This window comes from Pseudorca crassidens, chromosome 2, assembly GCF_039906515.1.
Source record: "Pseudorca crassidens isolate mPseCra1 chromosome 2, mPseCra1.hap1, whole genome shotgun sequence".
Classification (NCBI taxonomy): Eukaryota; Metazoa; Chordata; class Mammalia; order Artiodactyla; family Delphinidae; genus Pseudorca; species Pseudorca crassidens.
This window is the reverse complement of record NC_090297.1, coordinates 109,580,340-109,652,428: the sequence shown is the minus strand read 5'-3', so window position 1 is coordinate 109,652,428 and position 72,089 is coordinate 109,580,340. Positions and strand designations below refer to the sequence as shown.

The following is a 72,089-nucleotide window of genomic DNA, read 5'->3' as shown; positions in this document are numbered from 1 at the left end:
AGAGGCTCCCTAGTCCCTAAACTGTTTCACATCCTCTTCTCCGCCTACTGCTTCCAACTCTGTAGATACTTTTCAATGGTTTGCCTTGGATTAGCTGAAGAACTCAAACCCACTTGTGGCCGTAGCAATGCCTACGTAACTAGAGAAAATGTGAACGTCTGAAGATCCATGAGTTTGGGTGTTACATCCAGTCCATCTTTTCTGGCCTAAGCCCTCACTACCCAGAACAGATTTTGTTGGGTGTGGAATCTGCTATCTCAAGCATGCATTATGTAGTATTGCATCTACCAACAGAGAACATAGGAACATGTCCTCTAGGAGCCACAGGTACAAATAAACGCTTATCCTTGGGATGGTATTGTTTCTTGACGTTCATTGGCATCACTCTTTGTCTTCCTCCAAACCTCTGCCTCTCATATACAAACACACAGACACACACAGACACAGAAACACACACACACACACAGACACACACACACACAAACAAATGCAGAAGGGACAAATGGGTCCAAGGAGGTTTCAGCAAAACTTGGGCCTAGGCTAAGCTCACTGTATCTTCTGTGCCAGGCATCTGTGAATGAACACCAGACCGGGGCCCGTGCACACATATGCAGGGGAAGGACGAGGTGACCCTCTGGGACCAGCCGCATCAACAGACAGGGTTCCGGACAAAGGACTCCTGGTGGCTGGAGCTAGAGCCTCTCTGCTGAAATCCATCGCCAGCTGGACATCCCCTGGGGCACGGCAGCGTGTGTGCCATCATCTGGGTGGCTGAGAGACGCCCTCCCTGTTCAAAGGGTCTTGTCCCGGGAGGATGAGGGAGGGGCAGTCCTCCCCTGACTGTCACAATCTCTGCTCGAGTGTGTAATTCAGGCTTTGAAGTCGGAGCTATTTTCATTTTACAGCTTCGAAAGTTTCCGTTCGCTAAGGTTACTTAAGGAAAAAGCAGGGAAGAGAGGATTTAACCCAGCCCTGCCAGGATCCAGGATATGTGTGTGTGTTCTTTTTCTTGCACTATACTACCTTCTAGGGAATTTCTTTGTTTGCAGAAGCTGGGAGGACGACGCCTGCCCGGCGGGGGCCTCTGGGACGCTGCTCCATCTTCTATTCTCCATGGTCAGTGGAAGTCTTCACACGAGGAGTATTTACTCTGAATAATAACCCCGTGTGTCTCTTTGATATGAACGTGTACCCTTGTATAAACACGTGTGAATGTGTGACTGTTTGAAGGTACTGCCTTTGCCTTCCCAACGGATCAGTGAGTTTTAAGTTCTGGAAAGACGGGATCCACGCTTTATGCTTCTTCTAGCCACTAGCACGGTCAGAGCACTTGCCATGTTGCAAAGATAAGGACCAGGGTTTGAATCTCACCTCCACCATGTGCAAGGTGTTGTTACACTGAACACGTAAGCAGCTTCTCTTCACCTTGCCACTACCTCTCATAGGAGGAGCAAGACCTGCTTCCATATGGTGGTATCTGTGTGTGTGAGCGCTTGGCACACACCATGCCCGTTCCATGCTTCTTCAGCTTATCAGCCTTCTACTGGGAGTAGGGTCTGCCTCCAAGAGACATGGCTGGCAGTGTACCTTGATAGGCAAATGTCACTGTGGGCCAGAGCTGCCCAGGACTGCCTCAACAGCAGGAATCATCATGGGCAGGTGTTACAAAGGGAAGTTTGTGGAAGAAAAGGGCAACCACCCAATGTACTGAATAGACCCTGGACAAAATACCATTTGCGCCTGTGAACACCCCTCGGATTCTTTGGTCTACACAACTCTTCCTTGTCCTGGCCCCAAGATGTGCCCTGCCCCTCACACCTTGTTCTGACTAACGGTGTGGAACCCATGTCGTCAGGTTGGAGGTAATAAGTGGAGGGTCTTGCTGCTCTGTCAGGAAGTGGAGAATAATAATAAAAGCAGGAGCTAACATTCATCCAACATTTACTATGTGTTACATCCTACTTACTATTTATTTACATTGTCTCATTGAAGACCCCTCCCCGTCAACCCCAGGTTGCAGGTATTATTCTGCCCACTATACACATGAGTAAAGTGAGGCCTAGGGAAGTATTGGATTCAGTCCATCATAGGCATGCATCTGGCATCCAAACCCACTATGACGGGATAAAGGAAAATTCCACAAGATGGTCCACACATAACCCCGTGTGCACACAATCCTAGTATGATAATTAGTTGAGGAGAAAATTAAGGGAAGCCCAGAGAGGCAAAATTCAACCTTGTCTTAATCAGCTGAGGGGGGAGGATGAGGAAATAGAGAATAAGAACCCAAATGAGAGTTCTGGGGCAAGTTCATGTATATGAGGCAAGAGAGGAGCTATTTGGAGCCTGTGCTGAATGAGGTATCTGAGGGTGGGGAATTGGCTCAAAGAGCTCATCATTTTCAGGGAGTCCACTTAAGGTGTCTACAGCTTTTCAATTCATTTTGTGTGTCATCGTTGAGTTCTGTTGAATGCAACGCTCTGTTGGAAATATTTACGACACATAGGTCTGGGAACTGGACGCGCCCCCCAGCATTCCATGGTGTCAAATGGTGCAGGTGGCTGCAGAGGCTATGTGCTCTCTCCACCACGGACAGGGGCTGAGACGTTGAAGACTGGCCTCCTGGGAACAACTAGCACTCGCAGCATTGGCTGCTGCTCTACGCAGTCCTGGAACGCACTGCTGCTTACTTACACACATCCCGCTGTCCTTCCACTCTGAACCTCACTTCTCCCGGTGTTCTTCCTGGAAAGACATTTTCTGGGAACCCTGTGGTGGATGTCATTATGACACAGATGGCCAAGTTCTCCTTCATCCCCTCAACAGCCCTCAGTGTTCTCTCTCTGTCTCCTCTGAATTCTGACGGCAGGAATGACGTATCTGTGGCTTCCAAGTCGTCCATGAATTAGACGTCTTCCGGTCAAACTGATTTTTTTTGTCTTCATGGTCTGAGCTTGCTTTCCTTACGGGGATTAAACCAAGAATACTGGAGGCTTTTGTGTGAGTTTGTGCTTCCACAACATCCCACACATTCTAAACGAAGGGAGGGGCAGGTACTTACAAAGGATGCGATGATGCATTGCTGCTTGGGATGGATAGATTGGTGATGGGTAAATAGGTAGATGGATGGAGCCTCACTGAAGGGCATGAACAGAGGTGGTGGAGGACGAAGAGACCAGCCAACCATGGAAGCAATGCTAAACTCAAACTAAAACTTTTGTCTTTAGCGTATTCTGAATTCTACATGCTCTGTGATCTATGTTGGGGATAATTCACACATTTAGTTTATGTTTTGTTCCTTTCTCATTCCTTTGGGCACTTCTGTGGATTTTCAGTGATTCCCTTGTAGCCCAGAAACATGAAATGGGAGGCGGGTATAGGAACAGAGATGCAAAGACCTCAATTTGGGGACTTTTAGTGAGAGAAGGATTCGGTGGAAAGGTATGGGTGTAGTGGACGTAATAGAAAGAAGAACTTTGGCTTACCTGTGGGCCTGAGGTTACCACCGGTTACTCAGGTTACCCTGATACCGCAAGGATTTAGGGAATGGAAAGTAAGAGGGCAGTCAGAGAAAAATAGCACAGGAGAAACCCCAAGCTAGAGAATCAATGGGTGCTATGACTTTAAAATCTCTTGACAGTGGGGCTTCCCTATTGGCGCAGTGGTTGAGAGTCCGCTTGCCGATGCAGGGAACGCGGGTTCGTGCCCCGGTCTGGGAAGATCCCACATGCCACGTAACGGCTGGGCCCGTGAGCCATGGCCACTGAGCCTGCGCGTCCAGAGCCTGTGCTCCGCAACGGGAAAGGCCACAACAGTGACAGGCCCGCATACAGAAAAAAAAAAACAAAAAAAATATTGACAGCGGATATGTGTGTTTGATGGATGTATGATTTTTACATAGACTGTCTCCTACTTACACATTTTGATAGCTTGAACAAAATCTCGTCTTTTCTTTTACCTGAGGTAGGGATTTTGAGGCCCGGTCCTCAATTCATTTTGACCCACATGCCCCTGGAGTATTCTCTGAATTTCCCTTTATTTGCCTCTGCTCTACTATTTAGCTCATGGCTGGGTTTCCCTTACTCTTTTTGTGCCTCCGTTTTCGAGACGGGCATCATCTCCCTTGTGTCCAAAGGCTGTTCTCATTTTGCAAGTATGGCGGGATGTGTCTCCATGCGGCTGAAGTGCCCATCTCTCCTCCTCACCCTGCAGGACCAAGGAAAATGTCCTTCAGCTCAGAAGTGCATCTCCCCATGCCTTCTGCTCTACCTGCACCCACATGCCCAGCCCTCCTAGGGCTCATATTTAGGCAGCAGGATACAAAATCTGCAGGAGTTAACGACTGTAAGATGACGAAATAATCAAACCGACACATTCATGGCAGCGAAATTGTGTTTAATTGTTTGAAAAACTGGAGCAGAGACCAAGTGTGCTAGGAAAGGGTGGTCGGGCATGTTGCTTAAGTTTCCAAGAAGCCAAAAGGGCGAAGTATACAAGTCTGCAAAGAAGATTAGAAGGTTTAGAACCGGATCCTTTTCTAAATGGAAATTGCAGCTGCTAATTCATAAGAAATGTTGATCCAGGAAGCTGCCATCTTGGTGCTGCCTTTTCCACAAGTGTGGCTGCTTCCAGAAGCCGGGGGTGAGCGGTGCTGACAGCTAGCTGGCTGAGAGAGGGGAGTTGGCTTCATGTTCTCTGTTCTGCAGGGAGCTTGGCCTCTGGCCCATGCCTGGGGTTTACTTCTGCTTGGAGTTCTGGCACTGCTGAGGGTCTGGGCACTTTGGGATAGAGGGCTCCTTGCCCTTGGGTGGAGGTTGGCAAGGCTGCTTGCTGTGCTGAGGTGGAGTTTAGCAGTGTTTTGGTGGGGGGAAACAGTACTTTACTGGGGGGCAGCATTGCCGCGGAGGGGGACAGTACTGCTGAGGTGGGGGACAGCAATCCTTTGGTGAGGGGCAGCAATACTTTGGTGGGGTGCAGCATTGCTGGGATGGAGGGCAGCAATCCTTTGGTAGCGGGCAGCACAGCTTCTGCTTTGGATGATACATTCTGGTCTGGATGTGCACTGCAACGGAAAAGACACTGAAGTGAGGAACCCTAGATCCTTAGAGACACTCAACCCAGGAGAACCACTTGCCTCGTTCAAACCTGTGCCGTTTCAACCTTTGCCTGGTGTCTTCACCGATTAAACGTGTGTGTGTGTCTGCAATGATGTGAGTCAGTATAAATTGTAGCTACAGTTTGTAAGCCATAGCAAGGTTTTAATTGAGACAAATAAAGAAATATAGAAGGAAGGAAGAAAAGAAGAAAGAGAGGAAAAATGGGTGAAAGGAGAAGAGAAATGGAGAGGGGTAGAAAAAACAAAAATATAAAAAATGAGAGAGAGACAGACAGACAGAGACAGGAGAGAGAAGGAAAGAATAAGAAGAAAGGTCAGGGGCAATGAGGACAAATGTATTATCCTTCCACAGCAGATACTGTGGAATTTAGAACATGATTTTCTTGGATGTGAGTTCTGTCTCAAAAATTAACCAGCTGTGTGACTTTGAGCAAGGTACTTAACTTCTCTGTACTCTTCTTAAAGTCGTTGTAAGGATTAATGAGCATATAAAACTCCACACAAACACATGTAAATACACAGGTAAATATGAGTGTAAAGATATACGTGTGTGTGTGTGCTCACGTGGTCACACACACACACACGAGAACCAAAACACGTTGAGTACTCTTGTAAAGATTTTGACCTTTTATATAAATATCAAACAATTGTAATGGAGCTTGTTAACCACTCTGTAAGAGAATTCATAGAAAAGGCTCATCTAGAGACAAAACGACAGTTTAGATCGATACTAAATTCTAGGGGAGAATGCACATCTTAGAGAGGGAAGTCATGGATCCCCAGGCACTGAGCACACGGGGGTGGAACAATGGTCCCCAACTCCCAGAGCAGGACATGGCCGCTTTACCACCTCCTCATGTCCTTGCTGCTCTGAGCTCCCTGGGCCTCTGCCCCCTGCTCCCTGAGGAGCTCTCCTCCCTCGCTGCACTGGCCTTTCCCTTCGGGGCAGCCCTGCCCTAGAGTTGGTGCTACCCTCTCCTAACTAGCTCCGCTCAGCTTCTGGCCACGACAACAGCACCACCACACACGCCAGCAGGACCCTCAAGACAGGACTCTGGTCACAGCCTGGACCCCCATCTCAGCCCCCACCCCACACACTTCAGATGTTGACTTGTAGCCCAAGAGAGGTGGGTCCCAAATGATACGGACGAGAGAGGTGCCCACACGAGGCCTTTCTTTCTGACCAGCCAGACAGTGCGCAAGCCCCAGCTGCCCTCAGAGTTTTGAACCAGATAGAACCAAGCTCCCAAAAGCTGCGTTCCTTTGCCCGACATACCTGATTTCACCAGTGGCTGGAACGTGGAGATGCTGAGGCTTTTGAGATGCTCTAAGACTGCACACCTTTTATACGTCTCAAATCCCTCTTGGAAGCCATGAGGTGGCCTACGATTGGGGCGTGCTAGACCCTAGTCACAATAGGATGCATCTGTCCTTCCTCAAACTTGAGGTTTTACTCATCTCCTGGGCTGGCAAACTCACTCTCGGTTAGATGGTGCTTGAGGATGACAGTGCCTTCACGCGAGCCCTGGCCCCATTTCCCCATCACTTTACGAGCCGTGGCTTCCTTGTGTTTCCAAACCCACTCGTGACGTTTTCCCCTAGAACCTTGACTTCTGGGATGGTGCTAAGCAAGCATGCAGGACACTGCTGGGTGTGGGAGCGGTGAGGGTAGTGTTCCAGGATATTCCGGTTGGTGGGGGTAGTGGTGGGCTGCCTCGGTTACCCAGAGGGCCTTGTTTTAAGGAAAACAACTACTGAGGGATGAGTGGTTCTCTGGGAGACCTATTAATCTCAGTAAAGTGTTGACCTTGACTTAACATTTTCTCTGAGCCACATTCAGTCTGAACTGGAAAGAAAACATGTCAATCCACTATGATGTTTCATCTGTTGTAGTGCAAGCAAAAAATGGTTGCTGCAGCTCTCTCTCCTGCCTCTTAGTGAGCAAACCATTAGGCTTCATTCAGAGAAACTGGGTGTTTACAGTAGACAGTATGTATCTCTCTACATGTTTATAAGTCACCCAGACTCCAGAGTTCCCAACAAAGTGATTATCATTAGGTGGAGAAACTGGGGAGCTAAGAAATATTGACTTGGCCTGAGCTGCTGGACGAGTCACCTGGACTGGCTCCTGGATTCTGAGATCCCAGGGCTTGAGGCCTCATTTTCCTTCCTCTTCCGGTTCAAGATTCCAGAAAAAAGGGGGATGACACAGGCTACGTAGTTGGATGAAAATGATGAAACAGCATCTGACAAAGGATGAAGCATATCTTTAAATTATCCCCAAGTAATGTTCAGACTGGGGCTCTGACCTTTACCAGTTGGGTGACTTTGGGCACTATCATCTTTGAGTCCCACTTTCCTCATCTGCTAAAGAGGATAACACCGTTCTTTTTTTTATGGGAATTCCTTTTAATTTAAATATAGCAGTGTATACATGTCAATCCCAAACTCTCAATTTATCCCTCCCCTGTACCCTTCCCATCTGGTAACCATAAGTTCACTCTCTAAGTTTGTGAGTCTGTTTATGTTTTGTAACTAAGTTCATTTGTATCTTAGTTTTTAGATTCCACATGTAAGCAATATCATATGACATTTGTCTTTCTCTGTCTGACTTACTTCACTTAACATGATATTATCCAGGCCCATCCCTGTTACTGCAAATTGCATTATTTCTTTCTTTTTTATGGCTGAGTAATATTCCATTGTATATATGTACCACATCTTCTTTATCAGTTCATCTGTTCTTGGACTTTTAGGTTGCTTCCCTGTCTTGGCTATTGTAAATAGTGCTGCAGTGAACATTGGGGTGCATGTTTCCTTTCGAACCATGGTTTTCTCTGCATATATGCCCAAGTATTGGATTGCTGGATCATATGGTATTTTTACTTTTTTAGGAACTTCCATACAGTTCTCAGTAGTGGCTGTGCTTATTTACATTGCCCCTAGCAGTGTAAGAGGGTTCCCTTTTCTCCACATCCTCTCCAGGATTTATGGTTTGCAGATTTTTGATGATGGCCATTCTAGCTGGTGTGAGGTGACACCTCATTGCAGTCTTGATTTGCATTTCTCTAATAGTTAGTGATTTTAAGCCTCTTTTCGTGTGCCCCTTGGCCATTTGTATGCCTTCTTTGGAGAAATGTCTCTTTGGGTTTTCTGCCCATTTTTTGATTGAGTTGTTGGTTTCCTTTTTCTGATAATGAGCTGCATGAGTTGTTTGCACAATATATTTTGGAGACTAACCCCTTGTTGGTTGCCTCATTTGCAAATATTTTCTCCCATTCTGTAGGCTGTCCTTTCATTTGTTTATTGTTTCCTTTGCTGTGCAAACCTTTTGAGTTTAATTAGGTCTAGTTTGTTTATTTTTGTTTTATTTCCATTACTCTAGGAGGTGGATCAAAAAAGATCTTTCTGCAATTTATATCAGAGTGTGTTCTGCCTATATTTTCCTCTAAGAATTTTATAGTATCCAGTCTTACATTTAGGTCTTTAATCCAGTTTGATTACATTTTATTTAATGCATTTTATTTTTGTGTATGGTGTTAAAGAATGTTCTAATTCCATTTTTTTACAGGTAGCTGTCCAGTTTGCCCATTACTATTTATTGAAGAGACTGTTTATCTTGGCATAGGTGTGTGGCTTTACTTCTGGGGTTTCTATCCTGTTCCATTGAGCTATATTTCTGTTTTTGTGCCAGTACGATACTGTTTTTATGACTGTAGCTTTGTAGTATAGTCTGAAGTCAGGGAGTCTGCACATCTGTAGTAAAGATTGTAATGGGCAACATACATAAAGTATGTGCCTAGTGTTTGGTGCAAAATTAGTGCTCAACAAATTTTGGGTGCTCCATGGAGTCAGGCTCTGAAGACTAGGGCAACACACTCTCAGAAGTAGGGAGTAGGTCATTTCTACATTTGAATACAAGTAGTGGCATTTGCTATCAGTGTCCTAAGGCCTTGACTGACAGAAATGGAAATAGGCAAGGTAGTCCTGAGGATGGACAGGATGACATTTTTCCTCTCAGACCTGGAATTTAGCCATAGCTCTGCTGAAAGCCTTACAATATCTGTAGATCTTGTGAATTCACACTGCAGCACGAGAATACAGGCTTGGAAATCAATGGTCTCTCCCCTAGGACTCACCAGAAGGGCAGGCTGTGCATGGACTCAACACTGAAGGAGACCCAGAGGAACCCAGGCCTTCCTGGGAGAAGAATCACTTCCACCTGGTGTCACCCTGACAGAAACAACCCTGATAGCCTTGGAGACGGATTTCAGATCAGGTCCCTAGTAGCAGAGAAGAAAGGCCACGTGGGGTAGCTATCCTGGGACATTAATTCATCAAGAAGTAGTGAGCTCACACAATGCACCGGACACTGGGGACGGTGGTCAGCAAGAAGGGCCAGACCTTCGCTGTTCCCTAAACTGCTTCACATCCTCTTCACCACCTACTCCTTCCAAAGCTGTAGATAATTTTCAATGGTTTGGCTTGGATTAGCAGAAGAACTCAAACCCAGCTGTTGCATTAGCAATACCTGCGTAAGTAGAGAAAATATGAACATCAGCAGATCCGTGAGTTTGGGGTGTTACATCCTGTCAATCTTTTCTGGCCTAAGCCCTCACTACCCAGAACAGATTTTTGGGGGGTGGAATCTGTTATCTCAAGCATGCATTACGTAGTATTGCTTCTACCACCAGAGGGCAGAAGAAACACGTACTCTAGAAGCCACAGGCACAACTAAATGCTTATCCTGGGCATTGGGAATGGTATTGTTCCCTGACTTTTGTTAGCATCACTCTTTCTTTTTCTCCAAGCCTCTGTCTCTCATGTACACATACACACACACACACACACACACACTCACATACACACACATGAGTCTCTCCCATACTGTAGCAGTAAGTGTTTGTGGGGGCATAATGTCAATTCTCGGTAAAGGTGGTTGGATGGGAGGTGGCATTTTCTACCAATTTCCAAAACACATGTGCATACTCCCTACCTACCATTGATCAATGTCTAGCAGGCATGTGACCCTGCTTCCTCTGCATGGCTCCCATACCCTAAGACTCCATATGGTTCTTGAGAACATTTTTCCCCTTCAGGTTTCCCTTGGTGCTCATATCATCTTCATTTTACTTGCATGAACATGAACATTTTGGTGAGGTATTGGGGATGAGAGGAAGGAGGTGGGTGCTGGACCTTACTCCCCCGGATGTCTCTGTCTTGCAGATAGACAACTGCTACCTTGATTTCTAGTTCTAGGCACTTGGTAGCACATTCTACCTGAGAAAGACCAGGACCTAGCTGGGTAGAAGGTGAAGGGGCTGAGCTTTGTAGGAATCTAGTCAGTCATCAAATGCACAGGAAGCAGACACCATGCCTAGTATTCTGGAGTCTGGGAAACTGAGTGACACACAGGTCCAGCCTTTAAGGAGCAGATGATCTTCCTGGGGAGATAAAGCCAGCCCAATGTGACGGAGGCATTGGATCTGGGAGGCAAACACCATGAATCAGGACCTAAGAGATGATATGGAACAAGGGAGGCACAGGACTCAGAGGAGTGGTCATCCCTCTGGGCTGGGTCAGTGTTGACAGCGAAGCATCAGGGCAGACAGGAAAAGCTCCTTGACAGGGGGCTCCTTCAGGGCAGAAACACTGACTTCATCTCTGTATCCTGGTACCTAGTAAAGGTTCTGGCTCAGATTCAGAGCTAAATACATTTCTGTGAAACGAATGAGGACATTCCAGGCAAGGGAATATAGACTGAGAAAACATGTGAAGGTGGGAAGATGCTATGTGTGTTGGGGGAAAACAAAAACAGACCAACCTGGCTGGAATGGATGGTCAGTTCTAGTGTGCAGTGGAGGTGGGACCAGACCCCAAGGAAAGCAGAGAAGCCAGGAGAGCTAAAGAGCTGAAGCCAGGAGAGCTGAAATTACAGGGCAGAAGGCACAATTGGGAGGCCTAGGTTTTGATTCTAAATACTGCAGAGGTGCCCCTTTATCACACACTATACGTTTTAAAAAAATGCTATTGGTTAGCTTAGAGAGGCACATAGGCATTGGCTTATAGTCAGAAGGCCTGAGTATATTTCTGGCTCTCACAATAATTAACTGTGTGCTTTTGGACAACTGGCTTTCCCTCTCTGGGGCTCAAATTTTCTACTCTGTAGAACATGATAATTCCTAAGGCCCTTTCCAGGTGTAAGCACAGTGTGATTTTCCCATAGCGAGTGGGAGCTAAAGGAGAGACATGACTAAAAATGTGTTTTTGGAGGCCAGTGTGGCCGTAGTGCACACAGTGAGGAGGAAGTAGGGGTGAAGTGGGAGAGATGGAGGTGGGGGACCCGACCAAATGTGTCAGTCATAGGAGTGGAAAGGGGGAGACAGGTTTAAGAATGTTTTTGAATTAAGAACACACAGGACTGGAGGACCAAGAGGATGGAGGGAGAAGAAGGGAGGAGTCAGGGGAACCCTTCTGATTCTATGTGACAAAAGTGGGGAGTGCAGAGATTAGCGCTGGGAGGAAGGAAAAGGAAGACAAGATGCCTGTTCATACACGCTGTGTCTGGTACAGCAGGACCCCCAGGGAGTTGCGATTACCATACACTGTATACGTACTGCTGCATATCATATGCGTGCTGTATATCAACAGTGTGTATACACTATTATATATTGTATATACATTGTATATAGTGTGCATACATTGCTGTGTATTGTATATACACTGTATATAAACTGTGTATACACTGTTGTATATTGTATATACACTGTATATAAACAGTGCGTATATATTGCTGTATATTGTATGTACACTGTGTATAAATGGTATGTATACACTGCTGTGTATGGTATACTGTATCTAAACATCAAGTACACACTGATGTGAATTGTATGTGCACTGTATAGAAACAGCATGTATACACTGTTGTATATGTACTGTATATAAACATAAAGTACACACTGCTGGGCAGCAGTAGAGGAGGGAGTGGTGAGGGAATGGAAGGAGAGAGATTTCACCTATTTAGTGCCAGGTTTGTACTGAGCACTTAGAAAGAAACACGAAAGGCAAAACAAGGAAGTTCTAGGTCCCAGAAGTCCCATCCTCCTTCCTGGTATCAGGGCTTGGTCAGGGAACAGGAAAGCATTCTAGACTAGCAGGTTCCAGGGCTGGAAGGAGCCCAGGAATCAGACAAAACGCTCCCAATTTGTGGTTCAAGGACTGCGTCAACACTTCATGACACTTTCAACAAGCCACTGAGAAATGAGAAATGTTACTATATTTTGTAGAAGTTAGTATACGGTTGTTCACTTTTATTTCTTATATATGTTCTGTTTTTTGTTTGCTTTTTGAGACTATACTCTTCCCAGAGTTGTCGGTTTTAATATTACCTTTATGTATTGAAGTGATGGCAATCATAAAAGGTCTTTGGACTTACTTGGATAATAAAATGTTGGCCCTCTTTACTGAATGCATTTTTAAAAAAATATAATTTAGTTTTAAGTGAAATCCAAAAGCTTTGGTATCATTAATGTGGGTCCATCCAGTCTTTTTTGTTGTTGGCCTGCTTTTATTTTTTCTTCTTTTTTATTTTATTGAAGTATAGTTGATATACAATGTCACGTTAGTTTCAGGTATACAGCACAGTGATTCAGAAATATATATATATATATATATATATATATATATATATATATATACTTTTACAGATTTTTACCCTTATAAGTTCTTACAAAATATTGAGTATAGTTCCCTGTGCTATACAGTAGTTCTTTGTTGGTTATCTAGTTTATATATAGTAGTGTGCATGTGTTAATCCCAAACTCCTAATTAATCGCTCCTCCCGCCTTTCCCCTTTGGTAACCATAAGTTTGGTTTTCTATGTCTGTGGGTCTATTTCTGTTTTGTAACTTTTTTTTTAAGATTCCACATATAAGGAATATGATATCAAATATCAATATATGATATCAAATATCAAATATCATATGATATTTGTCTTTTTCTGGTTTACTTCACTAATGTCTAGGTCCATCCATGTTGCTGTAAATGGCATTTTTCATTCTTTTTTATGGAGGAGTAATATTCCATTGTATAAATATACCACATCTTCTTTACCCATTCATCTGTTGATGGACATTTAGGTTACTTCATGTCTTGGCTATTATAAATAGTGCTGCAATGAACATTGGGGTGCATGTATCTTTTTGACTTATGATTTTCTCCAGATATATGCCCGGGACTGGGACTGCAGGATCATATGGTAACTCTATTTTTAGCTTTTTAAGGAACTTCCAGACTGTTTTCCATAGTGGCTGTACCAATTTACATTCCTACCAACAGTGCAAGAGGATTCCTTTTTCTCCACACTCTCTTCAGCATTTATTATTTACAGATTTTTTGATGATGGCCATTTGGACTTTGTGAGGTGATACCTCATTGCAATTTTTATTTTCATTTCTCTAATAATCAGTGATGAGCATCTTTTCATGTGCTTGTTGGCCACCTGTATGTCTTCTTTGGCGAAATGTCTATTTAAGTCTTCTGCCCATTTTTTGATTGGGTTTTTTGTTTTTTTGATATTGAGCTGTATGAGCTGTTTATATATTTTGGAAATTAATCCCTTGTTGGTTGCTTCTTTTGCAAATTTTTCTCCAATTCTGTAGGTTGTCTTTTCCTTTTGTTTATGGTTCCCTTTGCTAGGCAAAAGCTTTTGAGTTTAATTAGGTCGCATTTGTTTATTTCTGTTTTTATTTCCATTACTCTAGGAGATGGATCAAAAAAGATATTCCTGCAGTTTATGTCAGAGAGTGTTCTACTTATGTTTTACTCTAGGCATTTTATAGTACAGTTTTAAAGTTACACCATCCAGTCTTATCATGAACAAATATGGAGAAAGTGAGGTAGACAAGGGAAGTGACTTCTGTGGTATCACAGTTTATAAAATGACAGAAACAGGACCTTGAACCCTGGGTACCTGACCAAAACCCAGGTAAACTGAATGAAAAACAACCAACCAAACAAAGAAAACAGGACTTTGGCTGATGTCAGAATCTTAGGAAATTCTCCTCCTGTCTTCCCAGCCCTCATCCACCCTGCATCATCTTAAAGCCAGGCCCTTGCAGTGACGGCAGGACCAGGCTTGTGCAGCACCCACACCCCACACTTCTCCCAGACTCTCCTGGTCATGGTGCAAGGTTCTGGCTTGCCCTTCTTGGCCTGCCCCTCTCCTTGGGAGACACGCTGTGGCCTGCACTGTGATCTCATTAGAATGGAACCTCTTCTCTCTTGCCTTTCACCAGCCTTTCACATCAAAGGGATTAACCCCTTCAAGTCACCTCTCCTCTCCCTGACTCTTAGGAAGCCCCCAATTGTGAGAAGTGAGTAATTCACCTCCAAGCCCCCCACAGCTGGCTCCTCAGCCACCTGGCTTCTCCATGCCCAGAACCAGTGGCTTCACTGTCAATGATAGGGACGTCCTGGGATACTTTGCTGCCCCAGGGAACTAAGGCTTAACTTTGCTCTGGCCCCAAGATATGGAATGAGGTCCCTAAAAAGTTGAGTTTCCACAAGGATCTGCCTCCAGATTCCTCATCTCCTTTGGTGATCTCACTCACTCCTGTACTTCTAATCATCACCTTTCTACTAATAATGACTTGCAAATCTGTATTTCCAACCCAGTCCTCTACCTTGTGCTTCAGATCCACGGCACATCCAGTTTCTTCCTCAGTATCTCCATCTGGATGTCTCAAAGGCCCACTGGTCCCAACATGCCCAGAACAGAACTTGTCATCCCTCCCCTGCTCACTCCCCATTTCAGTGCACAACACACCACCTACTATGTACCCAGCAGACGTGGCCACAAACACGGCACCACCTCTAACCACACCCCACCATTGACCAGTCCCATTGATTTAACACCTGGATATGTAATGATCTAGATCTATCACCGCACACAATGTATGTGATTTTAAGAAACCCCTACCCTGGTCTGGCCTTCATCAGTTCTTACCTTGACTGCCAAAGAGATTTCTTATCGCATTTCCCTATCTGTATCTCTCTAGATGCAAACCATTTCCTACACAGAAGCCAAAATAATAATTTTGAAAGGTAAGCGTATGAGAATTTCTTGTTTTTAGGAAATATACACTGTAGTATTTAGGGGCAAAGTGACATCACATCTGCAGTTTACTCTCAAAATGTTCAGGAAAATGAAAACAAAACATAGATAAACAGATACAAATATACAGATATATATGTATATACATGCATATATCTATATGTATATAGATATGCCACAGTTTTATATCTATTTATAGATATACATATATACATATCTATATATCTATGAATCTATCTGTATGTGTGTGTGTGTGTATATATATATATATATATATATATGTCTTGTTTTCTTTTTCCTGCCAAAAATATATATCTGTATCTATATATGTAAGTAAAAAGAGAGAGAGAGAGAAAGAAACATTTGAAATCTGGGTGAATCTACATAAGCTTATCCAGGAACTCTACGTACTGTCTTGACACTTTTCTATAAGTCTGAAACTATGTTAAAATAAACAATTTTAAAATAAACACATTTTAAATGTAAGTAAGTCAATGTCATTCTCCTACAAAGAATCACTCAAGTGACCCTCATTCCCTTACTTACAGGCTAAAGCCTAAGGTCTACCTCTCCAGGTTTATCTCACCCCTCCCCGGTTCAGGCTTCTGCCCCATCAATAAGGATCTGCTTGTAGTTCCTGGCAGACAATCTGTTATTTCTCATTGCAAACTCTTTGCTCACATAGTCTTTCTGACGGGAATCCCTGACAGTCACCTGGCACTAAGTAAGTGGATAAGTCAGAGGAACTATTCACACTCAGATCATGGTGGATGGAGCTAAGTGAGCTTCCTGTCTCCCCATAACCTTTTCCCTCCAGATGGTTATGGTTGTTTCCTCTCTCCCTGCAGTACAGACACAGGCTTTCTGAGGAGCCCCCTATGGTTCTAAGTGTGTTCGAGGCAGGTAAAGAGAACTTGAGAAGTGTCTTTGGTGAGAACACAGTCTCCCAGTGGGGTTCCTGGATCTTTGGTTTTATGTTTTGTCCATCAGGGAGAGGACAGTTGTCATTTAGTCTGGCCCTGCTCAATCCCTGATTCTCCTAAAAGAGACAACCAAACCTCCAGGGAGTCCCCTGTAAAGTGCATCAAGTAAGTTTAAGTTGGGGGCCAGAGGCATTTGGGTGCACACACCTGTGTGTGTACATGGGTGGGGGAGAGGGGTAAGAGGCAGACAAGGTTACATTTCCTCTTTCTGGAAGTATCCCACCCTTCACCCCAGCTTCAGGGCTGCCAACCAGTTAGTACATCTCATTTTGAAAGACATTAATGAGACATCCCCTTCCCATGCTAAGCTCCCATGACTGGGGAGAAAAGACATCAGCTAGCCTGAAAAGTCCAGATCTATAGGATACTGCATTTGCTTGTAACTTCTCTGACCTGGGAGGGATGAATTGAGCCAGAGATCTCTGTTCCCTCAGTAGCACTTGTAGAACCAACTATCCTCTTGCTAGATTTAGATTTGATGAAGATTAAAGGGAAGCTATGATAAGTGGCTTCAAACCAGCTTGTTCCTCCAAATGGAGGGCTCTTACTTGTCTTTTTATATTGTTCAGAATCAGGGAAATGGGCAATTGAGGAAAACGAAAACTAAGCTGAAGGAAACAGAAAGGCTAAGTTGATCTCTATATTAAAGAACTGAGCCTTAAAAGAGAGGGAAGGAGAAATGAGAGTGAATACACAACATTGAGTGCCTGGCGTCGGTACAGTTTCTATGAAATTTTAGAAAGGAAGGAGAGAGATTTTTTTGGAAGAGGGTGATCTCTGTTGATGATATCTACATCTACTTAGCTAGCTGTCTATATCTAGATAGGGTAGTAAGATATATAATTTTAAGAAATTTTTCTCTATGTAAGCAAAATGTAAGGAAAGAATAAAATTAAAGCTAACATGCAAAAAAAAAAAGAAAGAAATTTTGCTCTGAGTGTTAATGGAAACTTTCCTTGGCATTCTTCTAGTGACCTAATTAAAACATTTAATTGTGTTTTGAGTACTTCTTTGAATGTGATAGCTCTCTTAAACCAGGCCACAAAACTGTCCAATTATATGCAGGTTTCCAAAAATTACATTTCAAATGCATTGTGGAGTGTTCTAAAGTTGGCCTAACATATTTTAGCTATGGATACATGGAACTCTATAAACACATTACTATTTATCTATGTAAAATGTATTCTTACAATAATAAAATGTAGGCTGGCTCCTTGGTTCTTAATAGACCTAAAGAGAAATGCATTAAATAATCAGTTTAAAATATAGCTCCATTTTAGGCAATAAAGAATCAGGCAAAAGGGCTGGGGACTGGTCTAACACTTATGGGCCTGAGACAAGGGAGTTCCACAAAGCATGGAAGAGAAGATCCTGAGTGGGGTCCCAGGGGCCTCAGGTCACAACACCCCAGCTTCTGTTCTCTGGCTTACTTCCTTCTGCTTTCAGCAGTGAGGCTGGGTCTGCACAGACAAAGGCAATGAAAGGCCCCCTCCCTGCATCCTTCTCCTTTTCCATGCATACCCTTCAGCTGAGATGATACTGACAAGTGGGTGTGTGGAATCTAGACAAGCAGTTCTCATGTTTGCATCTAGTTAGAGATATCAGACTTTATGTCTGAAATTCTGAGTCATACCAAGGTTCTGTGAGGTTGGGTCTCTCTATAACCTGTGTTACACACACACACACACACACACACACACACACCCTCAGCTGGTCCATTACTATGCAGGGTACTCTCTCTGTGTGCAATGTACTTTGCTAGGCACTGAAGGAAGTACATGCAAATAAGATGCATCCCCATGTGTTTGCTGAGCATCTATCCTGTAGCCAAGCACAAGGTTGGGTACCAAAAAGAATGGAAGCAGTGTAAAATTTAGGTCTTCAGGATGTTTAGATCTTCAAGATTTTAGAGTCTAGCTTGAGAAAATAAAATTGAACAAAAGGGAAGCTCAATTTTTATATAAATGTAGAATCCTATGTTTCCACTGAAAATCAGGCTATGGACAGAAGGATAAGACTCTCTGAGGAGATGAGAGAAGAGTAGAACGGTGCTAAGTTGGGGAGAATGGAGTCGGGTAGAGGGCTGCACCTGTGCATTCCCCATCATCACTGTGGATCCAGAAGGAAAAGCAGCAGGATTACAGTGTAAGGCTGACCTAGGGCTGAGGAACTCATGGGGGCCCAAAAGAAGGCTGTACTAGCGATGGAAACCTTGTGGGTAGGGTAGTTCAGACTGTGGTCCAAGGCTGGGGAAGGAGGCAAGTGGTGGAAATTTAGAGGTTACAACAGGGATGTGATTGATGATTCTCAGAGACAGTGGAGCCCAGAGCTGTAGTAGCAAAGAGAGAATGGAAGTACTGTCCGGTATGGAGGTCAAAGCTAACTTGAGAAGCAATTTAGTGCTCTTGGAAATGAAGCTTAGACAAACCCAGAGGGAGCGGAGAAGATATAGTGAGAAGTCAACTATCTCCATGTTAAGTGAGTAGCTTCTGATATTTTGAGTTTCTCACATAGAGTATAAAAAATACACTTGAAGTATAAAATTGAAATGGTATCTTCTTCATGAAGCCTTTTTCATCCCCAAGAAATATGTCCTCTCTGTCTAAAGAAACAACCCTCTCTCACTTTCATAGCCTTTCCTACATCTACTAGGAAGTGTAGAATGTTCTTCTTGGTTATTGAGTATTTGGGTATTAACCCCAGTGTCAAACCTGTAGGACAAAGCCAGAGATGTCTTCCCCAAAGACCAGCACAGAGCCAGGCACAAGATCCCAGTAAATATTCCAGGAATTGAAGTCATGCTGTGTCATGGAGGAGACTCATGGTAGAGGTAGTTTTTGATTTGGGGAATATTAAATAGCAGTCTTAAGGAATAAAGTTATCCAAGATTGCCTACTAGCAAGCTCAAATGAATGTGGAGCTAAACAATAAATATTTGTTGAATGACTGGTCCAAACAGAAGGTTATGGGTGGCTGAGCTGAGGGATACAGTCATGCAGACGACAGCTTCTTCACCCTCTATCCCGAAAGAGATGCCTGAGCACACATGTGCCTGCACACGTGTACCCCAACCCCCCACAAGCATACTTGCAGACTTAGGTGTGTGGAGATCTTTCATGTTTACAAATATGTCTGTTTATTTTCGAGGAAGGGTATCAGTAGAATGGTATTTTCGTGATGCAAATCCCAGATTTGCCTCTAGGCTCCTCCTTTTGTTGTGAGGCTGTTTGGGAATTTGTCCTCACAGCCCATGGGTCTATGCTGGGGTGTGGTCTTGGATGGGCAAAAATGAGTGGCTGCTTGCATGGAAAGTCCACCTCAAGAGTGGTATAGAAATAGAGAGCTCACTCAGGCACACCCCAAAATATATTCACCCCACAGTTAGTGAGCACCTACTGTGTTCCAGGGACTGAGGATTCAGAGGTAAATAAGACATAGTTTCTGTTCTATAAGTCCCCAGAACCTAGAGCAGGTAGCAGCCTATATAAATTACTTCAGTAGTATATGGTGAGTGCTTTGGTGGAGTTATTTGGAGGTTGTTGTAGCAGGTAGAGGAGGACATAAACCAGCTGGGAGGCACAGCTGAAGGCTTCCTAGGAGGCAGACCATGCTCTGTGTTGTCTCCTCAATGCTCTCATGGCAATCTGAGATCAAGGACTTCCTCCCTTTTCTCCTAGAGCTTTCCTGGTTTAGGAGATAACTTTACCCATCCTTCTGGCTCAGAGAAATCTTCCTTCTTCACCTATTCCCCTCTACTCCTACCCAACTCTCTGCCAAACCATTCCACCATACCACTATTATTCTAAGGAAAGTCCAGAAGAGCCTGAGGATTGGGCATCTGGAGGGTGAGTCCAGGAGCTGGCTCAAGGCACTGACCAATTTCTAGGTTCATGAGCTGTGGGATAGGGTCTTGTTTTTACTACACCTCAGGGTCTTTGTGAGGCCTGATCCAGTGGAGAAGGGTGGGAATCAATAACAACACCCCACATGTGGAAATCTTGGTCTACAGAGAGCCACTGTGTCCATAGCAATACATGATCATTGAGTGCCTACCATGCCCTGGCCACCATCTAGGCAGAGAGAACAGAGCACAGCGAGGCCCACACAAGCTCTTCTCCCTAGGAGCTTACATCCTCATAGGGAACGAGAGGTGATAAGTACATATACAACCAAGAAACAAGTATTGGGGTTGGCCAAAAAGTTCGTTCGGGCTTTTCCATGACATCTTATGAAAAACCTGAACAAATTTTTTGGCCAACCTAATAAAGAGTGTCAGGTAAGTCATGGGGGCTGTGGAGGAACTACAACATGGTCATGTTTAACTAGGGTGGGTAGGAAAGGCTTCTCTGAGGCAGAGACATTGGAGCTGGGTCTGGAGGATGGCAAGATGGTCATACAAAGGTCTGTGGATAGAGACTGAGCAAGAGCAAGTGCAAAGGCCCTGAGATGGGGATGGTCTTGATGTGTCCAGTGAGCATTATATGACTAGAGCCTGGGGGACCAGGAGCGGGTGAGTTCAGGGAGTCAAGCAGGGACTGATTTCCATGGGGTTTGGGGGCTATGGAAGGGTCTGGGCTGGTAGTGACTTGATCTAAGGTTTGCTTGAGAAACCTCACCCTGACTGCTCTTAGAACGTGGGCTGAGCCAAGGCATGAGTCGAGGCTTCTGTCTTCTCCCTTATCTTGGATCCTAATCAGAACCCAGAGAGCATATTTCTATTCTAAATTTTTATTTTAAATTTTGTCAGGAGGAAACCAACCTTTAGTAAGGTAACGATGATACAATTACTAATGCCAAGTGTAGTCTCTTTTTATTGTATTGTATGTCATGGCTTTTCTGGAAAAGTGTCCTGTTTTAAAAGTGTGTTCTTTGTCCACCCGACTACATTTGACCTTGGTAGACCGCACACTGTCATTTGAGGTCCAAAGGAGAGTGTCACTGTACCAAGCGGCCTCTTGCAAAAGGAATCCTCTCCTACTCTCCTTCTCCCAGGTGGAACTTCCATCTCACACTAACCCTACTGGACTTGTTAACTTGGCCTTCACCTGGTCCTCCCACTTCTGTCCCTCAGAGTGCCTGGCTGCTCTGGGGCATCCCTGCTGATCAGTAAGAGTCACACAGGACTGGTGGGTTCTGTCTTTCCACATGGGTTGGAAACAACACCTCTTATTTCATTTTCAGCTGCCTTGTGCCTATCACAAGGGATTTAAGAACACAGTGGGAAGAACACAAAATATAGTAACAAAGGCAGCCGGCATTTCCATTTTTTTCCCTCTGCTTCCTACACTGCAGCCAACCTGAACCACTCATTCCATTCACAACCACAATGTTTTCTCAGGTTATGCCTTCATTCAGGTTGTTTCCTCTGGACCCTGTTCCATCCCCTTTTGGAATCCCTTCTTTGGTGTTCATTCTTCAAAGCCCAGATTGTATGTCATCTCCTTCAGGAAGTCCATCTCCTTTAGACAGTCCACTAACCCTCATGAGATTTCCCATCACTTATTCTCCAAAGCATTACCTGCTCTCTGGGTTCAGACATACACACGTTTGAGTTTCAGTGACTAGCTGAGTGACCTTGGGTGCATGACTTCTCCTCTCTGAACCTCAGTCTCCTTGACTCTGAGGTAAGGAGGCTAATCACACCTACATCATGGTGTTGTTGTGCCAGGAAAATGAGATCATGCATGTAAAACTTTTCATGCTGTGACTGATATATAGCCAGTGCTAAATAAATGGTGGAGGTTATTGTTAGTAGAGTCATCAGTGCATTTGTCTTATGCGCCTGCTCACTCTGAATCCTTCAGAGCACAAACTGTCCTGTTCATCACCATTTCTTTGGAGGTGTCTTACGTGGATACTCAAGCTTTGCTTTTTGGAGCTTCCTTGGGTGGAGCCCTTCTTTTCCAGTCTTGCACTTCTGCATCATGACACTAGAGGGTGGTGAGAGACCACAGACACTTTGGAAGACAGTCCAACTTGGATGCCCTTCCTCTTGGCTAGCCTGTACCATGATGGGCCACCCATGGCAGTTTCTTCTTGCTTGGATTGTACACTCATTCCTTTGTGCTAAGAATATTCTAAAATCACGTAAGCCAAGAGCCAATCATTGTAATCCTTTTGGGAAGGCTTCCTCACTCCCCAAGTTTGCTTTGGCTGATTGGTTAATCAAAATCAGCCAGGAATTCCTGATACTTATGTCTCCTTTACTATGTTTCATGATTTAAGGATTAAATGGCTTCAAGAATGCAAAATGCTTTGAACATTGCCTGGCACATAAGAAAAAAATCAAGCTTATTTTAATGGGTCAGTTAGGGAAGTGAATAAAAGGCAACAAGGAAAACAGAAGAAGCTTCTGAAATCCCAAATGCACAGTGTTTCATTTGCCGAGCTCTGGCTGTGTGCTAGATGGCTAGTGCCAGGTACTTTCCAAATATTCTTTCATAACTAAACCAATGCTGAAAAGTCAGTGCATTTTAACCATTGGCATAGACTGAATGTTTGTTTCCGCCCCAAACTCAGGTCCTGGCCCCTAATGTGATGGAATTAGGAGGGGGGCGGGGGGGGGGTCTGGCTCTAGCATGTATCTTTTGAACCTCCATAATGGTGCTTCATCTGTTTATTTGTTACCTTAATAATAATAGTTATTATTATCATTACCTAGTAGATTGGTCCAAATGTTTATCTCTGAGGGGTAAGAGCCAAGATTGGTTTTCCTGTATGAGATATTGTGGCATTACAATAACATCTACTACTGGACATGACATTCAGGAGGAAATTAGAAAATGCTTAAAACTAAACAGTAACACAAACAATGCATACAAAAACTCATAGGAGGAAATTGGTTCAAGATGGCAGAGTAGAAGGACGTGCTCTAACCCCCTCTTGCGAGAGCACTGGAATCACAACTAACTGCTGAACAATCATCGACAAGAACACAATGAAACTCACCAAAAAAGATACCCCACGTCCAAAGACAAAGGAGAAGCCACAATGAGATGGTAGGAGGGGCACAATCACAATAAAATCAAATCCCATAACTGCTGGGTGGGTGACTCACAAACTGGAGAACACTTATACCACAGAAGTCCACCCACTGGAATGAAGGTTCTGAGCCTCACGTCAGGCTTCCAACCTGGGGGTCCAGCAACAGGAGGAGGAATTCCTAGAGAATCAGACTTTGAAGGCTAGCGGACTTTGATTGCAGGTGTTTGACGGGAATAGGGGAAACAGAGACTCAACTCTTGGAGGGCACACACAAAGTAGTGTGCGCATCGGAAGGCAGGGGAAGGAGCAGTGACCCCATAGGAGACTGAACCAGATGTAACTGCTTGTGTTGGAGGGCCTCCTGCAGAGGTGGCGAGTGGCTGTGTCTCACAGTGAGGACAGGGACACTGGCAGCAGAAGTTCTGGGAAGTACTCCTGGGCATGAGCCCTCCCAGAGTCCGACAAAGAGCCCGGGTAGGCTGCAGTGTTAGGTCGCCTCAGGCCAAACAACCAACAGGGAGGGGACCCAGCCCCACCCATCAGCAGAGAAGTGGAGTAGTTTTACTGAGCTCTGCCCACCAGAGCAACAGCCAGCTCTACCCACCACCAGTCCCTCCCATCAGGAAACTTGCACAAGCCTCTTAGATAGCCTCATCCACCAGAGGGCAGACAGCAGAAGCAAGAAGAACAACAATCCTGCAGCCTGTGAAACAAAAACCACATTCACAGAAAGATAGACAAGATGAAAGGGCAAAGGGCTATGTACCAGATGAAGGAACAAGATAAAACCCCAGAAAAACAACTAAATGAAGTGGAGATAGGCAACCTCCCAGAAAAAGAATTCAGAATAATGATAGTGAAGATGATCCAGGACCTCGGAAAAAGACTGGAGGAAAATATCGAGAAGATGCAAGAAATGTTTAACAAAGATCTAGAAGAATTAAAGAACAAAGAAACAGAGATGAACAATACAATAACTGAAATGAAAAATACACTAGAAGGAATCAATGGCCAAATAACTGAGGCAGAAGAACGGATAAGTAACCTGGAAGATAGAATGGTGGAATTCACTGCTGCAGAATAGTATAAAGAAAAAAGAATGAAAAGAAATGAAGGCAGCCTAAGAGATCTCTGAAACATCATTAAATGCACAAACAATTGCATTATGGGATCCCAGAGGGAGAAGAGAGAGAAAAAGGACCTGAGAAAATATTTGAAGAGATTATAGTCAAAAACTTCCCTAACATGGGAAAGGAAATAGTCTCTCAAGTCCAGGACGTGCAGAGAGAGTCCCATGCAGGATAAAGCCAAGGAGAAACACGCTGAGACACATAGTAATCAAACTGATGAAAATTAAAGTGAAGAAAAATTATTGAAAGCAGCAAGGGAAAAACAACAAATAATATACAAGGGACCTCCCATAATGTTAACAACTAATTTCTCAGCAGAAACTCTGCAAGCCAGAAAGGAGTGGCAGGATATATTTAAAGTGATGAAAGGGAAGAACCTACAACCAAGATCACTCTACCCGGCAAGGATCTCATTCAGATTCGATGGAGAAATCAAAAGCTTTACAGACAAGCAAAAGCTAAGAGAATTCAGCACCACCAAACCAGCTCTACAACAAATCTTAAAGGAACTTCTCTAACTGGGAAACACAAGAGAATAAAAGGACTTACGAAAGCAAATCCAAAACAATTAAGAAAATGGTCATAGGAATGTACATATCAATAATTACCTTAAATATCAATGGATTAAAGGCTCCAACCAAAAGACACAGGCTCAATGAACAGGTACAAAAACAAGACTCAGGGCTTCCCTGGTGGCGCAGTGGTTGGGAGTCCGCCTGCCGATGCAGGGGACACGGGTTCATGCCCTGATCCGGGAAGATCCCACATGCCGCAGAGCAGCTGGGCCCGTGGGCCATGGCCGCTGAGCCTGTGCGTCTGGAACCTGTGCTCTGCAATGGGAGAGGCCACAGCAGTGAGAGGCCCGCATACGGAAAAAAAAAACAAGACCCATATATATGCTGTCTACAAGAGACCCACTTCAGACCTAGGGACACATAAAGACTGAAAGTGAGGGGATGGAAAAAGATATTCCATGCAAATGGAAATCAAAAGAAATCTGGAGTAGCTATACTCATATCAGATAAAATAGACTTTAAAATAAAGAATGTTACAAGAGACAAGGAAGGAAACTACATAATGATCAAGGGATCAATCCAAGAAGAAGATATAACAATTATAAATGTATATGCACCCAACATAGGAGCGTCTCAATACATAAGGCAACGGCAAACAGCTATAAAAGAGGAAATCAACAGTGACACAATAATAGTGGGGCACTTTAACACCTCACATCAATGGACAGATCATCCAAACAGAAAATTAATAAGGAAACACAAGCTTTAAATGACACAGTAGACCAGATAGATTTAATTGATATTTATAGGACATTCCATCCAAAAACAGCAAATTACACTTTCTTCACAAGTGCACACAGAACATTCTCCAGGATAGATCTCATCTTGGTTCACAAATCAATCCTCAGTAAATTTAAGAAAATTGAAATCATATCAAACATCTTTTCTGACCACAACGCTATGAGTTTAAAAATAAATTACAGGGAAAAAAACATAAAAAACACAAAAACATGGAGACTAAACAATACATTACTACATAACCAAGAGATCCCTGAATAAATCAAAGTGGAAATCAAAAAACACCTAGAGACAAATGACAATGAAAACACCATGATCCAAAACCTATGGAACACAGCAAAAGCAGTTCTAAGAGGGAAGTTTATAGCAATACTATCCTAATTCAAGAAACAAACAAAAAAAAATCTCAAATAAACAATCTAACTTTATACCTAAAGGAACTAGGGAAAGAAGAACAAACAAAACCTAAAATTCGCTGAAGGAAAAAAATAATAAAGATCAGAGCAGAAATAAATGAAATAGAAACAGGAAACAATAGCAAAGGTCAATAAAACTAAAAGCTGGTTCTTTGAGAAGATAAACAAAGTGGATAAACTTTTAGCCAGACTAATCAAGAAAAAGAGGGAGAGGACTCAAATCAATAAAATTAGAAATGAAAAAGCAGAAGTTACAATGGACACCGCAGAAACACAGAGCATCCTAAGAGACTACTACAAGCAACTCTATGCCAATAAAATGGACAACCTGGAAGAAATGGACAAATTCTTAGAAAGGTATAACCTTCCAAGACTGAACCAGGAAGAAATAGAAAATATGAACAGACAAGTCACAAGCAATGAAATTGAAACTGTGATTAAAAATCTTCCAACAAACAAAAGTCCAGGACCAGATGGCTTCACAGGTGAATTCTATCAAACATTTAGAGAAGAGCTAACTCTCATCCTTCTCAAACTCTTCCAAAAAATTGTAGAGGAAGGAACACTCCCAAACTCATTCTAGAAGGCCACAATCACCCTGATACCAAAACCAGACAGAGATACTACAAACAAAAAAGAAAATTACAGACCATTATCACTGATGAACATAGACACAAAAATCCTCACAAAATATGAGCAAACAGAATACAACAGCACATTAAAATGATCATCCACCATGATCAAGTGGGGTTTATCCCAGGGATGCAAGAATTCTTCAATGTATGCAAATCAATCCCTGTGATACACCATATTGAAAAACTGAAGAATGAAAACCATATGATCGTCTCAATAGATGCAGAAAAAGTTTTTGACATAATTCAACAACCATTTATGATAAAAACTCTCCAGAAAGTGGCACGGAGGGAACTTACCTCAACATAATAAAGGCCATATATGACAAACCCACAGCAAACATTGTTCTCAATGGTGAAAAACTGAAAGCATTTCCTCTAAGACCAGGAAGAAGACAAGGTTGTCCACTCTCACCACTATTATTCAACATAGTTTTTGAAGTCTTAGCCATGGCAATCAGAGAAGAAAAAGAAATAAAAGGAATACAAATTGGAAAAGAAGAAGTAAAACTGTCACTGTTTGCAGATGATATGATACTATACATAGATAATCCTACAGATGTCACCAGAAAACTACTAGAGCTAACCAATGAATCTGATAAAGTTGCAGGATTCAAAATTAATGCACAGAAATCTCTTGCATTTCTATACGCTAACAATGAATGATCAGAAAGTGAAATTAAGAAAACAATCGCATTCACCACTGCAACAAAAAGAATAAAATACCTAGGAATAAACCCACCTAAAGAGGTAAAAGACCTGGACTCAGAAAATTATAAGACACTGATGAAAGAAATCAAAGATGACACAAACAGATGGAGAGATATATCATGTTCTTGGATTGGAAGAATCAATATTGTGAAAATGGCTACACTACCCATAGCACTCTATAGATTCAATGCAATCCCTATTAAATCACCAATGGCCTTTTTTACAGAACTTGAACAAAAAAATCTTAAAATTTGTATGGAGGCATAAAAGACCCCGAATAGCCAAAGCAATCTTGAGGGATAAAAAACGAGCAGGAGGAATCAGACTCCCTGACTTCAGACTATACTATAAAGCTACAGTAATCAAGACAATATGGTACCAGCACAAAAACAGAAAAATAGATCAATGGAACAGGATAGAAAGCCCAGAGGTAAACCCACACACCTATGGTCAACTAATCTGTGACAAAGGAGGCAAGGATATACAATGGAGAAAAGACAGTCTCTTCAATAAGTGGTGCTGGGAAACCTGGACAGCTACATGCAAAAGAATGAAATTAGTACACTCCTTAACACCATACATAAATATAAACTCCAAATAGATTATAGACCTAAATGTGTAAGACTGGATACTATAAAACTCTTAGAGGATAGGAAGAACACTCTTTGACATAAATCACAGAAAGATCTTTTGTGATCCACCTCCTAGAGTAGTGGAAATAAAACCAAAAATAAACAAATGGGACCTAATGAAACTTAAAAGTTTTTGCACAGCAAAGGAAAGTACAAACAAGACAAAAAAACAACCCTCAGAATGGGAGAAAATATTTGCAAATGAATCAACGGACAAAGGATTAATCTCCAAAATATATAAACAGCTCATGCAGCTCAATATTAAAAAAAAACAAACAACCCAATCCAAAAATGGGCAGAAGACCCAAATAGACATTTCTCCAAAGAAGATATACAGGTGGCCAAGAGACACATGAAAAGCTGCTCAACATCACTAATTATTAGAGAAATGAAAATCAAAACTATAATGAGGTATCACTTCAAACTGGTTAGAATGGGCATCATCAAAAAATCTACAAACAACAAATGCTGGAGAGGGTGTGGGCAAAAGGGAACACTCTTGCACTGTTGGTGGGAACGTAAATTAATACAGCCGTTATGGAGAACAGTATGGAGGTTCCTTAAAAAACTAAAAATAGAATTACCATATGATTCTGCAGTCCCACTCCTATCTGGAGAAAATCATAAGTCGAAAAGATACATGCACCCCAATGTTCATTGCAGCACTATTTACAATATCCAGGTCATGGAAGCAACCTAACTGCCCATCAACAGACAAATGGATAAAGAAGATGTGGTACATATATACAATGGAATATTACTCAGCCATAAAAGAACGAAATTGTGTCATATGTAGAGACGTGGATGAATCTAGAGACTGTCATACACAGTGAAGTAAGTCAGAAAGAGAAAAACAAATATCATATATTAACACATATATGCGGAATCTAGAAAAATGGTACAGGTGAACTGGTTTGCAAGGGAGAAATAGAGGCACAGATGTAGAGAAAAAACATATGGACACCAAAGGGTGAAAGTGTAGGGGCCTGCGGGTGGTGGTGGTGGGATGAATTGGGAGATTGTGACTGATGTATATACACTAATATGTATAAAATGGATAACTAATAAGAACCTGCTGTATAAAAGAACAAATAAAATAAAATTGAAAAATTCCAAAAAAAGAACCTGCTTTATAAAAAATATATATAAATTTTAAAAAGAAGATACAACAGAGGGGAATCAACAGAGGCAAATGGCTTATTTGAACAGATGAAAAAAATTAGTTAAGACTGACAATATTTACCAGGGTAAAAAAGTCAAAAAATAATACTGGGAATTAAAAAAAGGGGATCATGACTATAGTTAGAGCAGAAACTGCAAAGAAAAACAAATTTATAACAAATTTAACTTCAAATGAAAAAGGGAAATTACTAGGAAAATAATTCAGTTGCTGTCAAACTTTATTATATGTATTTTTTTTAGTAAGGGGAGACTTTATATGAAGCGATAATTTTAGTGGGGTTGGGGAAAGATGCAGCTGCAGTAGGGAGACTGCTCTGACCATAAGGTCTCCAAGTGTCTCCCATCAGACTTTTTAGATTCTTACTGTCTGACACCTTCTATGTGCCATTTCCCATTTTCCTGACCCCCTTTTTTGCCTAGGGGCGTGTAACTGTGCCAACTGCATATGCTCAGGGGTAGTATGACAGCACTTCACTTCAGCCACACCAGGGATCTCTTCCTTCTCTCCCAGGGCATAGTGACAGGAGCCTGACCCATCATGTGGGTGCAAGAACAGTGTGGAAGCCTGAGGGAGTTAGCACCCCCTACGGCAACCGCTCACTAGGAGACAGGAGTCCAAAGAGAGATAACATCCTTTCCTATCTTAGATGGACCATTCTGACCCACGTTCTACACAGTCCTTAGAAGCTCCCGAGTGGGTACCTACAGTAACACCCAGCTCAATGACACACCCTTGGACTGACTTTCTTTCCTGTCTTGTTTTACTCTTTCTAGTGCCCCTGACTTCTGCTTCTTGGGGTCACTTATCAGAAAAACTACTTATCTCATACTGTGTTTCTTTGGGGGAAACCAAGCAAAGACATCTCTATAAAATATTTCAAAAGTTCTGCTCTGCTCTTTACATTTCAAGTTAAAAATCTAATTTTTTTACTCTATGTTTAGTTACAAAGGATACAATTTCTATATTGTATATATTAGCATTTTTAAATGTATTTTTTACTATTTTATGGGAAATTTTAAACCTATACAAAAGTGGACAGAATAGTAAAAAGAATGTCATGTATATCACCCAGCTTTAATAATTATCAAATTATGGGCAATTTCATTTCATTTATATGCCCATTCACTGTCCCACTTCAGTATTTTTTTAAAGCAAATTCCAGACTCATGTCACTTTATCTATAGATATCTCCAAATTAAGACTCTTTTTTTCCCCTCCGAAGTTATAGTAAATATTATCACACCTTAAAAATACCAAAAATATTTTTTATTATACAATGTCCACTCAGTGTTCACATTTCCAATGATCTCATAAAAGTCATTATTTTTCTAACAATTTATTTGAATTGAGATCAAAACAAGGTAGGTACATTGTTATTGGTTAATCTATCTCTTATTTTCATGTATAGATTCCCTGTCCATTTTTTTTTTGCCTCCTTTGAAGTTTTTAACTGAAGAAAGTATATTATTATCTGTCATACAGAGTGTTTCACATCTGGATTTTGCTGACCTCATCCTCATGGAGTTATTCAGCACCACGTGGGTTTTGGTATGGTTCTGTCTCCATTTGGTCACATGGCGGTGCTTCTTCAGTTGACTGCCCTTGAGCAACCTAATCTGCTCCGTCCTCACAGGCAGACAGCCTGAGGTACCTGGCATCGTATGTCTCCCCGGAGTGGCCCTCAACCAGTGATTTATACGTGCAAGAGCACAGCAGCCCAGCTCTCTTGCCTCCTGCCAACACAGCTCTGAGACTTGTTCTACATTCTAGAGTTCTCCTGTAGGGGCAGATGGATGCTCCCCTCCCCCATCCATCTTTGCCTGAAACCACACCCACATGACTCCTTCTTCACAGTCCTGCTTCTCCTACTCCCTGACTAGTTTCCGCTAGGAACACAACCCTAATAAATTACTTGCAAATAAATCCTCATCTCAGGGTGGGAGATGATATCAGCTGTGGTTCCAGGAAGCTGATTCTGGTGGTGGAATTTTGGAGTTGGTTTGCTTGCTGGCTGGAAGGAAACAAAACTCCCTTCACTGGTTTTGGGGGCTCTTGGCATGTTGCACACTATCTTTTATGGTGCATTGAGGCAAGATCCAATGGAAGGTGATGCACTGGCTTGTGCAATATCTTTGACATTTGAGGTATATGGAAGAAGTGGTAACCATAAGGATAGTGGGCTTGGGCAGTTGTTGCTGCATGCTATTGGTGCTTTAAAGAGAAAAAAATGACAAACTCAGGTCATCCACTCATTATCTTAAGACGTGATGTGAAAGTCAGAAGGCATCCATAGTAGTGTTTAAAGACACCCTCATCAACTGCAAAGGGCAGATGGTGCTAAACGTCAGGCCTAGGACCTAATAGTAACCTTTATGGAAAGCTGAATTTATAGCACCCACATGTTTCCTATACAAAGGGCAGGTCTCTAACAGGGAAAGAATGGAACCTCAAAACTTGGGATGGGAACATATTCACGTCTGTGCTTGGTAACACTGAACTCCAGAGTCCTCTGAATTTTCTCAGCTTGCAAAAGCAGGCCACTCTCCTTGGATAGAAGATATCAGTCTCCACATCCCCACTGGCTGAAGATATGAAGAGGATTCACCTGAAGCAGATGCTTTGTAAGGCATTATCATCTAACTTAAGATCTCCCCCACCTCCTCTCCTGGCCATTGGTTCAAGTCTTAGCAAAGCCAACTGAGTTAATGCTGGCCCTGCTAAGGGAGGGAATAATTATTCATTGATCGATCTGCAGGAAATATGTACCAGCACATGGGAGCACTTACCAGATGTCATGACTGTCTATAAAGAAAATCCCAAAGAATCAACAACAGTAAACCTTCTGGAACTAACAGCAATTATAGCAAGATCACAGGATACAAGGTTAATATACAGAAGTCAATTGTTTTCCTATATCCCAGCAGTGAGCACATGGAATTTGATATTAAAAGCATAATGCCACTTACCAAAAAAAAAAAAAAAAGAAAAGAAACTTAGGTAAAAATCTAATAAAATATGTACAGGATCTATATGTGAAAACTACAATAATCTGAAGAAAGAGATCAAAGATCTAAACAAATGGAAGGATATTCCATGTTCATGGATGCAAAGACTCAATATTGTCAAGATATGAATTCCTCCCAAACTGATCTATAGACTCAATGTAATCCAAAACAAAATCTTAGCAAGCTGTTTTGTGAATATCAACTGACTGATTCTAAAGTTTATATGAAAAGGTGAAAGACTCAAAATAGCCAACACAAGACTAAAGAAGAAGAACAAAATTAGAGGACTGACATTACCTAATTTTAAGGCTTATTATAAAGCACAGTAATCAAAACAGCATGATATTGGTGAAAGAGTAGATCTACAGTTTAATGTAACTGAATAGAGAAGCAAAACTAGACCTACACAAGCATAGTCAACTGATCTTTGACAAAGGAGCAAAGGCATTTCAGTGGAGAAGGATAATCTTTTCAACAAGTCATGTTGGAACAATTGGACATTCATATACAAAAATAATGAATTGAGACCCAGATCTTACACCTTTCATAGAAATTAACTTAAAATTGATCATGGACCTAAATGTAAAATTATAAAATTTCTATAGGGTAACCTAGAAGAAAATCCAAGTGACCTTAGGATTGTTGATCAGTTTTTATTTTTTAATATTTATTTTTTTAATTAAAAAATTTATGCATTTTAAGGAAATTAACATTTTCTAATCACAACAGGTATCCACTACCACATTTCATTAATCAAAGCAGCTCTCATCTACCACCACTCTAGACCCTATTTTCACTGGTGCCTGCCTCTGTAATTAATTCTCTTCAGAGCTGTGGTCTCTTAAAAAATGTAAATCAGGTTGCCCCCCTGCTCAAATCCTCTAATGACTTCTGTGATCCTCCAAAATAAAATCCAAATGTATTCCCTTGGCATGCAAAGTCACATATGATCTTTTCTTACCTCTCTGATTTTATCCCATTTCATGTTGGTGAGTTTTCAGATACAACACCAAACCATGATTGCCCAAAGAAAACATTAATAAGTTGGACTTTATTAAAATTTAAATCTTGTGCTCTGTGAAAGACACTATTAAGCCACAGACTGGGAGAAAATATTTTAAAACACATGTCTGATCAACCCAGTATATACAAAGAATTTTAAAAACTCAACAATAAGAAAATGAGCAACTTAATTTAAAAATGAGCAAAAGATCAGGACACCTCACAAAAGAAGATAGATAACAAATAAGTATAATGAAAATATGCTCAACGTCATTCTTCATTAGGGAATTGCAACTTAAAACAATAAGATACCTCTACAAACCTATTAGAATGGTTAAAATCCATAAAGTTGTCAATATCAAATGCTGATGAAGATGCCAGGCAACAGAAACTCTCATTCATTGCTGGTGGCAATACAAAATACTGCAGACACTTTGGAAGAGAGAATACCTGATTCTGGCAAAGCTAAACATAGTCTTACCATACACTCCAGCAACTGTGCTCATAGGGGTTTTACCTAACTGATTTAAAAACCTAAGTCCACAAAAAAAAACCTGCGCACAAAGATTTATAGAAGCTTTTTTCATAATTGCCCAAAAATGGAAGCAACCAAGATGTCTTTTGATAGGTGAATGGATAAACAAACTGTGGTACTTCCATAAAATAGAATATTAGTGACAAAGAGAAATAAGCCATCAAACCACAAAAAGACATGGGTGAACCTTAATTGCCTATATCTAAGTCAAAGAAGCCAGTCTGAAAGGCTATATGCTGCATGATTTCAATTATATGACATTCTAGGAAGGCAAAACTATAGAGATCAGTGGTTCTCAGGGGTTCAGCAATAGAAAGGGTTGAATAGGTGAAGCATAGGAGATTCTCTTTTAGGGTGGTGAAAATACTCTGTATGATAATGTAATAATGGATATATATCATTATGTATTTGTCAAAACCAGTAGAATTTTATAGTACAAAAAGTGAAACAATGTATGCAAAATTTTAAAAAATTAGGAAATTGGGGTATCCTAGGAAGGAATACACACTGTGACAATAGAATCTGTGTTACAAATGTATGAAACTACCTCATCAAGGGGGTGAGAGAAAAAGATGCTAACTTAAATAACTTTGGAGATGAGAGAAATCTGTAGGACTTTTAAAGGCAAAGGAACTGCTCTTAAGCACTGCGATATAGTTGATAAGGATACTTACACTGGAAGTATGGGGTTTCAGGTTAACAATTCTGATTCTGCTATAAATGTAAACTGGAAATGAGCAACTAAGAAATGGATGGTGGGTGTGATGTTTCTCACTGCTGGAGTCAGAATTTACAGATGAGAAATGTGAAGAGGCTTGTGTGATAATGGATTACAGTTGGAGGCCTTAATATGAACTATGTTTAGCTTAATATTCTATAAATATAGATGGTTACTTATAAAAGTGCACACACACATGTATGTACACATGGGTTAGTATACACACATATATTTCCTTTGTCAGCCGAGAGGGCCCAAAAGAAATAATAAACTACTAGCAATGAGCACACCAAGTACCTATATCTTGGTTTCTAATACCATTATCCAGTAAAATCAACAAGGGCTCCTTGAAGAAATTATTGACTCTAGAACTGGGGCAGGAATATACAAGATGTGCCTGGAGCACCTTGTAGCACCAGAAAGGATGGAAATGTTCAAAAGACAAAACAAAGGAACAAAGGAAAAAACAGAAAATAAAAAAAATTTTTAAACTCCACATTGATGTTTAATGAAGGATATAGCAGCCAACTGAAAGAGCTCCTGATGGCCAAAGCTGGAACAATCTGAGCAACAAAATAAAGAAAATACTATTCAGATCCTTTGCCCATTTTAAAATCAGATTATTTGTTGTTTGTTTTGTTTTATTTTTGTTTTTTGCTATTGAGTTGTAAGAGTTCCTTATATACTTTGGATATGAGCCCCTTATCAGATATATGGTTTGTAAATATTTTCTCTCATTCTTAATTTGCTTTGCATTTTGTTGATGGTTTCCTTTGCTGTTCAGAAGCTTCTTAGTTTAATGCATTCCACTTGTTTATTTTCGCTCTTGTTTTCTGTCCTTTGGTGTCAGATCCATACTATTATTGCCAAGAACAATGCCAAGGAACTTTTTCCCTATATATTCTTCTAGAAGTTTGATGGTTTCAGGTCTTGCCCTTAAGTCTTTAATCCATTTTGAGTTGTTTTTTGTGTATCAATCTGAGAGTCTAATTTCATTCTTTTCCATGTGGATATCCATTTCCCTAACACCATTTATTGAGGAGACTATCCTTTCTCCATCGTTTATTCTTGGCGCCTTTGTCAAAAATTAGTTGACCACATAAGCATGGATTTATTTCTAAGTTCTATATTCTGTTCCATTGATCTAAGTGTCTATTTTTATGTCAGCACCATACTGTTTCCAACAGGAATATGAAAAGATTCCCAGCATCACTTATCAGCAGGGAAATATGAATCAAACCACAATGAGATATCCTCTCACACCGGTTAGAATGGCTACTATAAAAAAGTCAAAAGCTAACAAGTGTTGGCAAGGATGTGGAGAAAAGAGAACCCTTGTACAAGGTTGGTAGGACTGTAAATTGCTACAGTTATTATATAAAACAATATGAAGGTTCCTCAAAAAACTAAAAATAGAACTACCATATGATTCAGCAATACCACTTCTGAGTATATATCTAAAGAAAATGAAATCAGTATCTTGAAGAGATACCCCATGTTCATTGTAGCATTATTCATGATAGCCAAGATATGGAAATAACTTAAATGTCAGTGGATGAATGGATAAAGAAAATGTGGTATATAACATTATATTATATTTTGGTGTAATATAGATATAATACATGATATATTATTTTGTCTTAGAAAGGGAGGAAACCCTGATATTTGTGACCAAAAAAGCTGAACTTATAGTAGCAGAGGGGAGAATAGTGGTTACAAGAAACAGTGGTGTAGGGGAAAAAGGGAGATTAGAAAAAAAGTAGAATGGTGGTTGCCAGGGCTTGTGGGGAGAAGGTCATGGGGAATTGTTGTTTAATAGGTACAGAGTTACAATTTTGCAAGATGGATGGTGGTGAGGGTTGCACGACAACATGAATGTACTTAATACCTCTGAACTGTACAATGATTAATATAGTAAATTTTATGTAATATTTATTTCACCACAATGAAAGAGAAAATAAAGTACTACTGGGTTATAGCCCAAAGTATAAAATAAATATTCATGAGTGCATGCTGACATAAATAAATGATTAAGTGCATATGTCCATACATATATACATACATAAGGAGAGGGAAGAGATACATTTCCTATACAGGACATTCAAAATAATTTATGATGACACTCCACCCTCAGTGATGGGGAGCTTAACATCCCACATTTTTTTTTTTTAGATGTTGGGGGTAGGAGTTTATTAATTAATTTATTTATTTTTGCTGTGTTGGGTCTTCGTTTCTGTGCGAGGGCTTTCTCTAGTTGTGGCAAGCGGGGGCCACTCTTCGTCGCCTTGCGCAGGCCTCTCACGATCGCGGCCTCTCTTGTTGCGGATCACAAGCTCCAGACGCGCAGGCTCAGTAGTTGTGGCTCACGGGCCTAGTTGCTCCACGGCATGTGGGATCCTCCCAGGCCAGGGCTCGAACCCGTGTCCCCTGCATTAGCAGGCAGATTCTCAACCACTGTAACACCAGGGAAGCCCCAACTCCCCACTTCTTAGTTGTGGGCTTTGCACAGTGACTTCCTTCCAAAGAATACAGTACAGTAATATGGGATGTTGGAGAGAGGATGAGGAGAGTGGCAAAGCCTGATAGATGTTACCTCAGCCAGGTGATCAAAGTGATAAATCATGTGAATAGTATGTCCCCTTTAAATAATGTGATGAAAAAGGCACTTTACCTCTGTGGTCTTCCTCTTAAAAACCCATAACTCCAGTCTAATCATGAAGAAAACATCAGACAAACCCAATTTGAGGGATATTCTATAAAATACCTGACCAGGACCCCTCAAAACTGTCAAGGTCATCAAAAATCAAGGAAAGTGAGAAACTGTCACAGTCAAGAGGAGCCTAAGGAGACAAGACAACTAAATGTAATGTGATATTCTAGATGGGATCCTGAAACAGGAAAAGACAGTAGGTAAAAACTAAAATAATAGGAATAAACCTTGAACTTCAGTTAATAATAATGTACCAATACAGTTTTGTTAATTATAATAATAAATGTGCTATACTAATGTAAGATGTTAATAATAAGGGAAACTGGGTGTGATGTGTATGGTAACTCTTTTTACTGTCTTCTTGACTTTTTCATAAATTGGAAACTGTTCTAAAGAAAGGTCTATTACACCTACTACTATATGTAAAATAGATATACAACAAGGATTTGCTGCATAGCATATGGAACTATATTCAATATCTTGTAATAACCTATAATGGAAAAGAATCTGAAGTTGTACAGCTGAAACTAACACAATATTGTAAATCAACTATAGTTAAATAAACAAATTAAAAAAAGAAAATAACAGAGAAATAAGGTCTACGAAAAAATCAAAACCTAAGACTTCAAAAACATTTGCACATATTCTGGGTGTTTCTGATTACTTCTCACTGTGCCCCCAATCTTCCCAACCAGTTCTACTCAGACTTCCTTCTAACTCTTGTCCTGTTAGGAGGACTTGAGCCTTCATTCTCATCCTCTGAATAATGAGAGCCGCTGACAAGCATTAACTCAAGGAGTGAGGTAGTTAGATCAGAATTTTAAGTAGAACACCCTGTCCTCTGTGTGATGGGTGGATTGCAGGGTGTGTGGAGACAGGGAGCAAAGGAGAACAGCTTGAGGGCCATTGCAATAGTTCAGGTGAGAAATGACCTCAGTCAAAGCTTGGGAGGTGTGGGTAAGGATAGCAAGGACTTGGTCTCTGCTGGAGAGTAGGGAAGCAAAGGAAAGGAGTGGAGAATGATGTGTTGTCTCTGGCTTCGGTGAATGCAGAGAAGGTATCATTACCCGAGAGAGAGAATACCTAAGGAGGAATGACAGTGGGTGTCCCTGGAGTTGGGTGGGCAGTAAGAGATACTAAGTGCCCTTCAACCTACTGAGTTTGGGTGCCTATGGCAGTCTCAAAAGGGATGTCCCTGACATATGCTCATGGCTGTGATGAAATAGCTTTGGGTAACTTGAGACAACCTGCCTGAGATGATGTGGTTAAGTAGTTAGAGCCAGGTGATTCCCAGGAAGGAGGGAGCCCCCACGTCCTGATGTGATTGATGGCAGGAAAGGCTACAGAAATGTCAGGGAGGGTAACCACTGCAATGACCTTGGATCTGTATTTCTCCAGGCTATTCAGCACTTTGGCTTCCATGATTCCAGCTGGCCCAACCTTTACTTCCTTTAGTGACACTGTCACTCTCTCCTTCAGAGACCAGTCCCAGGAGTCTCTCCTCTCCCCATCTTGCCCAGTTCTGCTTCTTTGCTTTCCTAAAGTCTTCCTTAACCATGGAAGCAGTTAGTAAGACTCTTGGAAACCATGAGGACATTCTATGGAGAGAAAACCTGGGCAGGGACCAGAACCCAGGTGGAGCCTCCACTCCCTCCCCGTGCCTTTGGCCATGGGCTAGGATTGGGCTCCGGGGCTATAATGTAAAGCAGTGTTGAACTGAGATGAATAGATCCTCTTCCCCCAACCAGAATAACCTATCTCCTCTTCATGACTGCCAAGTGCTACTTTCAGGTGCATGAATGAAGTTGTTTCATGACTGCTAAGTGCTCCTTTCAGGTGCATGAATGAAGTTGTTTTGTTTTCTTTTGGTGTTGTTGTGATCTCATTTTTAGAAGCTGTTGAATGTATTGAATGGTTTGGGGAGCAGAATTAAAAAGGGGTCAAAATGTCTGTCCTCCTTTGGAAATTGGCCAAGAGTCATTTGCAACCATTAACCCCCACACAGGTTTCTATACGGTGAGCGACAGAGGGTAAAAAGCCAAAGAGAATACAGGATCCCAGGTCTTCCAGCATTTATTCTGTATTATTGTACACACTCACAGATTCAACAATAGTAGTGGGGATGCAGTCAGAGTTGCTGTAGTCACTGTCTCTTCAAGCAGAGGCTCTGGACACCTGAGGTTGGGATTGGGCTCATCAGGGGTGGGTGCTGGGCAATAGCTCCCCTCCCCGCCAAGCCCTATCCAAGGGACATGCAGAAGGACAGGGTCAGGCAGGTTCACAGATAAGGTGGGCCACCCAGGCTGGGGACTGGAGGTAAGCAAGGCCACTGGCTCTCTCTTCACTTGTGTGGGATTTCCAGGGGCCTCTGGGCCCCTAGGGGTGGTTACTTATATTTGGGGGACACTACACCTCCTGCTTCTTTAGGGGGCAAGACTTCTCCCTTCAGTGGCTGGACTGGGTTGGTCTCTTGGACCTGGCCAGGAGTTGGGACAAGAAGAGGCTACTTCAGCAACCCCTCCTACTGCTTCAGCTGCTGCTCCCCTTTCTTTTCCAGTTGCTCATCTTTCTTTGCTAGCTCTTGATCCAGCCGCTGGCCCAAGACCTTCTTCTCCTGTTTCAGCTGTTCCACATGCTTTCCTTGCTCCTGTGACGCTTTCTGCTGCTGCTGCTGCTGCTGTTCCACAGGCTTTCCTTGCCCCTGTGACACTTTCTGCTGCTGCTGCTGCTGTTCCACAGGCTTTCCTTTCTTCTGTGACTCTTTCTGCTGCTGCTGCTGCTGCTGCTGTTCCACAGGCTTTCCTTTCTCCTGTGACTCTTTCTGCTGCTGCTGCTCTTCCACAGGCTTTCCTTGCTCCTGTGACTCTTTCTGCTGCTGCTGCTGCTGTATCACAGGCTTTCCTTTCTCCTGTGACTCTTTCTGCTGCTGCTGCTGCTGCTGTATCACAGGATTTCCTTTCTCCTGTGACTCTTTCTGCTGCTGCTGCTGCTGTATCACAGGCTTTCCTTTCTCCTGTGACTCTTTCTGCTGCTGCTGCTGTTCCACAGGCTTTCCTTGCTCCTGGGACTCTTGCTGCTGCTGCTGCTGTTCCACAGGCTTTCTTTGCTCCTGGGACTCTTTCTGCTGCTGCTGCTGTTCCACATGCTTTCCTTGCTCCTGTGACACTTTCTTCTGCTGCTGCTGTTCCACAGGCTTTCCTTGCTCCTGTGATTCTTGCTGTTGCTGCTGCTGTTCCACATGCTTTCCTTGCTCCTCTGACTTTTGCTGCTGCTGCTGCTGCTGCTGCTGCTGCTGCTGCTGCTGCTGCTGCTGCTGCTGCTGCTTCTGTTCCTGCTGCTGTGGCTCCTGTTGCCGTGGCTCACACTCTTTCTTGGGCACCTCCTTCACAGGAGTTGTGTGTTTCTTCCCGAGCTCCATGGGATCCTTCCCTGGGATCTCCGAGGGTACCTTCTGGAATGGGGCAGGCAGTGGAGTTGGCTGCTTCACTTGCTCCTGCTGGATGTTGGTGGGAGGAGAAACAGGCTTGAGGGGCTCCTTACTGGGGGCAGGGGGCAAGGTCACCGGCAGAGTACATTGCTGAGACATCTTGGAAGCTGCTTTAGGTCAACCTGAAAATCAGGATGGGTCAGAGGGTTAATTGAAGGGGAGGAAGTAGATGAACCCCTGGAAATATGCAGCAGTGCCTGGTTTTTCAGCATCCTCTCTTCCCTTGGGTGGGGGTACTCTCCCACCCATGCTGGGCTATCATTCCCCAGAAGCAGCAGAGTGAAGGGTAGGAATGGAGAGGGGCAGGGAAAGGCCCTCCTGGGAGCCTCTTGTTCCCAAGAGACAACAAAGAGGACTCTCCAGAGGTGCTCTGCAAAGGTGGGCTGGGTACCACTTCACCTCCTGCTCTTGCCTATCCTTGTCTCTCCCTTGTTTCTGACCTTCATGTACAAAGAAGAGAGATGAGCTCTGGGATTATGACAGGAAGAGGGAAGGTGCCACGAAAAGAAAGGTCTCCTGGAGAACTCCCGAGTCCTGGAAAATCAGTAGCCCATCCCGAGAGGATCTGAGAGGTGAGGGTGCACGCCCTGGACTGGAGTCACATGACATGATCTCAGCTTAAATCTCCCAGTGAAATGCTGTGTGGTTCTGCGAAAGTCATTTAGCCCCTCTGGACCTCAGGTTTCTCCTCTGTAAAATGAACAGATTGGCCTATTCAGCTCCAGAGCTGCTTTCTCTCCTGAACATCTGAGCTTTAGCTGGTGGTGGTGGGAGGGGGCTGGAAGGTTGCTGAGAGTTGGAGTTGGTTCTTTCAAGTCTCCTACTTCTAAGCTGGGTTTCCCTGTCCCTGCTCAGCCTGGGTTCTCCAAATAGAAAGTGTTCCCCATGCTGCATTTCTCCCTTTGGTAGCACAGCCAAGAGTTACAAGCATGTCCCCGGACACCCTGCCTCCATAAAGAAGGCAAAATCACAGTCAGCCCAAATCAATCAGTTTTAGGAGAGAAACTGGCCATATTTCCCCTTTATCCCCATCTTACTCCTCTCTCTGTCTCTTTCTATTTCTCTGTCTCTCTGCCTCTCTGTCTCTCTGCCTTTCTTTCTCTCTCTCTCTCTCTGTCTCTCTCTCTCTAAAATACGGTCCCAAGAAAGTATGGGGTAGGAGGAGATTGCTGTCTGTTCTGTGTTTCCATACCATGGCACCTAGCCCTCAGCACAGTGACCTGAGCCCTCCAAGAAGGACAGTAGTCCTGTTGAATCCAGCACACAAATGATACCTACACCCACCTGGCTGGCCACCCCTAACCATGTTCTGGCCCGTGGGAGACCCCTGGTCCCAACCTTCGTTCTGCCAGCTAATACGTACCTGACTCACAGTGAGGATGGCTGCAGAAGCTTCTAGTGGAACACTGAGCCGAGCAGGGGCCGGGGTGCCCTTTATACTGTTCCTCAGCCTCGCCTCTTTCCCAAGGTGAAGGAGATGGACTGGTTTCACCACTCCTGTTGGTCTACTTCCTCTAGCCCCTTCCTGACTCATCATAGGAACCTTAAGCAAAAAACCCGTCAGGGCCCCTTTTCACAGGGACACACAGCTCCTGCCTGGCCAGAGGGCTCTGGGGGCTCATTCACTCCTGTGATCCTCGCGACCTGGGCACAGGGAGGTGAGGGAGGCATCTCAGGAACCTGGTCCCCTTTTCCTCTTGTTTTGTGACCTCAGCCAAGCTTTTCTTCTGAATCTCAGTTTCTCCACCATACTGTTTCCAACAGGAATATGAAAAGATTCCCAGCATCACTTATCAGCAGGGAAATATGAATCAAACCACAATGAGATATCCTCTCACACCGGTTAGAATGGCTACTATAAAAAAGTCAAAAGCTAACAAGTGTTGGCAAGGATGTAGAGAAAAGAGAACCCTTGTACACTGTTGGTAGGACTGTAAATTGCTACAGTTATTATATAAAACAATATGAAGGTTCCTCAAAAAATTAAAAATAGAACTACCATATGATTCAGCAATACCACTTCTGGGTATATATCTAAAGAAAATGAAATCAGTATCTTTTTTTTTTTTTAACATCTTTATTGGGGTATAATTGCTTTACAATGGTGTGTTAGTTTCTGCTTTATAACAAAGTGAATCAGTCATACATAAACATATGTTCCCATACGTCTTCCCTCTTGCATCTCCCTCCCTCCCACCCTCCCTATCCCACCCCTCCAGGCTGTCACAAAGCACCAAGCCAATATCCCTGTGCCATGCGGCTGCTTCCAACTAGCTATCTACCTTACTACGTTTGTTAGTGTGTATATGTCCATGACTCTCTCTCACCCTGTCACAGCTCACCCTTCCCCCTCCCCATAACCTCAAGTCCGATCTCTAGGAGGTCTGTGTCTTTATTCCTGCCTTACCCCTAGGTTCTTCATGACATTTTTTTTTCTTAAATTCCATATATATGGGTTAGCATACGGTATTTGTCTCTCTCTTTCTGACTTACTTCACTCTGTATGACAGACTCTAGGTCTATCCACCTCATTACAAATAGCTCAGTTTCGTTTCTTTTTATGGCTGAGTAATATTCCATTGTATATATGTGCCACATCTTCTTTATCCATTCATCTGATGATGGGCACTTAGGTTGTTTCCATCTCCGGGCTATTGTAAATAGAGCTGCAATGAACATTTTGGTACATGACTCTTTTTGAATTTTGGTTTTCTCAGGGTATATGCCCAGTAGTGGGATTGCTGGGTCATATGGTAGCTCTATTTGTAGTTTTTTAAGGAACCTCCATACTGTTCTCCATAGTGGCTGAACCAATTCACATTCCCACCAGCAGTGCAAGAGTGTTCCCTTTCCTCCACACCCTCTCCAGCATTTATTGTTTCTAGATTTTTTGATGATGGCCATTCTGACTGCTGTGAGATGATATCTCATTGTAGTTTTGATTTGCATTTCTCTAATGATGAATGATGTTGAGCATTCTTTCATGTGTTTGTTGGCAGTCTGTATATCTTCTTTGGAGAAATGTCTATTTAGGTCTTCTGCCCATTTTTGGATTGGGTTGTTTGTTTTTTTGTTATTGAGCTGCATGAGCTGCTTGTAAATTTTGGAGATTAATCCTTTGTCGGTTGCTTCATTTGCAAATATTTTCTCCCATTCTGAGTGTTGTCTTTTGGTCTTGTTTATGGTTTCCTTTGCTGTGCAAAAGCTTTGAAGTTTCATTAGGTCCCATTTGTTTATTTTTGTTGTTATGTCCATTACTCTAGGAGGTGGGTCAGAAAGGATCTTGCTGTGATTTATGTCATAGAGTGTTCTGCCTATGTTTTTGTCTAAGAGTTTGATAGTTTCTGGCCTTACATTTAGGTCTTTAATCCATTTTGAGCTTATTTTTGTGTATGGTGTTAGGGAGTGATCTAATCTCATACTTTTAAAAGTACCTGTCCAGTTTTCCCAGCACCACTTATTGAAGAGGCTGTCCTTTCTCCACTGTACATTCCTGCCACCTTTATCAAAGATAAGGTGTCCATATGTGCGTGGGTTTATCTCTGGGCTTTCTATCCTGTTCCATTGATCTATCTTTCTGTTTTTGTGCCAGTACCATACTGTCTTGATAACTGTAGCTTTGTAGTATAGTCTGAAGTCAGGGAGCCTGATTCCTCCAGTTCCTTTTTTCGTTCTCAAGATTGCTTTGGCTATTCGGGGTCTTTTGTGTTTCCATACAAATTGCAAAATTTTTTGTTCTAGTTCTGTGAAAAATGCCCGTGGTAGTTTGATAGGGATTGCATTGAATCTGTAGATTGCTTTGGGTAGTAGAGTCATTTTCACAATGTTGATTCTTCCAATCCAAGAACATGGTATATCTATCATCTTTTTTTTTTTTTTCCATAGAGGTTATTTATTTATTTATTTATTTATTTATTTTTTAACATCTTTATTGGGGTATATTTGCTTTACAATGGTGTGTTAGTTTCTTCTTTATAACAAAGTGAATCAGTTATACATACACATATGTTCCCATACCTCTTCCCTCTTGAGTCTCCCTCCCTCCCACCCTCCCTATCTCACCCCTCCAGGCTGTCACAAAGCACCAAGCCAATATCCCTGTGCCATGCGGCTGCTTCCAACTAGCTATCTACCTTACTACGTTTGTTAGTGTGTATATGTCCATGACTCTCTCTCACCCTGTCACAGCTCACCCTTCGCCCTCCCCATAACCTCAAGTCCGTTCTCTAGGAGGTCTGCGTCTTTATTCCTGCCTTACCCCTAGGTTCTTCATGACATTTTTTTTTCTTAAATTCCATATATATGGGTTAGCATATGGTATTTGTCTCTCTCTTTCTGACTTACTTCACTCTGTATGACAGACTCTAGGTCTATCCACCTCATTACAAATAGCTCAATTTCGTTTCTTTTTATGGCTGAGTAATATTCCATTGTATATATGCGCCACATCTTCTTTATCCATTCATCCGATGATGGGCACTTAGGTTGTTTCCATCTCCGGGCTATTGTAAATAGAGCTGCAATGAACATTTTGGTACATGACTCTTTTTGAATTTCGGTTTTCTCAGGGTATATGCCCAGTAGTGGGTTTGCTGGGTCATATGGTAGTTCTATTTGTAGCTTTTTAAGGAACCTCCATACTGTTCTCCATAGTGGCTGAACCAATTCACATTCCCACCAGCAGTGCAAGAGTGTTCCCTTTCCTCCACACCCTCTCCAGCATTTATTGTTTCTAGATTTTTTGATGATGGCCATTCTGACTGCTGTGAGATGATATCTCATTGTAGTTTTGATTTGCATTTCTCTAATGATGAATGATGTTGAGCATTCTTTCATGTGTTTGTTGGCAGTCTGTATATCTTCTTTGGAGAAATGTCTATTTAGGTCTTCTGCCCATTTTTGGATTGGGTTGTTTGTTTTTTTGTTATTGAGCTGCTTGTAAATTTTGGAGATTAATCCTTTGTCGGTTGCTTCATTTGCAAATATTTTCTCCCATTCTGAGTGTTGTCTTTTGGTCTTGTTTATGGTTTCCTTTGCTGTGCAAAAGCTTTGAAGTTTCATTAGGTCCCATTTGTTTATTTTTGTTGTTATGTCCATTACTCTAGGAGGTGGGTCAGAAAGGATCTTGCTGTGATTTATGTCATAGAGTGTTCTGCCTATGTTTTTGTCTAAGAGTTTGATAGTTTCTGGCCTTACATTTAGGTCTTTAATCCATTTTGAGCTTATTTTTGTGTATGGTGTTAGGGAGTGATCTAATCTCATACTTTTAAAAGTACCTGTCCAGTTTTCCCAGCACCACTTATTGAAGAGGCTGTCCTTTCTCCACTGTACATTCCTGCCACCTTTATCAAAGATAAGGTGTCCATATGTGCCTGGGTTTATCTCTGGGCTTTCTATCCTGTTCCATTGATCTATCTTTCTGTTTTTGTGCCAGTACCATACCGTCTTGATAACTGTAGCTTTGTAGTATTGTCTGAAGTCAGGGAGCCTGATTCCTCCAGTTCCTTTTTTCATTCTCAAGATTGCTTTGGCTATTCGGGGTCTTTTGTGTTTCCATACAAATTGCAAAATTTTTTGTTCTAGTTCTGTGAAAAATGCCTGTGGTAGTTTGATAGGGATTGCATTGAATCTATAGATTGCTTTGGGTAGTAGCGTCATTTTCACAATGTTGATTCTTCCAATCCAAGAACATGGTATATCTCTCCATCTATTTGTATCATCTTTAATTTCTTTCATCAGTGTCTTATAATTTTCTGCATACAGGTCTTTTGTCTCCTTACGTAGGTTTATTCCTAGATATTTTATTCTTTTTGTTGCAATGGTAAATGGGAGTGTTTTCTTGATTTCACTTTCAGATTTTTCATCATTAGTATATACGAATGCCAGAGATTTCTGTGCATTAATTTTGTATCCTGCCACTTTACCAAATTCATTGATTAGCTCTAGTAGTTTTCTGGTAGCATCTTTAGGATTCTCTATGTATAGGATCATGTCATCTGCAAACAGTGACAGCTTTACTTCTTCTTTTCCGATTTGGATTCCTTTTATTTCCTTTTCTTCTCTGATTGCTGTGGCTAAAACTTCCAAAACTATGTTGAATAAGAGTGGTGAGAGTGGGCAACCTTGTCTTGTTCCTGATCTTAGTGGAAATGCTTTCAGTTTTTCACCATTGAGGATGATGTTTGCTGTGGGCTTGTCATATATGGTCTTTATTATGTTGAGGAAAGTTCCCTCTATGCCTACTTTCTGCAGGGTTTTTATCATAAATGGGTGTTGAATTTTGTCAAAAGCTTTCTCTGCATCTATTGAGATGATCATATGGTTTTTCTCCTTCAATTTGTTAATATGATTTATCACATTGATAGATTTGCATATATTGAAGAATCCTTGCATTCCTGGAATAAACCCCACTTGATCATGGTGTATGATCCTTTTAATGTGCTGTTGGATTCTGTTTGCTAGTATTTTGTTGAGGATTTTTGCATCTATGTTCATCAGTGATATTGGCCTGGAGTTTTCTTTCTGTGTGACATCCTTGTCTGGTTTTGGTATCAAGGTGATGGTGGCCTCGTAGAAGGAGTTTGGGAGTGTTCCTCCCTCTGCTATATTTTGGAAGAGTTTGAGAAGGATAGGTGTTAGCTCTTCTCTAAATGTTTGATAGAATTCGCCTGTGAAACCATCTGGTCCTGGGCTTTTGTTTGTTGGAAGATTTTTAATCACAGTTTCAATTTCAGTGCTTGTGATTGGTCTGTTCATATTTTCTATTTCTTCCTGGTTCAGTCTTGGCAGGCTGTGCATTTCTAAGAATTTGTTCATTTCTTCCAGATTGTCCATTTTATTGGCATAGAGTTGCTTGTAGTAATCTCTCATGATCTTTTTTATTTCTGCAGTGTCAGTTGTTACCTCTCCTTTTTCATTTCTAATTCTATTGATTTGAGTCTTCTCTCTTTTTTTCTTGATGAGTCTGGCTAGTGGTTTATCTATTTTGTTTATCTTCTCAAACAACCAGCTTTTAGTTTTATTGATCTTTGCTATTGTTTCCTTCATTTCTTTCTCATTTAGAAATCAGTATCTTGAAGAGATACCCCATGTTCATTGTAGCATTATTCATGATAGCCAAGATATGGAAATAACTTAAATGTCAGTGGATGAATGGATAAAGAAAATGTGGTATATAACATTATATTATATTTTGATGTAATATGGATATAATACATGATATATTATTTTGTCTTAGAAAGGGAGGAAACCCTGATATTTGTGACCAAAAAAGCTGAACTTATAGTAGCAGAGGGGAGAATAGTGGTTACAAGAAACAGTGGTGTAGGGGAAAAAGGGAGATTAGAAAAAAAGAAAAAAAGTAGAACGGTGGTTGCCAGGGCTTGTGGGGAGAAGGTCATGGGGAATTGTTGTTTAATAGGTACAGAGTTACAATTTTGCAAGATGGATGGTGGTGAGGGTTGCACGACAACATGAATGTACTTAATACCTCTGAACTGTACAATGATTAATATAGTAAATTTTATGTAATATTTATTTCACCACAATGAAAGAGAAAATAAAGTACTACTGGGTTATAGCCCAAAGTATAAAATAAATATTCATGAGTGCATGCTGACATAAATAAATGATTAAGTGCATATGTCCATACATATATACATACATAAGGAGAGGGAAGAGATACATTTCCTATACAGGACATTCAAAATAATTTATGATGACACTCCACCCTCAGTGATGGGGAGCTTAACATCCCACATTTTTTTTTTTTAGATGTTGGGGGTAGGAGTTTATTAATTAATTTATTTATTTTTGCTGTGTTGGGTCTTCGTTTCTGTGCGAGGGCTTTCTCTAGTTGTGGCAAGCGGGGGCCACTCTTCGTCGCCTTGCGCAGGCCTCTCACGATCGCGGCCTCTCTTGTTGCGGATCACAAGCTCCAGACGCGCAGGCTCAGTAGTTGTGGCTCACGGGCCTAGTTGCTCCACGGCATGTGGGATCCTCCCAGGCCAGGGCTCGAACCCGTGTCCCCTGCATTAGCAGGCAGATTCTCAACCACTGTAACACCAGGGAAGCCCCAACTCCCCACTTCTTAGTTGTGGGCTTTGCACAGTGACTTCCTTCCAAAGAATACAGTACAGTAATATGGGATGTTGGAGAGAGGATGAGGAGAGTGGCAAAGCCTGATAGATGTTACCTCAGCCAGGTGATCAAAGTGATAAATCATGTGAATAGTATGTCCCCTTTAAATAATGTGATGAAAAAGGCACTTTACCTCTGTGGTCTTCCTCTTAAAAACCCATAACTCCAGTCTAATCATGAAGAAAACATCAGACAAACCCAATTTGAGGGATATTCTATAAAATACCTGACCAGGACCCCTCAAAACTGTCAAGGTCATCAAAAATCAAGGAAAGTGAGAAACTGTCACAGTCAAGAGGAGCCTAAGGAGACAAGACAACTAAATGTAATGTGATATTCTAGATGGGATCCTGAAACAGGAAAAGACAGTAGGTAAAAACTAAAATAATAGGAATAAACCTTGAACTTCAGTTAATAATAATGTACCAATACAGTTTTGTTAATTATAATAATAAATGTGCTATACTAATGTAAGATGTTAATAATAAGGGAAACTGGGTGTGATGTGTATGGTAACTCTTTTTACTGTCTTCTTGACTTTTTCATAAATTGGAAACTGTTCTAAAGAAAGGTCTATTACACCTACTACTATATGTAAAATAGATATACAACAAGGATTTGCTGCATAGCATATGGAACTATATTCAATATCTTGTAATAACCTATAATGGAAAAGAATCTGAAGTTGTACAGCTGAAACTAACACAATATTGTAAATCAACTATAGTTAAATAAACAAATTAAAAAAAGAAAATAACAGAGAAATAAGGTCTACGAAAAAATCAAAACCTAAGACTTCAAAAACATTTGCACATATTCTGGGTGTTTCTGATTACTTCTCACTGTGCCCCCAATCTTCCCAACCAGTTCTACTCAGACTTCCTTCTAACTCTTGTCCTGTTAGGAGGACTTGAGCCTTCATTCTCATCCTCTGAATAATGAGAGCCGCTGACAAGCATTAACTCAAGGAGTGAGGTAGTTAGATCAGAATTTTAAGTAGAACACCCTGTCCTCTGTGTGATGGGTGGATTGCAGGGTGTGTGGAGACAGGGAGCAAAGGAGAACAGCTTGAGGGCCATTGCAATAGTTCAGGTGAGAAATGACCTCAGTCAAAGCTTGGGAGGTGTGGGTAAGGATAGCAAGGACTTGGTCTCTGCTGGAGAGTAGGGAAGCAAAGGAAAGGAGTGGAGAATGATGTGTTGTCTCTGGCTTCGGTGAATGCAGAGAAGGTATCATTACCCGAGAGAGAGAATACCTAAGGAGGAATGACAGTGGGTGTCCCTGGAGTTGGGTGGGCAGTAAGAGATACTAAGTGCCCTTCAACCTATTGAGTTTGGGTGCCTATGGCAGTCTCAAAAGGGATGTCCCTGACATATGCTCATGGCTGTGATGAAATAGCTTTGGGTAACTTGAGACAACCTGCCTGAGATGATGTGGTTAAGTAGTTAGAGCCAGGTGATTCCCAGGAAGGAGGGAGCCCCCACGTCCTGATGTGATTGATGGCAGGAAAGGCTACAGAAATGTCAGGGAGGGTAACCACTGCAATGACCTTGGATCTGTATTTCTCCAGGCTATTCAGCACTTTGGCTTCCATGATTCCAGCTGGCCCAACCTTTACTTCCTTTAGTGACACTGTCACTCTCTCCTTCAGAGACCAGTCCCAGGAGTCTCTCCTCTCCCCATCTTGCCCAGTTCTGCTTCTTTGCTTTCCTAAAGTCTTCCTTAACCATGGAAGCAGTTAGTAAGACTCTTGGAAACCATGAGGACATTCTATGGAGAGAAAACCTGGGCAGGGACCAGAACCCAGGTGGAGCCTCCACTCCCTCCCCGTGCCTTTGGCCATGGGCTAGGATTGGGCTCCGGGGCTATAATGTAAAGCAGTGTTGAACTGAGATGAATAGATCCTCTTCCCCCAACCAGAATAACCTATCTCCTCTTCATGACTGCCAAGTGCTACTTTCAGGTGCATGAATGAAGTTGTTTCATGACTGCTAAGTGCTCCTTTCAGGTGCATGAATGAAGTTGTTTTGTTTTCTTTTGGTGTTGTTGTGATCTCATTTTTAGAAGCTGTTGAATGTATTGAATGGTTTGGGGAGCAGAATTAAAAAGGGGTCAAAATGTCTGTCCTCCTTTGGAAATTGGCCAAGAGTCATTTGCAACCATTAACCCCCACACAGGTTTCTATACGGTGAGCGACAGAGGGTAAAAAGCCAAAGAGAATACAGGATCCCAGGTCTTCCAGCATTTATTCTGTATTATTGTACACACTCACAGATTCAACAATAGTAGTGGGGATGCAGTCAGAGTTGCTGTAGTCACTGTCTCTTCAAGCAGAGGCTCTGGACACCTGAGGTTGGGATTGGGCTCATCAGGGGTGGGTGCTGGGCAATAGCTCCCCTCCCCGCCAAGCCCTATCCAAGGGACATGCAGAAGGACAGGGTCAGGCAGGTTCACAGATAAGGTGGGCCACCCAGGCTGGGGACTGGAGGTAAGCAAGGCCACTGGCTCTCTCTTCACTTGTGTGGGATTTCCAGGGGCCTCTGGGCCCCTAGGGGTGGTTACTTATATTTGGGGGACACTACACCTCCTGCTTCTTTAGGGGGCAAGACTTCTCCCTTCAGTGGCTGGACTGGGTTGGTCTCTTGGACCTGGCCAGGAGTTGGGACAAGAAGAGGCTACTTCAGCAACCCCTCCTACTGCTTCAGCTGCTGCTCCCCTTTCTTTTCCAGTTGCTCATCTTTCTTTGCTAGCTCTTGATCCAGCCGCTGGCCCAAGACCTTCTTCTCCTGTTTCAGCTGTTCCACATGCTTTCCTTGCTCCTGTGACACTTTCTGCTGCTGCTGCTGCTGTTCCACAGGCTTTCCTTGCTCCTGGGACTCTTTCTGCTGCTGCTGCTGCTGTTCCACAGGCTTTCCTTGCTCCTGTGACGCTTTCTGCTGCTGCTGCTGCTGCTGTTCCACAGGCTTTCCTTGCCCCTGTGACACTTTCTGCTGCTGCTGCTGCTGTTCCACAGGCTTTTCTTTCTTCTGTGACTCTTTCTGCTGCTGCTGCTGCTGCTGCTGTTCCACAGGCTTTCCTTTCTCCTGTGACTCTTTCTGCTGCTGCTGCTGCTGTTCCACAGACTTTCCTTTCTCCTGGGACTCTTTCTGCTGCTGCTGCTGCTGCTGCTGTTCCACAGGCTTTCCTTGCTCCTGTGACGCTTTCTGCTGCTGCTGCTGTTCCACAGGCTTTCTTTGCTCCTGTGACTCTTTCTGCTGCTGCTGCTGCTGTATCACAGGCTTTCCTTTCTCCTGTGACTCTTTCTGCTGCTGCTGCTGTTCCACAGGCTTTCCTTGCTCCTGGGACTCTTTCTGCTGCTGCTGCTGTATCACAGGCTTTCCTTTCTCCTGTGACTCTTTCTGCTGCTGCTGCTGTTCCACAGGCTTTCCTTTCTCCTGTGACTCTTTCTGCTGCTGCTGCTGCTGTTCCACAGGCTTTACTTTCTCCTGAGACTCTTTCTGCTGCTGCTGCTGCTGTATCACAGGCTTTCCTTTCTCCTGTGGCTCTTTCTGCTGCTGCTGCTGTATCACAGGCTTTCCTTTCTCCTGTGACTCTTTCTGCTGCTGCTGCTGTTCCACAGGCTTTCCTTCCTCCTGGGACTCTTTCTGCTGCTGCTGCTGTATCACAGGCCTTCCTTTCTCCTGTGACTCTTTCTGCTGCTGCTGCTGCTGTATCACAGGCTTTCCTTGCTCCTGGGACTCTTTCTGCTGCTGCTGCTGTTCCACAGGCTTTCCTTGCTCCTGGGACTCTTTCTGCTGCTGCTGCTGCTGTATCACAGGCTTTCCTTTCTCCTGTGACTCTTTCTGCTGCTGCTGCTGTATCACAGGCTTTCCTTGCTCCTGGGACTCTTTCTGCTGCTGCTGCTGCTGTTCCACAGGCTTTCCTTGCTCCTGTGACTCTTTCTGCTGCTGCTGCTGTATCACAGGCTTTCCTTGCTCCTGTGACACTTTCTGCTGCTGCTGCTGTTCCACAGACTTTCCTTTCTCCTGTGACTCTTTCTGCTGCTGCTGCTGCTGTATCACAGGTTTTCCTTTCTCCTGTGACTCTTTCCGCTGCTGCTGCTGTTCCACAGGCTTTCCTTGTTCCTGTGACTCTTTCTGCTGCTGCTGCTGTATCACAGGCTTTCCTTTCTCCTGTGACTCTTTCTGCTGCTGCTGCTGCTGTATCACAGGCTTTCCTTTCTCCTGTGACTCTTTCTGCTGCTGCTGCTGCTGTATCACAGGCTTTCCTTTCTCCTGTGACTCTTTCTGCTGCTGCTGCTGCTGCTGTATCACAGGCTTTCCTTTCTCCTGTGACTCTTTCTGCTGCTGCTGCTGTTCCACAGGCTTTCCTTGCTCCTGGGACTCTTGCTGCTGCTGCTGCTGTTCCACAGGCTTTCTTTGCTCCTGGGACTCTTTCTGCTGCTGCTGCTGTTCCACATGCTTTCCTTGCTCCTGTGACACTTTCTTCTGCTGCTGCTGTTCCACAGGCTTTCCTTGCTCCTGTGATTCTTGCTGTTGCTGCTGCTGTTCCACATGCTTTCCTTGCTCCTCTGACTTTTGCTGCTGCTGCTGCTGCTGCTGCTGCTGCTGCTGCTTCTGTTCCTGCTGCTGTGGCTCCTGTTGCCGTGGCTCACACTCTTTCTTGGGCACCTCCTTCACAGGAGTTGTGTGTTTCTTCCCGAGCTCCATGGGATCCTTCTCTGGGATCTCCGAGGGTACCTTCTGGAATGGGGCAGGCAGTGGAGTTGGCTGCTTCACTTGCTCCTGCTGGATGTTGGTGGGAGGAGAAACAGGCTCGAGGGGCTCCTTACTGGGGGCAGGGGGCAAGGTCACCGGCAGAGTACATTGCTGAGACATCTTGGAAGCTGCTTTAGGTCAACCTGAAAATCAGGATGGGTCAGAGGGTTAATTGAAGGGGAGGAAGTAGATGAACCCCTGGAAATATGCAGCAGTTCCTGGTTTCTCAGCATCCTCTCTTCCCTTGGGTGGGGGTACTCTCCCACCCACGCTGGGCTATCATTCCCCAGAAGCAGCAGAGTGAAGGGTAGGAATGGAGAGGGGCAGGGAAAGGCCCTCCTGGGAGCCTCTTGTTCCCAAGAGACAACAAAGAGGACTCTCCAGAGGTGCTCTGCAAAGGTGGGCTGGGTACCACTTCACCTCCTGCTCTTGCCTATCCTTGTCTCTCCCTTGTTTCTGACCTTCATGTACAAAGAAGAGAGATGAGCTCTGGGATTATGACAGGAAGAGGGAAGGTGCCACGAAAAGAAAGGTCTCCTGGAGAACTCCCGAGTCCTGGAAAATCAGTAGCCCATCCCGAGAGGATCTGAGAGGTGAGGGTGCACGCCCTGGACTGGAGTCACATGACATGATCTCAGCTTAAATCTCCCAGTGAAATGCTGTGTGGTTCTGCGAAAGTCATTTAGCCCCTCTGGACCTCAGGTTTCTCCTCTGTAAAATGAACAGATTGGCCTATTCAGCTCCAGAGCTGCTTTCTCTCCTGAACATCTGAGCTTTAGCTGGTGGTGGTGGGAGGGGGCTGGAAGGTTGCTGAGAGTTGGAGTTGGTTCTTTCAAGTCTCCTACTTCTAAGCTGGGTTTCCCGGTCCCTGCTCAGCCTGGGTTCTCCAAATAGAAAGTGTTCCCCATGCTGCATTTCTCCCTTTGGTAGCACAGCCAAGAGTTACAAGCATGTCCCCGGACACCCTGCCTCCATAAAGAAGGCAAAATCACAGTCAGCCCAAATCAATCAGTTTTAGGAGAGAAACTGGCCATATTTCCCCTTTATCCCCATCTTACTCCTCTCTCTGTCTCTTTCTATTTCTCTGTCTCTCTGCCTCTCTGTCTCTCTGCCTTTCTTTCTCTCTCTCTCTCTCTGTCTCTCTCTCTCTAAAATACGGTCCCAAGAAAGTATGGGGTAGGAGGAGATTGCTGTCTGTTCTGTGTTTCCATACCATGGCACCTAGCCCTCAGCACAGTGACCTGAGCCCTCCAAGAAGGACAGTAGTCCTGTTGAATCCAGCACACAAATGATACCTACACCCACCTGGCTGGCCACCCCTAACCATGTTCTGGCCCGTGGGAGACCCCTGGTCCCAACCTTCGTTCTGCCAGCTAATACGTACCTGACTCACAGTGAGGATGGCTGCAGAAGCTTCTAGTGGAACACTGAGCCGAGCAGGGGCCGGGGTGCCCTTTATACTGTTCCTCAGCCTCGCCTCTTTCCCAAGGTGAAGGAGATGGACTGGTTTCACCACTCCTGTTGGTCTACTTCCTCTAGCCCCTTCCTGACTCATCATAGGAACCTTAAGCAAAAAACCCGTCAGGGCCCCTTTTCACAGGGACACACAGCTCCTGCCTGGCCAGAGGGCTCTGGGGGCTCATTCACTCCTGTGATCCTCGCGACCTGGGCACAGGGAGGTGAGGGAGGCATCTCAGGAACCTGGTCCCCTTTTCCTCTTGTTTTGTGACCTCAGCCAAGCTTTTCTTCTGAATCTCAGTTTCTCCACCATACTGTTTCCAACAGGAATATGAAAAGATTCCCAGCATCACTTATCAGCAGGGAAATATGAATCAAACCACAATGAGATATCCTCTCACACCGGTTAGAATGGCTACTATAAAAAAGTCAAAAGCTAACAAGTGTTGGCAAGGATGTAGAGAAAAGAGAACCCTTGTACACTGTTGGTAGGACTGTAAATTGCTACAGTTATTATATAAAACAATATGAAGGTTCCTCAAAAAATTAAAAATAGAACTACCATATGATTCAGCAATACCACTTCTGGGTATATATCTAAAGAAAATGAAATCAGTATCTTTTTTTTTTTTTTAACATCTTTATTGGGGTATAATTGCTTTACAATGGTGTGTTAGTTTCTGCTTTATAACAAAGTGAATCAGTCATACATGAACATATGTTCCCATACGTCTTCCCTCTTGCATCTCCCTCCCTCCCACCCTCCCTATCCCACCCCTCCAGGCTGTCACAAAGCACCAAGCCAATATCCCTGTGCCATGCGGCTGCTTCCCACTAGCTATCTACCTTACTACGTTTGTTAGTGTGTATATGTCCATGACTCTCTCTCGCCCTGTCACAGCTCACCCTTCGCCCTCCCCATAATCTCAAGTCCGATCTCTAGGAGGTCTGTGTCTTTATTCCTGCCTTACCCCTAGGTTCTTCATGACATTTTTTTTTCTTAAATTCCATATATATGGGTTAGCATACGGTATTTGTCTCTCTCTTTCTGACTTACTTCACTCTGTATGACAGACTCTAGGTCTATCCACCTCATTACAAATAGCTCAGTTTCGTTTCTTTTTATGGCTGAGTAATATTCCATTGTATATATACGCCACATCTTCTTTATCCATTCATCCGATGATGGGCACTTAGGTTGTTTCCATCTCCGGGCTATTGTAAATAGAGCTGCAATGAACATTTTGGTACATGACTCTTTTTGAATTTTGGTTTTCTCAGGGTATATGCCCAGTAGTGGGATTGCTGGGTCATATGGTAGTTCTATTTGTAGCTTTTTAAGGAACCTCCATACTGTTCTCCATAGTGGCTGAACCAATTCACATTCCCACCAGCAGTGCAAGAGTGTTCCCTTTCCTCCACACCCTCTCCAGCATTTATTGTTTCTAGATTTTTTGATGATGGCTATTCTGACTGCTGTGAGATGATATCTCATTGTAGTTTTGATTTGCATTTCTCTAATGATGAATGATGTTGAGCATTCTTTGATGTGTTTGTTGGCAGTCTGTATATCTTCTTTGGAGAAATGTCTATTTAGGTCTTCTGCCCATTTTTGGATTGGGTTGTTTGTTTTTTTGTTATTGAGCTGCATGAGCTGCTTGTAAATTTTGGAGATTAATCCTTTGTCGGTTGCTTCATTTGCAAATATTTTCTCCCATTCTGAGGGTTGTCTTTTGGTCTTGTTTATGGTTCCCTTTGCTGTGCAAAAGCTTTGAAGTTTCATTAGGTCCCATTTGTTTATTTTTGTTGTTATGTCCATTACTCTAGGAGGTGGGTCAGAAAGGATCTTGCTGTGATTTATGTCATAGAGTGTTCTGCCTATGTTTTCGTCTAAGAGTTTGATAGTTTCTGGCCTTACATTTAGGTCTTTAATCCATTTTGAGCTTATTTTTGTGTATGGTGTTAGGGAGTGATCTAATCTCATACTTTTAAAAGTACCTGTCCAGTTTTCCCAGCACCACTTATTGAAGAGGCTGTCCTTTCTCCACTGTACATTCCTGCCACCTTTATCAAAGATAAGGTGTCCATATGTGCGTGGGTTTATCTCTGGGCTTTCTATCCTGTTCCATTGATCTATCTTTCTGTTTTTGTGCCAGTACCATACTGTCTTGATAACTGTAGCTTTGTAGTATAGTCTGAAGTCAGGGAGCCTGATTCCTCCAGTTCCTTTTTTCGTTCTCAAGATTGCTTTGGCTATTCGGGGTCTTTTGTGTTTCCATACAAATTGCAAAATTTTTTGTTCTAGTTCTGTGAAAAATGCCCGTGGTAGTTTGATAGGGATTGCATTGAATCTGTAGAGTGCTTTGGGTAGTAGAGTCATTTTCACAATGTTGATTCTTCCAATCCAAGAACATGGTATATCTATCATCTTTTTTTTTTTTTTTCCATAGAGGTTATTTATTTATTTATTTATTTATTTTTTAACATCTTTATTGGGGTATATTTGCTTTACAATGGTGTGTTAGTTTCTTCTTTATAACAAAGTGAATCAGTTATACATATACATATGTTCCCATACCTTTTCCCTCTTGAGTCTCCCTCCCTCCCACCCTCCCTATCCCACCCCTCCAGGCTGTCACAAAGCACCAAGCCAATATCCCTGTGCCATGCGGCTGCTTCCCACTAGCTATCTACCTTACTACGTTTGTTAGTGTGTATATGTCCATGACTCTCTCTCACCCTGTCACAGCTCACCCTTCGCCCTCCCCATAACCTCAAGTCCGTTCTCTAGGAGGTCTGCGTCTTTATTCCTGCCTTACCCCTAGGTTCTTCATGACATTTTTTTTTCTTAAATTCCATATATATGGGTTAGCATACGGTATTTGTCTCTCTCTTTCTGACTTACTTCACTCTGTATGACAGACTCTAGGTCTATCCACCTCATTACAAATAGCTCAATTTCGTTTCTTTTTATGGCTGAGTAATATTCCATTGTATATATACGCCACATCTTCTTTATCCATTCATCCGATGATGGGCACTTAGGTTGTTTCCATCTCCGGGCTATTGTAAATAGAGCTGCAATGAACATTTTGGTACATGACTCTTTTTGAATTTCGGTTTTCTCAGGGTATATGCCCAGTAGTGGGATTGCTGGGTCATATGGTAGTTCTATTTGTAGCTTTTTAAGGAACCTCCATACTGTTCTCCATAGTGGCTGAACCAATTCACATTCCCACCAGCAGTGCAAGAGTGTTCCCTTTCCTCCACACCCTCTCCAGCATTTATTGTTTCTAGATTTTTTGATGATGGCCATTCTGACTGCTGTGAGATGATATCTCATTGTAGTTTTGATTTGCATTTCTCTAATGATGAATGATGTTGAGCATTCTTTCATGTGTTTGTTGGCAGTCTGTATATCTTCTTTGGAGAAATGTCTATTTAGGTCTTCTGCCCATTTTTGGATTGGGTTGTTGTTTTTTTGTTATTGAGCTGCATGAGCTGCTTGTAAATTTTGGAGATTAATCCTTTGTCGGTTGCTTCATTTGCAAATATTTTCTCCCATTCTGAGGGTTGTCTTTTGGTCTTGTTTATGGTTTCCTTTGCTGTGCAAAAGCTTTGAAGTTTCATTAGGTCCCATTTGTTTATTTTTGTTGTTATGTCCATTACTCTAGGAGGTGGGTCAGAAAGGATCTTGCTGTGATTTATGTCATAGAGTGTTCTGCCTATGTTTTCATCTAAGAGTTTGATAGTTTCTGGCCTTACATTTAGGTCTTTAATCCATTTTGAGCTTATTTTTGTGTATGGTGTTAGGGAGTGATCTAATCTCATACTTTTAAAAGTACCTGTCCAGTTTTCCCAGCACCACTTATTGAAGAGGCTGTCCTTTCTCCACTGTACATTCCTGCCACCTTTATCAAAGATAAGGTGTCCATATGTGCGTGGGTTTATCTCTGGGCTTTCTATCCTGTTCCATTGATCTATCTTTCTGTTTTTGTGCCAGTACCATACTGTCTTGATAACTGTAGCTTTGTAGTATAGTCTGAAGTCAGGGAGCCTGATTCCTCCAGTTCCTTTTTTCATTCTCAAGATTGCTTTGGCTATTCGGGGTCTTTTGTGTTTCCATACAAATTGCAAAATTTTTTGTTCTAGTTCTGTGAAAAATGCCTGTGGTAGTTTGATAGGGATTGCATTGAATCTATAGTTTGCTTTGGGTATTAGCGTCATTTTCACAATGTTGATTCTTCCAATCCAAGAACATGGTATATCTCTCCATCTATTTGTATCATCTTTAATTTCTTTCATCAGTGTCTTATAATTTTCTGCATACAGGTCTTTTGTCTCCTTAGGTAGGTTTATTCCTAGATATTTTATTCTTTTTGTTGCAATGGTAAATGGGAGTGTTTTCTTGATTTCACTTTCAGATTTTTCATCATTAGTATATAGGAATGCCAGAGATTTCTGTGCATTAATTTTGTATCCTGCCACTTTACCAAATTCATTGATTAGCTCTAGTAGTTTTCTGGTAGCATCTTTAGGATTCTCTATGTATAGGATCATGTCATCTGCAAACAGTGACAGCTTTACTTCTTCTTTTCCGATTTGGATTCCTTTTATTTCCTTTTCTTCTCTGATTGCTGTGGCTAAAACTTCCAAAACTATGTTGAATAAGAGTGGTGAGAGTGGGCAACCTTGTCTTGTTCCTGATCTTTGTGGAAATGCTTTCAGTTTTTCACCATTGAGGATGATGTTTGCTGTGGGCTTGTCATATATGGTCTTTATTATGTTGAGGAAAGTTCCCTCTATGCCTACTTTCTGCAGGGTTTTTATCATAAATGGGTGTTGAATTTTGTCAAAAGCTTTCTCTGCATCTATTGAGATGATCATATGGTTTTTCTCCTTCAATTTGTTAATGTGATTTATCACATTGATAGATTTGCATATATTGAAGAATCCTTGCATTCCTGGAATAAACCCCACTTGATCATGGTGTATGATCCTTTTAATGTGCTGTTGGATTCTGTTTGCTAGTATTTTGTTGAGGATTTTTGCATCTATGTTCATCAGTGATATTGGCCTGGAGTTTTCTTTCTGTGTGACATCCTTGTCTGGTTTTGGTATCAAGGTGATGGTGGCCTCGTAGAAGGAGTTTGGGAGTGTTCCTCCCTCTGCTATATTTTGGAAGAGTTTGAGAAGGATAGGTGTTAGCTCTTCTCTAAATGTTTGATAGAATTCGCCTGTGAAACCATCTGGTCCTGGGCTTTTGTTTGTTGGAAGATTTTTAATCACAGTTTCAATTTCAGTGCTTGTGATTGGTCTGTTCATATTTTCTATTTCTTCCTGATTCAGTCTTGGCAGGCTGTGCATTTCTAAGAATTTGTTCATTTCTTCCAGATTGTCCATTTTATTGGCATAGAGTTGCTTGTAGTAATCTCTCATGATCTTTTTTATTTCTGCAGTGTCAGTTGTTACCTCTCCTTTTTCATTTCTAATTCTATTGATTTGAGTCTTCTCTCTTTTTTTCTTGATGAGTCTGGCTAGTGGTTTATCTATTTTGTTTATCTTCTCAAACAACCAGCTTTTAGTTTTATTGATCTTTGCTATTGTTTCCTTCATTTCTTTCTCATTTAGAAATCAGTATCTTGAAGAGATACCCCATGTTCATTGTAGCATTATTCATGATAGCCAAGATATGGAAATAACTTAAATGTCAGTGGATGAATGGATAAAGAAAATGTGGTATATAACATTATATTATATTTGATGTAATATAGATATAATACATGATATATTATTTTGTCTTAGAAAGGGAGGAAACCCTGATATTTGTGACCAAAAAAGCTGAACTTATAGTAGCAGAGGGGAGAATAGTGGTTACAAGAAACAGTGGTGTAGGGGAAAAAGGGAGATTAGAAAAAAAGAAAAAAAGTAGAACGGTGGTTGCCAGGGCTTGTGGGGAGAAGGTCATGGGGAATTGTTGTTTAATAGGTACAGAGTTACAATTTTGCAAGATGGATGGTGGTGAGGGTTGCACGACAACATGAATGTACTTAATACCTCTGAACTGTACAATGATTAATATAGTAAATTTTATGTAATATTTATTTCACCACAATGAAAGAGAAAATAAAGTACTACTGGGTTATAGCCCAAAGTATAAAATAAATATTCATGAGTGCATGCTGACATAAATAAATGATTAAGTGCATATGTCCATACATATATACATACATAAGGAGAGGGAAGAGATACATTTCCTATACAGGACATTCAAAATAATTTATGATGACACTCCACCCTCAGTGATGGGGAGCTTAACATCCCACATTTTTTTTTTTTAGATGTTGGGGGTAGGAGTTTATTAATTAATTTATTTATTTTTGCTGTGTTGGGTCTTCGTTTCTGTGCGAGGGCTTTCTCTAGTTGTGGCAAGCGGGGGCCACTCTTCGTCGCCTTGCGCAGGCCTCTCACGATCGCGGCCTCTCTTGTTGCGGATCACAAGCTCCAGACGCGCAGGCTCAGTAGTTGTGGCTCACGGGCCTAGTTGCTCCACGGCATGTGGGATCCTCCCAGGCCAGGGCTCGAACCCGTGTCCCCTGCATTAGCAGGCAGATTCTCAACCACTGTAACACCAGGGAAGCCCCAACTCCCCACTTCTTAGTTGTGGGCTTTGCACAGTGACTTCCTTCCAAAGAATACAGTACAGTAATATGGGATGTTGGAGAGAGGATGAGGAGAGTGGCAAAGCCTGATAGATGTTACCTCAGCCAGGTGATCAAAGTGATAAATCATGTGAATAGTATGTCCCCTTTAAATAATGTGATGAAAAAGGCACTTTACCTCTGTGGTCTTCCTCTTAAAAACCCATAACTCCAGTCTAATCATGAAGAAAACATCAGACAAACCCAATTTGAGGGATATTCTATAAAATACCTGACCAGGACCCCTCAAAACTGTCAAGGTCATCAAAAATCAAGGAAAGTGAGAAACTGTCACAGTCAAGAGGAGCCTAAGGAGACAAGACAACTAAATGTAATGTGATATTCTAGATGGGATCCTGAAACAGGAAAAGACAGTAGGTAAAAACTAAAATAATAGGAATAAACCTTGAACTTCAGTTAATAATAATGTACCAATACAGTTTTGTTAATTATAATAATAAATGTGCTATACTAATGTAAGATGTTAATAATAAGGGAAACTGGGTGTGATGTGTATGGTAACTCTTTTTACTGTCTTCTTGACTTTTTCATAAATTGGAAACTGTTCTAAAGAAAGGTCTATTACACCTACTACTATATGTAAAATAGATATACAACAAGGATTTGCTGCATAGCATATGGAACTATATTCAATATCTTGTAATAACCTATAATGGAAAAGAATCTGAAGTTGTACAGCTGAAACTAACACAATATTGTAAATCAACTATAGTTAAATAAACAAATTAAAAAAAGAAAATAACAGAGAAATAAGGTCTACGAAAAAATCAAAACCTAAGACTTCAAAAACATTTGCACATATTCTGGGTGTTTCTGATTACTTCTCACTGTGCCCCCAATCTTCCCAACCAGTTCTACTCAGACTTCCTTCTAACTCTTGTCCTGTTAGGAGGACTTGAGCCTTCATTCTCATCCTCTGAATAATGAGAGCCGCTGACAAGCATTAACTCAAGGAGTGAGGTAGTTAGATCAGAATTTTAAGTAGAACACCCTGTCCTCTGTGTGATGGGTGGATTGCAGGGTGTGTGGAGACAGGGAGCAAAGGAGAACAGCTTGAGGGCCATTGCAATAGTTCAGGTGAGAAATGACCTCAGTCAAAGCTTGGGAGGTGTGGGTAAGGATAGCAAGGACTTGGTCTCTGCTGGAGAGTAGGGAAGCAAAGGAAAGGAGTGGAGAATGATGTGTTGTCTCTGGCTTCGGTGAATGCAGAGAAGGTATCATTACCCGAGAGAGAGAATACCTAAGGAGGAATGACAGTGGGTGTCCCTGGAGTTGGGTGGGCAGTAAGAGATACTAAGTGCCCTTCAACCTACTGAGTTTGGGTGCCTATGGCAGTCTCAAAAGGGATGTCCCTGACATATGCTCATGGCTGTGATGAAATAGCTTTGGGTAACTTGAGACAACCTGCCTGAGATGATGTGGTTAAGTAGTTAGAGCCAGGTGATTCCCAGGAAGGAGGGAGCCCCCACGTCCTGATGTGATTGATGGCAGGAAAGGCTACAGAAATGTCAGGGAGGGTAACCACTGCAATGACCTTGGATCTGTATTTCTCCAGGCTATTCAGCACTTTGGCTTCCATGATTCCAGCTGGCCCAACCTTTACTTCCTTTAGTGACACTGTCACTCTCTCCTTCAGAGACCAGTCCCAGGAGTCTCTCCTCTCCCCATCTTGCCCAGTTCTGCTTCTTTGCTTTCCTAAAGTCTTCCTTAACCATGGAAGCAGTTAGTAAGACTCTTGGAAACCATGAGGACATTCTATGGAGAGAAAACCTGGGCAGGGACCAGAACCCAGGTGGAGCCTCCACTCCCTCCCCGTGCCTTTGGCCATGGGCTAGGATTGGGCTCCGGGGCTATAATGTAAAGCAGTGTTGAACTGAGATGAATAGATCCTCTTCCCCCAACCAGAATAACCTATCTCCTCTTCATGACTGCCAAGTGCTACTTTCAGGTGCATGAATGAAGTTGTTTCATGACTGCTAAGTGCTCCTTTCAGGTGCATGAATGAAGTTGTTTTGTTTTCTTTTGGTGTTGTTGTGATCTCATTTTTAGAAGCTGTTGAATGTATTGAATGGTTTGGGGAGCAGAATTAAAAAGGGGTCAAAATGTCTGTCCTCCTTTGGAAATTGGCCAAGAGTCATTTGCAACCATTAACCCCCACACAGGTTTCTATACGGTGAGCGACAGAGGGTAAAAAGCCAAAGAGAATACAGGATCCCAGGTCTTCCAGCATTTATTCTGTATTATTGTACACACTCACAGATTCAACAATAGTAGTGGGGATGCAGTCAGAGTTGCTGTAGTCACTGTCTCTTCAAGCAGAGGCTCTGGACACCTGAGGTTGGGATTGGGCTCATCAGGGGTGGGTGCTGGGCAATAGCTCCCCTCCCCGCCAAGCCCTATCCAAGGGACATGCAGAAGGACAGGGTCAGGCAGGTTCACAGATAAGGTGGGCCACCCAGGCTGGGGACTGGAGGTAAGCAAGGCCACTGGCTCTCTCTTCACTTGTGTGGGATTTCCAGGGGCCTCTGGGCCCCTAGGGGTGGTTACTTATATTTGGGGGACACTACACCTCCTGCTTCTTTAGGGGGCAAGACTTCTCCCTTCAGTGGCTGGACTGGGTTGGTCTCTTGGACCTGGCCAGGAGTTGGGACAAGAAGAGGCTACTTCAGCAACCCCTCCTACTGCTTCAGCTGCTGCTCCCCTTTCTTTTCCAGTTGCTCATCTTTCTTTGCTAGCTCTTGATCCAGCCGCTGGCCCAAGACCTTCTTCTCCTGTTTCAGCTGTTCCACATGCTTTCCTTGCTCCTGTGACACTTTCTGCTGCTGCTGCTGTTCCACAGGCTTTCCTTGCTCCTGGGACTCTTTCTGCTGCTGCTGCTGCTGTTCCACAGGCTTTCCTTGCTCCTGTGACTCTTTCTGCTGCTGCTGCTGCTGCTGTTCCACAGGCTTTCCTTGCTCCTGGGACTCTTTCTGCTGCTGCTGCTGCTGTTCCACAGGCTTTCCTTGCTCCTGTGACGCTTTCTGCTGCTGCTGCTGCTGCTGTTCCACAGGCTTTCCTTGCTCCTGTGACTCTTTCTGCTGCTGCTGCTGCTGTTCCACAGGCTTTCCTTGCTCCTGTGACACTTTCTGCTGCTGCTGCTGCTGCTGTTCCACAGGCTTTCCTTTCTCCTGTGACTCTTTCTGCTGCTGCTGCTGCTGCTGTTCCACAGACTTTCCTTTCTCCTGTGACTCTTTCTGCTGCTGCTGCTGTTCCACAGGCTTTCTTTGCTCCTGTGACTCTTTCTGCTGCTGCTGCTGCTGTATCACAGGCTTTCCTTTCTCCTGTGACTCTTTCTGCTGCTGCTGCTCTTCCACAGGCTTTCCTTGCTCCTGGGACTCTTTCTGCTGCTGCTGCTGTATCACAGGCTTTCCTTGCTCCTGTGACTCTTTCTGCTTCTGCTGCTGTTCCACAGGCTTTCCTTTCTCCTGTGACACTTTCTGCTGCTGCTGCTGCTGTATCACAGGCTTTCCTTGCTCCTGTGACTCTTTCTGCTGCTGCTGCTGTTCTACAGGCTTTCCTTTCTCCTGTGACTCTTTCTGCTGCTGCTGCTGTTCTACAGGCTTTCCTTGCTCCTGGGACTCTTTCTGCTGCTGTTGCTGTTCCACAGGCTTTCCTTTCTCCTGTGACTCTTTCTGCTGCTGCTGCTGCTGTTCCACAGGCTTTCCTTTCTCCTTTGACTCTTTCTGCTGCTGCTGCTCTTCCACAGGCTTTCCTTGCTCCTGTGACTCTTGCTGCTGCTGCTGCTGCTGCTGTTCCACAGGCTTTCCTTTCTCCTGTGACACTTTCTGCTGCTGCTGCTGTTCTACAGGCTTTCCTTGCTCCTTTGACTCTTTCTGCTGCTGCTGCTGTTCCACATGCTTTTCTTGCTTCTCTGACTTTTGCTGCTGCTGCTGCTGTTCCTGCTGCTGTGGCTCCTGTTGCCGTGGCTCACACTCTTTCTTGGGCACCTCCTTCACAGGAGTTGTGTGTTTCTTCCCGAGCTCCATGGGATCCTTCCCTGGGATCTCCGAGGATACCTCCTGGAATGGGGCAGGCAGTGGAGTTGGCTGCTTCACTTGCTCCTGCTGGATGTTGGTGGGAGGAGAAACAGGCTTGAGGGGCTCCTTACTGGGGGCAGGGGGCAAGGTCACCGGCAGAGTACATTGCTGAGACATCTTGGAAGCTGCTTTAGGTCAACCTGAAAATCAGGATGGGTCAGAGGGTTAATTGAAGGGGAGGAAGTAGATGAACCCCTGGAAATATGCAGCAGTTCCTGGTTTCTCAGCATCCTCTCTTCCCTTGGGTGGGGGTACTCTCCCACCCACGCTGGGCTATCATTCCCCAGAAGCAGCAGAGTGAAGGGTAGGAATGGAGAGGGGCAGGGAAAGGCCCTCCTGGGAGCCTCTTGTTCCCAAGAGACAACAAAGAGGACTCTCCAGAGGTGCTCTGCAAAGGTGGGCTGGGTACCACTTCACCTCCTGCTCTTGCCTATCCTTGTCTCTCCCTTGTTTCTGACCTTCATGTACAAAGAAGAGAGATGAGCTCTGGGATTATGACAGGAAGAGGGAAGGTGCCACGAAAAGAAAGGTCTCCTGGAGAACTCCCGAGTCCTGGAAAATCAGTAGCCCATCCCGAGAGGATCTGAGAGGTGAGGGTGCACGCCCTGGACTGGAGTCACATGACATGATCTCAGCTTAAATCTCCCAGTGAAATGCTGTGTGGTTCTGCGAAAGTCATTTAGCCCCTCTGGACCTCAGGTTTCTCCTCTGTAAAATGAACAGATTGGCCTATTCAGCTCCAGAGCTGCTTTCTCTCCTGAACATCTGAGCTTTAGCTGGTGGTGGTGGGAGGGGGCTGGAAGGTTGCTGAGAGTTGGAGTTGGTTCTTTCAAGTCTCCTACTTCTAAGCTGGGTTTCCCTGTCCCTGCTCAGCCTGGGTTCTCCAAATAGAAAGTGTTCCCCATGCTGCATTTCTCCCTTTGGTAGCACAGCCAAGAGTTACAAGCATGTCCCCGGACACCCTGCCTCCATAAAGAAGGCAAAATCACAGTCAGCCCAAATCAATCAGTTTTAGGAGAGAAACTGGCCATATTTCCCCTTTATCCCCATCTTACTCCTCTCTCTGTCTCTTTCTATTTCTCTGTCTCTCTGCCTCTCTGTCTCTCTGCCTTTCTTTCTCTCTCTCTCTCTCTGTCTCTCTCTCTCTAAAATACGGTCCCAAGAAAGTATGGGGTAGGAGGAGATTGCTGTCTGTTCTGTGTTTCCATACCATGGCACCTAGCCCTCAGCACAGTGACCTGAGCCCTCCAAGAAGGACAGTAGTCCTGTTGAATCCAGCACACAAATGATACCTACACCCACCTGGCTGGCCACCCCCAGCCATGTTCTGGCCCGTGGGAGACCCTGGTCCCAACCTTGGTTCTGCCAGCTAACACTTACCTGACTCACAGTGAGGATGGCTGCCGAAGCTTCTAGTGGAACACTGAGCCGAGCAGGGGCCGGGGTGCCCTTTATACTGTTCCTCAGCCTCGCCTCTCTCCCAAGGTGAAGGAGATGGACTGGTTTCACCGCTCCTGTTGGTCTATTTCCTCTAGCCCCTTCCTGACTCATCATAGGAACCTTAAGCAAAAAACCCGTCAGGGCCCCTTTTCACAGGGACACACAGCTCCTGCCTGGCCAGAGGGCTCTGGGGGCTCATTCACTCCTGTGATCCTCGCGACCTGGGCACAGGGAGGTGAGGGGAGGCATCTCAGGAACCTGATCCCCTTTTCCTCCTGTTTTGTGACCTCAGCCAAGCTTTTCCTCCGAATCTCACTTTCTCCACCTATAAAATGAGTGTTTCCTCATTGTTAGGCTGTGGGATTCATTTCCAAGGGCACAGAATAGAAAGTTATATGTCTTTCTGGGATGTCCAGTCTGGAGGTATTGTGTAAAGGTCGGAGGAATCACTTCTCATGAAGGGATGGGGCTGTTGGGGGATTCTCTTGGCCACTAGTCCATAACCCATCTGCTCTCGAGACACATCTATAACTCCATTCTGTGTGGAAATAAACTCTTTCCTGGGGTGGGGTAGGGTTGAGTCTGACAACTTTAGGCCCAAAAAGTCAAGCAGAAGGCTTTGCAGGTGCTACCATGTGCTAGAAGTTATCCAGGACCTATGCTGAAGGCTGTAGTTACAGAAGTTTCTAAGAACGCCATGCTCACCAAAACTCCAAAGCATGGACCATTCTAAGTCTTTAATATATAAATATATATATATATATATATATATATATATATAAAATAAATATATAATACATAAAAATTAAATAATAAGGATTGCTTCTTATGGTGATAAAACAAACATTTCATACAATGTTTGGGGAAATGCATGAAGGTATAAAATCAAAACTAGATCATCCATTACTTTCTCTAAACTACTCTCTAAAAATAGCTTAAGCCAGCTTTCAGAGTGGGGATTAGAGCTTGTTTGTCCCTCCCCGGTGCTGATGATGACTTAACACTCCTGGAATACAATCCAAACCACTGCCTCAGGTTCAAAGACCCTCGCTGAGGGTCCTCAGTTACTAGGACAAGCCCAGTGCTCTCCACCTCTGGGGGCTCTCTGTGTCTTTCACCTTCACTGTAAATGTGGGGACCTGCCAGAGAGCCTCCCTGAGACCCCATCTAGAGAGTTATTCCCTGGTTCACTTCATTTCACTAAGAACAATTGAGGGCCCTTTTATATGCTTTTGTTCACTTGTTTATTTCCCATGTCTCCCACTGGAAAATAAGCTCTAAAAGGCAGGAGTTTTGCCTGGTGTGTTTTCCACTATGTCCCCAAAACCTGTCATAACCGTCGAATATAATCAGTGCTCTATAAACATTTGTCGAAGGAATGAAAGAACAGTGCATCTCACCACCTGGAGACAATTACCATTGAGCATTTTAGTGGTGTGTGTGTGTGTGTGTGTGTGTGTGTGTGTGTGTGTGTGTGTGTGTGTAAACAAAACTGAGCTGTGACTTGCCTTTCTTTTTAATGATTGGTTAATAGCTTATTTTATGAACATCATTTGAACTCTCTTCTTCACAACCTAATCAAAAAAGAAATATTAGAACAATATCAAGGAAAATACTCATTTCTGGGGCTAACTTTGAGATTCATTCTGATTTCCCCATAGTTTTCCTCACAGGCACCTCCCTCCCAGCCCCAAATAGATCTATTTATGGTGCTAATTTTGCCATGCTCCTGGGGCTTAGTCTGGAAAGACAGATAGAGGGACTCCTGCCTCCAGAATACTACCCTCTGCTCATGCCCTCTCTGGTCCCTGAGCCCACCTGGGACCTCACATGTTCTCCGCCCTAGCACAGGGATGGCCATCTTCTGGGGCTGGGAAAGCCCTCTCCACCCTGCCCCCTGACATCCCCCTCCCCCATGCAAAACCAACCCTGTATCCTCACACATGGGCACCCATGCCCTGTGCTCTGCTGCTGACATCACACAGGAGGAATCTGCCCCTCCCCAGCTCATTACAGTCAGTCCCAGGTAGCCACACTGGTATTATGGGTTTCCAGGGGCTAGTACCTGCCAGATCTACCTCCCGCCCTCTGATTCATAGCATAATGAGAGCTTTGCAGGGAAGACAGTGTGTGTGAGTCTTTGGTCACTGGGCAAAGCTAGGGTGTGGTGAGGAGGGTGAAGCATGGAGCTGACGTGTGTGTGTGCAGGGGAGGGGTTGGAGGAGCCCCAGCCTTTTAGGGGCTCAGAGGCCCCATGCTCTGCCCTCAGGTTGCCCCATCTGGGGCACAGACAGGCATGTGTACAGGGGAGATCCTCTCGGTGTCTGTGCGAGTGACCCCACAGGCCCACATGAAGAGGCCGGGTAACTGTCCATCCCCCGCCCAGTGTAATGAGGATGAGCTCATATCCCATGACACATGCAGAGGCCCTGATGCCAGCTCATCCCCAGCTCAAAGAGGCCCCAGCTCTTTCTCTTGCAGAGCTAGAAACTCTCCAAAAGAAACGACCTTCTTGAACTGTTGCTTAGCTGTGGGGGCAGGAGGAATGGGTCACGAATTTCACATCCTGGGGGATGTGAATGGATGAGGACAACTCTTTGTAAGGGACGGGGTGATGGCAGATGGTCCTGAGAGGCAGACTTGGACAAGGAGGTCTCATGTTCCCACCTTGGGTCACCATGACTAAGCTGTTTCCCGAAGAGGCAATACCTCCATCCTCTGAGGCCACTAACTTCCTCTCCATCCCCTGAGGCCTCCTCCTCTGTTCAGCGCACTGTTGCCTACATCATCTAACAATCTGCAGCCCACACTGGTCACCTTCCCACAGGCCCAGAATCCTCACTCTCCTCTCCATGGCCTCCTGAACCTGACCTCCATGCCTCATTTGTCTTTTATGCCCGTCTGCTGCTCCAAGAAGGGAGAGAAGACCAAGAAAGGGCCAAGAGGCTGATTCTTCCTCTCTGGCCTCCTGGGTTGGCCTGTGTGATGTGTCCTGGTTGCCTTCCTTATGTCTTCCTCTGGCTTCCCCTCCTTGGTCTACGGGGTTGCTGGTTCCCAATTTCAGTCCCCATCGCTGGCTCTTGTTTGTGAATCTGATCCCTGTGGAGGAACAGTCAGAGTTCTGCCCCTGGTGCAAAAAGTGGGGCAAAGCCAGGAAAGTTTATCAGTAGCAGAGAAAAGGAGCTGTTCAGTGTCCTCTCCTCCAGCTGGCAGGATGCCCTCCCCTGGGGCTCCCTGGGAAATCACATTCTGGGCTACATAAAAGTACTATACAGAGGATTGGCATCATCTGATCCTGGAGAAGAGGCTTTCACCAAGAGGAGTTAATTGTCTTGCTGGGGTCCTGCTCAGCCCTAGTGTGGCCCTTTTCTAACCTCATCTGTTCTTTGTATTTGTGCATTGTTTGACTGTCATTAAGCTGTCTAACTGCTCCAGGCATCCAGATGGGTCTGTCTGGTGTAGAGTATCAAATAGTGTCTCTTCCTTCTTCCCTAAAACACGCCTCCTGCTTACTCTCTGCATCAAACCAGGCCACAATGCAGAGTCAAGGCGAGTCTTGGTCTCTGGGGCCCCAGTTGGGTCAGTGTACTGGGGAGGGCCTTGGCTACCACCCCAACCTCCCAGGGAGTTACAACCCCTGACCTCAGAAAGCCCCAGATTTAGGGGGACACGGCTCCCGTTCCCAGGAAGCTCCCATCTGATGGGAAGACAGGTACAGGAACAGAGCGATGGGTACGATTCAATGCCATGCCACATGAGCACACAACTAACTGGCCTAGGCATGGATGCAGGGGTGAACAGGCCAGGGCTGTGAGTCTCCCTGGGGAGGAGGCAAAGGAGGCAAACCTTCAAAGCCTACTGTTTACCAGACATGGTGCTAAACAAGCCTCATCCACTATCTCATTTAACCCTCTGCACTTCACAGACGAGAAGCTGAGGCTCAGAGCAGGGGTCCCCCAGCCAGCAAGTGGAGCAAGCGTGGGTGTGTCTGCTCCCAGGCCAGCCTCTCCACCAGGGAAGGCAGAGATGTCCACCAGGTGCAATAGATACCGGAGATACCGGAGAAGCAGCGTCCAGGGTTGCCACAGAGGAAGATTGAGGAGCTGCAAACCAGAAGACGCCTGAGCTGGAAACTGCAGGAGTGGCCGAAAAGTTATTTTCCTGCCACTCAGGTTTTACTAGAAAGCCTGCTTGGAGTGGGGTGGAGGGGGGAGGGCAGGAAGGAGAGAGAGAAGTCAGAAGTCTTTAGGGGAGAAAGGCAAGCCCAGGTCTTCCTCTTACAGGCAAGTCCTTGCGTGCTCGGCTATAGCCTCGCCTTTTCTCTCCCCTGTGGTCCAGCCTCCAGTACTTCTGGGAGCCTCAGGCCCCAGGCACCACCAAACCAGCTTCTTTACCAGCTTAAGATCCACATGTGAGAAAGCTGGTGCTGGAGGAGCCTTTACAGTCATCAAGTTCAACCCTGGCTTCACGAAGGATGACACAGTCTAGAGACGGGAAGGAAGGGCAGGAATCACACAGCGGGTCAGTGGCAGGTCCCGGCCAGGTCCAGATCCCCTCATCTCCTGAGTTCACCTTTACTCACCTCTGTGCTTCTGTGCTGGAAGTCCCTTTATCACCTTCTGCCTTATTGATCTTTTGTCCATTGAGAGCAGATTGAGAGCTTCCCGTGTGCCTGTGTTCCAGACACTTAGGGGTACAGCCTTGAACAAAACAGGTGAAAGTCCCCACCCTCCTAAAATTTTCATTCCAGTGTGAGAGGCAGGTGGCAAGTGAAATAAACACATGCCTGGAATATAAAGCGTGTTAGAAATACTGTGTAGAAAAAT

At 43.4% G+C, this 72,089-nt stretch overlaps 2 protein-coding genes and 1 pseudogene across 2 annotated transcripts; all 3 read right to left on the bottom strand.

Moving 5' to 3' along the window:
- Window positions 1–39,241: 39,241 nt before the first annotated feature.
- On the bottom strand, window positions 39,242–42,104 carry LOC137219365 (involucrin-like). The gene is made up of 2 exons (XM_067727817.1): window positions 42,035–42,104; window positions 39,242–40,793 (listed from the first exon to the last, which is right to left on the bottom strand). The coding sequence occupies exon 2, from the start codon at window positions 40,768–40,770 to the stop codon at window positions 39,706–39,708; it is 1,065 nt and encodes a 354-aa protein (XP_067583918.1). The 5' UTR covers window positions 40,771–40,793; window positions 42,035–42,104; the 3' UTR covers window positions 39,242–39,705.
- Window positions 42,105–51,039: 8,935 nt separating this feature from the next.
- Window positions 51,040–54,989, bottom strand: LOC137219364 (involucrin-like). Its single transcript, XM_067727816.1, is given in 3 exon segments — window positions 51,040–52,169; window positions 53,124–53,710; window positions 54,952–54,989. Coding segments are annotated over 2 exon segments (1,365 nt in total). The 5' UTR covers window positions 53,688–53,710; window positions 54,952–54,989; the 3' UTR covers window positions 51,040–51,368.
- An 8,972-nt stretch (window positions 54,990–63,961) lies between these two features.
- Window positions 63,962–67,239, bottom strand: LOC137219363 (involucrin pseudogene; annotated as a pseudogene).
- Between the last annotated feature and the right edge of the window lie 4,850 nt (window positions 67,240–72,089).

Excerpts from the sequence above, each read along its gene's own strand:
- LOC137219365 (XM_067727817.1), bottom strand. The coding sequence starts at position 40,770 with ATGTCTCAGCAATGTACTCTGCCGGTGACCTTGCCCCCTGCCCCCAGT.